This window comes from Camelina sativa, chromosome 9 (genome assembly GCF_030686135.1).
Source record: "Camelina sativa cultivar CO46 ecotype springtype chromosome 9, ASM3068613v1".
Lineage (NCBI taxonomy): Eukaryota > Viridiplantae > Streptophyta > Magnoliopsida > Brassicales > Brassicaceae > Camelina > Camelina sativa.
In genome coordinates, this window is record NC_141888.1 from 17,281,215 (window position 1) to 17,353,303 (window position 72,089).

The following is a 72,089-nucleotide window of genomic DNA, read 5'->3' on the forward strand; positions in this document are numbered from 1 at the left end:
CTTAGTCAATGTGGGACTTTAAACACACATTTCTCAGGTAATTGACTATTAATATTAACATATTTAAAAACTTGAATCACAACATATGGCGAAAATGTTATATTTTTATTAACTTTATATATTATATAATTATTCAAGACAATTTAAAAAGAAACAAAAAATGATACGAGAATCATAATTTTGTGAAATATTCTATAAATATTTCTAAGCTTATAATTAATTACAAAATTTTATAATTTATTTTGGTTAAATGATTAGTAAAGAATTAATTGTAAGAGATATTTGAATCCATGGATACTTCTTTATTTCATACTAGGTTGAGTCTCATGCGTTGCACAAAATTGTTATATTAGTTTTTTTTTTGGTTTAAAGGCATTACGGTTTGGTTAATATTTTTTCAATTTTTTCAATTTTTTCGAGAGACTTTACAATGTGAAGAGCCTACCAACAAAATTTATTTGTATAGAAAGATTTTTTTTTTTGGTTAAAAGTCATTAGGACTTTGGAATTATTTTATTTGTATTCATTAACCATATAGTTAATTTTAAATGATTAGCTTATCATTTTCTAAATTATGAACAATTTTAAAACCCTTTAATAGTTTAAATACTATTATATTATTGATGTTTTTTATTGTATTTTAAATTTTATTACAGTTTATACTATTTGTATTCTACAATTATGACATATTATTTTGGAATTTACGTTCTACATTCATTCTAAAACTAATTAATACATTCAAAAATTTGAAATATGATCATTTTTCTGTTAAACATTGAATCATATTATTATTACTAAAAACCCCATAGTATTGTTTTATATAGTCTTTCAAAATTTCATTGATTTACATAATTTTTGTTTATTTAGTTACTAAAGATTTTAAACATTTTAAATTGAATACTTTAATATATAAAAATAACAAGATAACATAGATTTAGACAGGTGTCAGCCTCTCAGTTGCTTACGTGGCAGTCACTGAAAGAAAGTTTTAGGGTGGCTCACTACTTTATTACAGTATATAAAATTTATCTTTAGAGCATGGCCAATCCTCATTTGAGTGTCTCTAACTTTTAATAATATTAAAAATAATACTTAGAGCTTCACACCCTTGTTTTTATTTTTTCTCCTCCCATTAGTCATCCCTAAGTGTCTTATAATTTTTATTAAAAATGGGAAAATATTGCATTTTATTGTGTTGTCAAATGAAACTAATGTCTTTGAACTGAACTAAAACTTCATAGATGTTAAGCAACTTAACAAACCGTTTTCTGTAGTTGAGGTGGAGCCTTAACTTGCGTTGCAACAAATCTTTTATCATTCTTAAACGGCAAAGACTCTGTAATATGACAAACACAAGTAGAAACAACACAAAATCATGTAGACATGGAACAAAACAAAACAAAAAAAACAGTCGTTTCACACCCAATGATGAATCTGATAGTTTTTTTTTACCATAGTAGATCGAAGCAAATGTGTGTTGACGTTATGGCTCTCATATAAACGTGAATACATAATTATCCCATGAACTTCAAGAACTGGAAAAATGTCAATTACATAACTAAAATTACTCCCAAAAGCATCAATCAATTTCAGTCAAAATCAAATATAGAAATTGTAATTACCGTGAGAAAGAGAAGAGAAGAATGAAACAAATGATCTGCAAAGCAACAAAAACACAGTACCAAGTGATCTGCAAAGCAACAAAAACAACAAATTAAACACCAACCTTTTTTGCTTTCTCGACATTTCTATACTTAATACTTACAAGACAATGATCATAACCAAAACTGCAATAGAAACAGAGAAGCCATATCCTAATGTATATGCTCTTCATTCATTAATGTCTAAAACAAGTTCTCTTCTTCTTACCTCGTCCTCTACAACTCTGTCTGCTTTTACTTGCCCTATAGTTCCCCGCGCCCTGACCTTTATTTAAGAACCACCAAAGAATCACTCTTCTCTGAGTCTTTAGCTTCAACTTGTTTGTCCTGCACATCACATAACGACTTATTTATAAAAAAATATGCATCCTTTATGTTAATGTATGTATGCCTCAACTTTTGGAATTGGTACCAAAATCACAAAGAACACATCAAAACCAAGGAAGACCTATACACAACCTATAAAAAACAAACAACGCCATTCAAACAAAAGCATAACCCAATATGAAGACAGCAATCTTTTTTGTAACTTGAGGCATCTCATTTCGTAACTCCACTTAGAGAACTAGACAAAGAAAAAAGAAATTACTAATCAGAAGAGAATTACACAAGAGTCACAAGACATACCATGTGGCAAGTATTTTAAAGCCCACTTAGTCTCTGCATCCATATCTTCATCTGGATCATCCCTCCGCCGCTTTGCACGCTAAATCCTGACAGCAGCTCTCTTGATAGAAAACTTGACTCACATCACCAGACCAACACTAAACCAAATCCAACCAACCCTAATCACTCAGAAAAGAGGAAGCAGGAGCACCACCATGAGGAAGAAGGAGATATGCTCCAAGTTTCGTTCACATTACGAAGGAGATATGATCCAAATCAACAAAATCAAAATTCACCAATACTAAAAGACGGATGTCACAACAAATAAAGATAGTCCCACAAAAACTTTAAAACTAGAACGAAACGAGATCCATACCTGATACAAGGTTTCGTGAAACCAAGAAGGAAACATCTCAGGACGAAGAAGAAGACGATGACGAGATATCTAATTGATCTGGAAACCGATCAAAACTTCTATTGTTTTGATTAAGTCGATTTGGATGACGACGACGATATATGTATTTGATCTGGAAACCGATCAAAACTTCTGTTGTTCTGATTTCGTCGATTTAGATAAATCGATTCAACTTTCTTCCTTTCAGTGGTATCGAGAGAGAGAGAGGGAAGCAACCGAAAGAAAAGAAAAAGAAAAAAAAACAAAATAAAACAAAACAAAGAGTAACCTCTTGTGAAACACTTAGTGGACTCAGTAGACCGGCCCGTATCCTATCCACAGAGTCTCGGTCCATTGGCTATACTCAGTCCATACAGCTTCGGCCCATTAGCCGAAGCCTTACTCGGCCATTACTCTCTTAGGTCGGTTTAAGCTAAGACTTGTAATCTACTATATATATGCATGTAACCTTGGGAATGATTAATAAGAATCACAAGAGCTTTATCCATAAACTCTATATTCATAACACGTTATCAGCACGATAGTCTCAACCCTAAAACCCTAAGGCAGCCGCCGATTTCTCCTTCTTCCCTAAAATCCTAAACCGCCTCTTATTCTTCATCTCCTTCGAGATTCTCTCTTGATCTCAAAGTTCTTTCTGCTGATACACGAGCATCCTTAGCTCGTGATCGAGTTTTTTCAAAACCCTATCGAGGTTTGTGGTTACTTGGTTCGGGGGTGAGTTCGCGCGCAAGGAGTTGTTCGCGGGAAGCTGTTCGAGTTCGCGGGAAGCAGTTCGAGTTCGCGGGAAGCAGTTCGAGGTTCGAGGTTCGTGAGATATCTGAGGTCTTTAGCTCCCAGATCATATCCGGTCAGAATCCTAAGGTGTTAAGGTAAACAATATCGAACTCTCTCAAAACCTTATGACCGAATTTGAACCTTAAAACTATCGGACCATTAAGACATCCAAGTATACAATCTAACAAACTTTAAATTACCTAAATCCTAAAACTTAAAATCGGATTGTTAGGATTGTTAGATTGATTGATAATTGCACCATATTACATCAAGCTTAAAATCGGCATTGGTTGTTTAAATTGTTTAAAGTTGTTTGATTGTTTGTGTTGCATAAGAACCTAGAATCAAATTGTTAGGATCATAAGATAGAATTTGATCTAACTGTTCTAGGAGATTTAAAACTTGGATTGTTCATGCATATAGAAATCAAACTCGCATAAGATTGTTTAATCGGCTGCATGAACTAGTATTTTGTTCTAGGATTGAATCCGATCAAGAGGAATAATTTTTGTTAATTTTCCATAATCATGAAACATGAATTCGGAATTAAAATATTAACTAGATAAGTTCCTAAAATAATTTAGCAATTATCCAAAAGATTTAAAAGACTAAATCCTAGACTAAATAGGAAACTTAAGAAAAAGGAAATCCTACCTAAAATTGTTGCATGCATTAGCCTATTTGCTTTTGTTGTCTTGCATGCATGAATTTAAACCAAAAACCAAATATGACAAGGCATGGTTCGATCTTAAATATCGCATGGCCTAAGGCATGGTTCGATCTCAAATATCGCATGTCCTATTGATTGAGTGCATGGTTCGATCTCAAATATCGCATGCTAATATTCGGATGTCGGTTTCTGTGATATGCAGATGGCAAAGCTTAAAAGCTTAGAATATGCTAGCCTCAAAGACTCTGGTGATAACTACTTGCAATGGGCATTGGACACCGAGATTAACCTGAAAGCAAAAGATCTTTTCAGATGCATTGAGAGTGAGAATGAGTGTTCCGAAAGGAGCAAGGCTATGGCGTGTTTTTACATGCGTCGCCATATGGATGAAAGCCTCAAAGTGCAGTACCTCCATGTTGAAGATCCTCTTGAACTTTGGACAGAGTTGAAAGACAGATTTGGGTACAAAGAGATTGTGCTACCAAAGGCTCAAGAGGATTGGAGAACAATAAGGATCCAAGATTTTGAATCCTTGTATGAATACCACTTGGAGCTATTTAAGATAGCAACAAATTTAAAGATATGTGGTCTCGAGGTTACTGAAAAGGACTTGATAGAGAAGACACTCTCAACCTTTCACACTAATGACGAACTGCTCCAGCAGCAAATTCGTGAAAGGAACTTCAAAACATATGTATGTATGTTTGAATGGCTATCTGCTCAAGAGATCTTGAAGAAGAGCCCAGAAACAAACACGGTGCATCTCGATGATGAAGATCATGAGAATGATGACCTTCTAGAGACTTCCGATCTCCTTAAAGAGGATGAATGAATTTTTCGGTTTTATTTTGGTTTAAAACTATGCTTTTATGCTTTGATTTATTTCTATGTATTGGATAATTGATTTGGTTTAAATTCAAGGATTTATTTTATAAATTATTTGCCTTATTGAGTTAAAACACAAATGTTGTTTTATATAGAAATGGCTGAGGATATGAGTGAACTAGTGGTGGACAGTGGATCCAGCCACACTATTTTAAGAGATAAAAGATATTTTATAAACCTCACCATGAAAAATGCCAATGTTAGTACAATTGCGGGTATAGCAAATCTTATAGAGGGCTACGGCCAGGCTCACGTGTTGTTGCCTAAGGGAACACACATTGAATTAAGTGATGCCTTATATTCACCCAGCTCCAAGAGAAATTTGTTGAGCTTTAAAGATATAAGATTAAATGGTTATCATGTGGAAACCAAGGGTGAAGGAACTAGAGAGTTCCTATACATTACAGAAAATGTAAATGGACAAAAGAAGGTTCTAGAGACTATACCTGCACTAGCCACTGGTTTATACCATGCTAAGATTAACATGATAGAGGCTAACTTGGCAAAGCATAGAATGTTTAATGAAGAGTTCACTTTATGGCATGACCGGCTAGGCCAACCGGGTTCGAACATGATGCGTAAACTGATTAAGAGTTCGAATGGGCACATCCTAAGTGAAAGGAAAGTTATCCCTAAACATCTCACGTTTGTAGCATGCGCACAAGGGAAACTTGTTATAAGGCCTTCACCAGTAAAAGTCACAAGAGAGACTTTAAACTTTCTGGAAAGGATACAAGGTGATATTTGCGGACCAATACACCCATTTAGTGGGTCGTTTAAATATTTTATGGTGATGATAGATGCATCAACCAGATGGTCGCATGTTTGCTTGTTATCTACAAGAAACCTTGCCTTTACAAAGATGTTGGCTCAAATTATAAGGCTAAGAGCACACTTTCCAGACTTTCCACTTAAGACTATACGTCTAGATAATGCTGGTGAATTCACATCCCAAGCGTTTAATGATTATTGTATGTCCATGGGGGTGAGTGTGGAACATCCTGTGGCACATGTCCATACACAAAACGGACTGGCTGAGTCCTTCACTAAACGAATACAAATGATAGCTCGACCATTGTTAATGAGATCGAAGCTCCCTGTGTCGGCTTGGGGACACGCAGTATTGCATGCAGCAGAGCTCATACGCATCAGGCCATCCAGTGAACATAAATATTCACCATCCCAACTATTAACGGGTCATGAGCCAGACATATCCCATCTCAAGACATTCGGTTGTGCCGTTTATCTTCCGATTGCTCCACCACAGAGAACTAAGATTGGACCTCAGAGGAGGATGAGAATATATGTTGGATATGAGTCTCCCACCATCATAAAGTATCTCGAGCCACTCACAGGAGATTTATTTAAGGCCAGATACGCGGACTGTCAATTTATTGAGTCTGAATTCCCTGTAATGGGTGGTGAGACTAGCAAGCTGGTCAAGGAATTAACATGGAATCAAACATCCTTAAATTGGCAAGATCCTCGAACTCTAGCATGTGATGCAGAGGTTCAAAAGATTATACATTTACAGCAGCTAGCTAATCAATTGCAAGATTCCTTTGCTGACCCAAAGAGAGTGACAAAATCGTACATACCAGCTTGCAATGCACCAGTACGAATTGATGTTCAGAAGGAACACAATACTCAAGTTGCTACAGAGTCTAAAACCCGTTTGAAACGAGGTAGACCATTAGGTTCCAAAGATAAAAACCCTCGAAAGTCTAAAGGTGCAAAACAGACCGAGGTTCAGGGAATTACCGAGAATACAGACATGGCCGGGCCAAATGATAAGGAGCCGGATGGGGTTCAGGACGCTGAACCTCTAGGTCCTGAGAATATTGATAATGATGAGATATCTATCAATTATATCATGTCTAGAATTACTTGGAACCGTAAGGATATTGACGTCGATGATATTTTCGCATACAACGTAGCACTTGAACTAAATGAGGATCTAGAACCCACATCTATATTAGAGTGCACTCAAAGCAAAGATTGGCTTAGATGGAAAGAAGCTATTGATGTGGAGTTAAACTCTTTAAAGAAGAGAAGTGTGTTTGGTCCGATCTTAAGGATAACACCTGAAATTAAACCAGTTGGACATAAGTGGGTCTTTGTAAGAAAGAGAAATGAGAAGAATGAAATCGTGAGATACAAAGCACGGCTTGTAGCACAAGGATTCTCTCAAAGACCAGGCATAGATTATGAGGAGACATACTCCCCTGTGATGGATGCAACGACTTTTAGGTATCTAATAAGTCTGGCTGTAAGGGAAAAACTGGATTTGCGGTTAATGGATGTTGTAACTGCTTACTTATATGGTCCACTGGATAATGAAATCTATATGAGATTACTAGAGGGAATAGAATTCAAAGATAAGAGTAGTTCTCGAGAACAGTACTGCATAAGGCTAGACAAATCGCTTTATGGACTGAAACAGAGTGGTCGAATGTGGTATAACCGATTAAGCGAATTTTTGGCAAAGAAAGGCTATCGGAACGACCCCATGCATATTTATAAAGAAGTTTGCAAACAAAGGATTTGTGATAATAGCAGTCTATGTGGATGATTTGAACATCCTTGGAACCTCTGGGGAAATCGCCCAAACTGTAGAATATCTCAAGAGAGAATTTGAGATGAAAGACCTAGGCAAGACAAGATTCTGTTTGGGATTGCAGCTTGAGTACATAAACAATGGTATCCTTGTGCATCAAAAGGCATATACAGAAAAGGTACTCAAGAGGTTTAATATGGAGCAAGCTCACCCATTGACTAGCCCCATGGTTGTGAGAAGTACACAAGTGGATAAAGATCCATTTGCTCCTAAGAAGGCCGATGAAGAAGTTCTCGGACCTGAAGTGCCTTACCTCAGTGCTATAGGAGCGTTAATGTTCCTGGCTAGCCACACTAGGCCGGACATAAGTTTTGCCGTGAACCTCCTAGCAAGATATAGTTCTTGTTCGACCATAAGGCACTGGAATGGTATAAAACATGTTCTGCGATACCTACAGGGTACGACAGACTATGGTCTATATTACACTAACTATAACAAAGATGGTTTAGTTGGTTTTGCTGATGCATGTTATCTATCCGATCCACACAATGGGAAATCACAAACAGGCTATGTGTTTACACACGGTGGTACAACAATCTCTTGGCGTTCTATGAAGCAAACCCTTGTAGCAACATCATCAAATCACGCAGAGATACTAGCAATGCACGAAGCCAGCCGTGAGTGTGTTTGGTTGCGGTCCATGACTCAGCATATTCGGACAGACAGTGGATTGGAAGACAGCAAAGAGGCAACCGTAATTTATGAAGATAACACAGCATGCATCGCACAGCTCAAGGAAGGTTACATCAAGGGAGATCGGACGAAGCACATATTACCAAAGTTCTTCCATACACATGAACTACAAAAGGCCGGAGAAGTTCTTATAGTGCAAGTTCAGTCAAGTGACAACTCAGCCGATCTCTTCACCAAATTGTTACCGACAACAACTTTCAAGAAGCTCACGCACCAGATTGGAATACGGAGACTTAGGGACTTGGAGTGATGTTTGGATTAGGGGGAGCAATGTATGTGTGCTGTACTCTTTTTCCTTCACCAAGGTTTTGTCCCAATGGGTTTTCCTGGTAAGGTTTTAATGAGGCAGCATCTCCTAAGAACATTGCAGCGATCCCATCCAACATAGGAACAGTCGTTTTGTCCAAGGGGGAGTGTTGTGAAACACTTAGTGGACTCACTAGACCGGCCCGTATCTTATCCATGGAGTCTCGGTCCATTGGCTATACTCAGTCCATACAGCTTCGGCCCATTAGCCGAAGCCTTACTCGGCCATTACTCTCTTAGGTCGGTTTAAGCTAAGACTTGTAATCTACTATATATATGCATGTAACCTTGGGAATAATTAATAAGAATCACAAGAGCTTTATCCCTAAACTCTATATTCATAACATAACCACTAAAATAATGACACGTCTAGTGTCTCTGGGTATCTAAGAGCAAGTTTATTGGGGGGTTCATATAAGGGGAGTTCTTAAATTTTTTATGAATTAATTGTGTACTGTTTGGAATATAAGAACTCATGATCTCTTAGATAAAATTTTCTCTTTTATTGGTAGGTTCTTATTATGGGTCTCTTATTTTTGAAAATATTGTTTTTCAAAATTTTAAAATTTTAAATAGAATAGAAGTGATATAAATGTGTAAACATTTAAGATTTTATAAAATTAAAGAAATATTCCATTTTTATTAATTTTCAAACATACAAAACATAATAAAACATTAATACATAATACAACAGAAGTGCAATTTATAAATGGAGAGAAGGATTAATTATAAATCTATGTGATGCGTTAACATTAAAACAAAATCCCCTGTGGTGCGTGATTTTGTTTGGGTGGTAACAGAATGTGATGCGTGAAAGAGTCACGGTCTCATCACTTGATGCTGAGAAACATGTGATGCGTTAACATTAAAACATGGCAACAGAAATGCGTGATTTTGTTTTGATGTCCAAAAAAAAAATAGAAGAGATGAAATGGCTCTCGAATGAGATCACAATGTATACAACAAAAGATGAAATAACGTTCCAACGAATACTTAAAACGCAAATGAATATGGAACAATGAAGAGATAAATAGTGTGACCTACGATTAAACAGTATCAGATGTATATAAAGATATATCGCAAAACAGCGACTTCGGGACGTTTTAGTGATAGACTTTGGTCGTCGTTTATTCAATTCATGCCAAAATAATTGTGCTTCATATGCCATCGAGAATCCATAATGGCTCAGATGACGCTCGAACGTCAACCAATAGTTACCCGCCAAAGATGGGAGCCTCATAACATGTTGGCAAAGAACTTTGCACTGAGGGTTTGATCAGCATCAACTAGTTAATGCTTGTTGAGACTCATTAGCAAGAAGAAATTAAAAGGCAACAACTCTGTTTGAAGACTCTGTTATGTCCCCCAAATGAAAGGAAGCTACACCAAGAGCGACAAAAGAAGACATATTCCTCTCTTACACTCAAGAATTCGAGAAGAATAAAGAAGTTGATAGACAGTCCATCAACTAAAGTAATAATGTAACAGAGTTACTTAAATAATGGAGAGAATATGATGATTCGCGTGGCTGCACTCTTTTTCCCTTATCATGGTTTTTATCCCACTGGGTTTTTCCATGACAAGGTTTTTAACGAGGCAGCAGTTAACACGCAAAAGATCGACCTCGACGGAGAATGCCAATGAAGGGAGAGATTACATCACTATTCGTTGGGAACTATAAAGCATGTTTACAAAGGTGTTTCCTACTTTAACATTCCGAAAGCATACTCAGAGTATTGGAATGGGGCATCTACGAGACCTATGAAGTTTTTTCGAGGGGGAGTTTACACTACTGTACTCGTTTTCCTTTGTCATGGTTTTTATCCCACTGGGTTTTTCCATGATAAGGTTTTTAATGAAGCAGTGTGTAATTCATCGCTGGTGATGGATACTCAAGGGGGAGTGTTATGAAATAAGTGTGATTATCCATCACAAGACACATGGCATTACACTTGTCTATGTAATATTTGAAGTGTTAACATTTGTCACTACATCTCTCCACTTGTCATTACTAAAACTAAAGGGTAGTGACTCATGTGTTTTGTTGTGTCCTATAAATAAGGGGTTGTGTAAGAGTGTAAAAAATATAGTTTTTGTCTTTGATCAAAAGAAAAAGACTTCCCAATCTCTCTCTCTCGTCCCTACATCTCTCTCTCTCTTGATTATTTCTTGTTCATTTCACAAAATATTACAAACACATATAAATGTATTTGTAGTTATAATTCACAACACCATTTTTTTTTTTTATGTTTGTTTTTGGAAACCTTTGTAATCTTGTTTTTTATATAAAGACCCCGAATTTGAGGAAAAAAAAGAAGCTCCAAACTTTTTTTTTTGTATTTGACCACGAATATTACAGACCGGGCCTGTCTTCTTCATTCTGATTTTGATCCTAAAACATGTAGTTAGCTTCATGCACTAACTTTGATTAAAAATGAATAGATTTTGTTTCCCGCGATTTTCTTTACAATAACCTAGACTTGGATGAATATCATGTTATAGCCTGCGAAAAATGACTAGTATGTCATCGAGAATGTCGAGTTCACAATAGAGTTCTTATAAGGCATTTCTATCGCCATATTAGCTTAGAGAATTATTAGTGTCGGTTGGATATCTCTCATAATCAACGGGTTGACATGGATCTACCTCTCACTTAAATTTAACCACAAATGTAAGGTTGGCTTTTCACATGCATAGTTTACTCCATAATAGATTGGTGACATAACCATATGTAATCACATTGAGTATTTGACCATCATTTCCTCCACACTTAAACAATCATCTCTACTCTTCCTTTTGTAAAAAGCAACGGAGAAGTAGAAGAAAAAAAAATCGGAAAAATACAAAGAGAAACTGATTTACAATTACCATTGGGAATTATCAGCCCTAATATGAGTTTCAAAGGGGATCGTAATAAAAGAGAACAAGAAGAATTTTATATAAGTGGTGTGCTATTATTTACTCTTCTGTTTCTATTGGATCTCCAGCTGCAAGGAACAAAAAATGGAAAAAAAATCTATAAGACTTCTTCATCACTGATTTGTGTGTTCAATAGCGTCTCAAAAAATCATTAGACAACATGCTTTCCAAATTGTATAGTACTATACAAAATTTAGATATTTTTGAGCAAGAGGATAAAGAACAAGAGTTTATTACCCGAGGTGTCATCTTTAGGATGGTTCTCAATGCACTTAAGTAAGAATTTGAAAGTCTCCACCTCACACGGTATGGTTAACGCGCCGCTGTGATCAAATCCATACTCTTCCTCAGCCTTCTCGAGCAAGACCTTGAAAAGAGAGTGGCTAAGAAAGTTTGTGGGTATGATAAATCTCCGGAGCTCGGGTCCAACATATACAGCCAAATACCCTTTAGGAACATCTGGTGGTGACTCAGGGCTATGGCAAGTAGTTTCCTCGTCCGAGTCACAAGTCTTCAAATCCAACAACCTCTTGTTGATAACCGGGGAAATGATTGCTGTGTGCTTTTTAGCCCCCAACTCGCTATCATCTGACTTTGAACCTATTGTGACAGTTTGCCATTTTTGAAGAATCTCCTTTAGTCTCACAATCTGCTTGATCCCGGTTAACTTTACCCCATTGTTTTCATCCATTTTCTCCTTCCAAGGATATATATATATAAAATCTTCCTAGGCAAGCTGCATTTTAAATCCCAAAAACATGATTAAATCAAAGCGAAACAAAAAAACAAAAACAAAAAATTAAATGGGTTAGATCTCAACAAAAATGAAGTCTGGAATAAAAAAAACTAAAATCTAAAAATGAAGTAGCTAGAAGTTTGTAACATCAACCCCATATTAATCGACAAAAACATCAATCCCCACCCCCCTCCCCCAACGTTTTCTTATATATTTTTTTCTTTATTTTACATTTAGTTTTTTTTCTCACGCCAATATATGCAGAGAATCTAATGAACATTCGGAAAAAAATTAGTCCCCATTAATCCAAATCCGTTGAGCAAAATTATTAACAAGAGGAATGAAAAATCGATTACTTATAATCCTCATTACCCTTTCGTGACTATCACATACCAGAAGAGGAACAGAATCGGAACGCTCTTAGACACGAAGAGGAAACGCCATGCAAAAACACAAAAAGAGTGTCAGCAGCTCCGGAAGATTTTTTTTTCTTTTTTCTTTCAAGGATTTTGGGGTTGGATGATGACAAGAGAGATTTCAAGTAGCAGGAACATAATTTTCTATTTTGGATTTTGTAATTCGTTGATTGCCTTTCCATAACAAAATGGTTTTATTGGTCTTCCCGTCACTTTCGCATGTAACTGTTTCTAATTCTAGATTTAGTATTAGATTTTTCAAATGAACCAATTAGTCCTTAATGTATTATTTGTTGTGAATACTTTCGCACGTATATGTTTCTTGTACAGAAGAAGTGACTATGGATATATATATATATATATATATATATATATATATATATATAAGCATCTTACGTGAGGACTGTTAAAAAAAAAAAGAAAAAAAAAACATTCTACGTGACGTATCATATGCAGTAAAACCTCTATAATTTATTAATTTATATAGGTTTCAGTCTATACTAATAAAAGTCAAAAGAATTACTGAAATGTTATCAAAAATTGGTTTATTACTCATATCTATAAATCTTTTGAAAATTACTCAAATGTTTAGTGTCTTGGGGTTAATTACAATTTATCCCTTGGGTTTTGTTTTTTGATTTTGAGTAAAAAAATTAAAAAAATACACATCAGCAAATTAAAATACACATCATTTTCGATTTTCCACATCACTAAGCAGTTTCATCCACTTCGGTACAGTTTTCCAATGTCGGTGAAGCTAGGGCTCGCCGGCGTCGGACTGTTCCCCTTCTTTCATGCTTCTGTACACAAAGGGTAGTCTTAGCCTTGGTTTTACTTCCCGACCACCGTGACTTCACTGTAAATTCAGATCTCACTACAAGAAATATGGACATTGGTAGCACACTGAAAATGCTACTATAGGGTTTTGGTAGCGCTTTCATAAACGCTAGGACATGAGAAGCTATAATAGCACCCCTTACATATCATAGCAGTTTTTTTAATGCTACGATAGTCAGACCTATAATAGCGATAATCGTCTGCTAAAAAATAATATTTTGTAACATTTGATTCATGCTATGATGTAGTTTTTCATGGCCTTTTTCGTGTTATAAAATATTGTTTTATATTATTTTATTAGTGTTATAAGAGATTGTTTTGTATCATTTTATTAGTGGTGTAAAATATTGTTTTGTATCATTTTGTTAATGCTGTTGTAATGTATATTATCATGTGCTATATTTCAATTATTTGAAACCTATATTGCATAAAATATAAATTTCAAATTGATTCATAAATAAAATTAATATTACATTATATTAATAAAACATACATTTTACATAGAGTCATTCTATCAAATACGGACCGACGTACTATTTTCCCCTCGGAACTATTATATCTTGCCAGTTCCCCATCCATCTTTGATATCTTACCAGTTCTTCTTCGAACTTATATATTCGATTTTTCCCCTTTTCTCTCTCGAGCCTCGACGAACCCTAGTTTTTTTCACATTTCTTCTTCTCGTTTCTTCTCTCTTGCCGGTTGCGATGGTGTTAATTCCCATTACCAATCCGCCTCTTGGATTTGATTTCGACGCATAAGCTGAGGATCGGGATGAATTTCATATCAACCAGATTGCGACAGATTTCACGGATGCGGAGGAATCGATTCGTCACAACGTATACCCAGAAAGTGATGATGAGGCTGAGGAACATGTTCGTAGTGGTCCTGCGAGAAGGGGGACACCCATCGTTCGTGGTAACGGTTCAATGTTCAAAGGGGAAAGCTTCTACAATGGAATCGCTTTTAAGGAGTGTGTTCTCGACTATGCGCAGGTAAGCGGTTGTAACCTGAAGCAGTACACCAGCAACTCTTCCTCTTTCGCAGACATTTGAAGAACAGCTCGAAGATCCAGAGACATTGCTCATGATTTTGAGTGAGAGAAAAATAGAGAGATTTCTTTTTCGATTTCGATTTTTAGGGTTCTTAGTTGCCAATTTGGGGTTTCTCGATTTAAAATAGAAAAAGAAGAAGTAGGGTTGGGGGGTCGGGTTGTTTATGTTACCCGGGTTCTAAATTGGTTTCATACTGGTTTAATATGGGTTTCTATCGGGTTTTGTACCAAAACCGTGTAAATCGAGTTCGATGGGGAAATAAGCATAGAAGTATGGATTAGGGGGGATATAGACCGAATATATAAGTCCGAAGGAGAACTGGTAAGATATCAAAGATCGATGGAGAACTGGCAAGATATGATAGTTTTGAGGGAGAAATAGTACGTCGGTCCATCAAATACCCAAAAAATACAAATGCTTGAATCACCAACCAAATCAAAAAAAAAAAGCCAAGTATAAAGAAACCGAAGCAGCTCTAGTAGATCTCCAACTCATACCATTTAACAGCCAACACCATTCCAGCAGCATATCACCTTAGAGCCTTTGGCTTTATGTGAACTCTCTATTTCTTCATAGAGTCATAACACATATGCAGAGACCAATAACAATTGCCATGCCTGAAGGATCTTGCTACTCAAGCTTGTCTTCCTTCTTAACAGTTGTCAAACACAAGCAAGAAGCAGGTTTTTGTTGAACAACCTGAAATCAAGAAACCGAAATAACATAAGCAGACAGACATATCTGGTCCTAGGATCACCAATTGAAGTTTTTCTCTGCAAAGTTCACCATCAAACAACAACGTAAATAAACAAAACCAAATACCAAACACAAGCTATTAGAAGGATCAAAGGAAGAGGACCCAAGAACTTGAGTTATATACATGTGATGTCTCTGCTTCAGTTACTCTAATCACTTGCTCCTACACACACATAAATCAGATTCAAAATCAATCAGAGAAAAGCCATACTTGTAACATCCGCAAACCAAAAATTAGTTTTTGGGGATGGGTGTCGATCGACACCAAGGGGGTGTCGGTTGACACCAAGGGGGTGTCGGTTGACACCACTAAATTCTGGTTTGACCAGATTGAGTTTTTAATCGATTTGGTTTGGTTTGGTTTTAGGAAACCATTGAACCGGGTTATTTAAGCGGGTTTCAACACAAGAAGGGTTTTGGGAAGTTTATTTTGTCGCCGCATTGTTGTTTTTGAGAGAAAGGAGAGAAAAGCATTGTTCTTGAGATTTTGAGAGAGATTGGTGAGATTCCTGGCTGTTCTTGAGAGTTTTTGAGCTAGGAAGGATCTACAAGCTTGCTAGGAGGGTTGGATTCGTTGCTATTGGTCTTAATCTTCCTGCAAAGAGGTGAGTGCATGACCATGGTTTATCTAAGATAAGATCTCTAGTTTTTCTGTGATTTGGTGCTTATGTGGTTGTTTCTTTGAGTTCTCTATGGTTTTTCGTCGCTGCTATGGCTGGGTTTGGCTTCTGGGAATGCATGGAGCGGATTAGAGAAGATTGGAGGCGAGATTTGGAGTTTTTTATCGAAGGAAATCGATGCTCGGCATCGGTGTCGGTCGACACCAGTTGGGGTGTCGGTCGACACCAACGCGAGGACGGCTCGAGACTTTGGCGAGTGTCGATCGACACCATGTGGAGGTGTCGGTCAACACAAACTAGGGTTTTCGGGAGTGTCGGTCATGGTGTCGGTCAACACCAGATTGTCAGTGTCGATCGACACCATCTGGTGTCAGTCAACACCCTTCTTTTAGCTACGACGGATGTTGCATGCTTTGTATATTGCTTGGTTTATTTATTGATTGTTGATTGTGGCATGTAGAGATCTTATTTCTTGTGTGTATAGCCTAGTAGATGGGAGGACTGACTCATGCATCTCAATATGTGTTTGTGGTGCACGTAAAGGCAAAGTGTGATGGTGGAATCAAGGCAATGAAGAGGAAGATATTCTAGGGACTCGATTTGATGTTGTCTAACATTGCTAGGTTACTAGAGTTGGGTCATTAGAACATTGCTAGGTTGCTGGTTCTATGTTTCCTGTTATTTGATTATTGGATATTGTTGATGTTATATTTATTGGTTATATTATTGGATATTTATTGGATATTGAGATTGGTTATTCCGCTGATGATTGTGATTGTGGTTAGGTGGCTAGTGGGTATGGAACCACTAGTTGTAGTTTATTTACTATATTATATTTATTATTTATTATTTAAAAAAAAAAAGGTGAGTCCTTTCAATACTACATCTCATCTTCGATCTTAATTCAATAACCTAAACGAGAAAGAAAAAAATTAGCAGAAGATTCAAGTCTTTAACCTAAACGAATATCACAAGAACGAAACAAATCTGACCTGAAGAGAAGGGGATAATCCAAATTAGAATGACTTTTGGCTGAAAACCCAGAAAGTGAACCAGCATCTGTCCCTGAGAAAAACAAACGGAAACCAAAATCAATCACAATCTGACAATAATAGAATGATACTGAGTGTGTTTGATTCCGATGAACAAGTAAGTTTCGATGGTGGTACTGTAATTTTGCTTCCTCCGATTGCTACGAATGATCCGATTTTGCCTTGGGTTTGGTCTTTGGTTGCGTCTATACAGATGAGAACGGTAGCTCGAAGGCAAAGAAGACAAGCTAATGAAAAATCCGGGACACAGAGAGAAGCTATCGACGAAGAGAAGAGGAAGAGTTTCTCTCACACACAAAAAAAAAAGAAGAAGAAAAGAGGAGCGTGAGACAGCACAGCGAAGGGAAGTCAGAAAGAAGGAAGGTAGTCCATTGATTTTAATAAAATCAACGGTGTGTATTAAACTAAGGGGTGATCCTTCACTCTATGGATTAACCAATCAGAAACCAGCTTTTCTATTTACATTTTAAAATTTGTAATACTTGAAATATTTTTTTTTTAATTACTAGATTAATACTTGAATTTTGTTTATTTTTGATATATTTTATGAAATTGGTGTTAAATTATTTACAATTAAAAATTTAGTGTTTATGGTTAAGAGTTAGTAGTTTCAAATCCTATACCCTAAATCACAACCCTTATACCCTATATCCTAACATCAAAGACTCTCTATTACTTTCATTTTTATTTCTATTTTGTAATAAAACAATAATAGTTTCTATATTTTCATTGTTATTATAAGTAGAAAATTTAATCATTTACAATTAAAAGTTTACTATTTGTATTTATATTATAAGTAGATTTATATACTCTTATACCCTAAATTCTAATTCAAAATTCAACTAACTTTTTATTCTTATTTTGTATTTTCAATAATTTTTATTTTATTAGATATGTTAAGTTATATTTCTTTTTTTCTTAATTCGTTATATTTCTTTTTTTCTTAATTTTGAAATAGAAAAATATTCTACATATGAATCTCTATACCTTAGATAAACCCTAAATCCTATTTCATAAACTTTAAATCAAATATCATGAATTCTTTTTGTTGTTGTAAGTTGATAATGTTATTTTAGTGATTTTGGAGAATGTTAAGAGATTGATAAAAAAAAATCTATAACTTATTTTATTGAATTATCACAAACTGTTTGTAGTAGAAAATTTGCATAATTCAGAATACATTTCCTATAAAAAGATGCAAAATGCTAAATATAATAAAAATTGTCACAACTCACAAGTCTCATATAATAAACTCTCACAAGTCCCCCATTTCGTCCCACATTCTTGCAAGTATTCTATCTAAATTTAGCAGTTTCTAGCATCACAATCTTTCACCTCGTATGCCATATTTGCAACTGAATCAAATCCAATGTAGGCAAAGAACTGTGTCTGGACCAGCAAACTCAAGACAACATCCAATATATTTCCTGAAGCTTTTCTGACCACTCACCATCGATGAAACTTGATATCTTGTGTTTTTATGTGATTTTAAAGCTTAATTATTCATTGTTTTGTGCATATTCATGAGCATTTAGGTTGTTTAGGTTGCATTTTGCATCAAGTTTGGTATTTCAGGTGTTGGAGTAGAGATGTACAAGGAATATGTGCTTTGGAGCTAAATAAGTCAAGAATTTGCAATATAATGGAAGATGATATCTTGTGTTTTTATGAGTTTTTAAAGCTTAATTCTTCATTGTTTTGTGCATATTCATGAGCATTTAGGTTGTTTAGGCTGCATTGTGCATCAAGTTTGGTATTTCAGGTGTTGGAGTGGAGATATGCAAGGAAAGTATGCTTTAGAGCCAAATAAGTCAAGAATTTGCAAGGAAATGGAAATGAGGACAAGAAGGCCGAACAATCAACCAGCCGATCGACCAAATGGTCGATTAACGTATCACCAGATTCTCGGACTTCAGCTGATCGACCAACCAATCGACCATTTGGTCGATCAAAGCGCTATCGGATTCCTCGGACTGGACACAGGATAAAACGATCGACCAAAGCAATCGACCAAATGGTCGATCGTGACGCGAGCCGAGACTTCAGAGACTTGGTCAATCGACCAAGCAATCGACCAAATGGTCGATCGTGATGCAAGCTGGACTTCGGACTTCAAGGTGCAAGACTTCGGAGACTTGAGCGATCGACCAACCGATCGACTAAATGGTCGATCACGACGGAGGACCAATAGACCAAATGGTCGATCAAGTGGTCGATCGTGCGCCATTTTGAGACCAAAACCCGGTTTGTTCCGGTTTTCTCTGAATTGTTTATTTTCAATCCGGTTTGTTCCGGTTTAGTTTATGTTTTCCTATAAATACTCAAGCCCTAATTGTGGAGACTTATCTCTTATCTTATCTATTATCTCTTGTATTAGCTTTTGTTAAGTAGCTACCTAGGGTTCTTATGCTTTTCCATACTTGGTTTTGTTGAATCTTTGGTGGATTTCCCAGTTTTAATAGTAGTTTGTCTTTCAAATCTCTTAATCTACTAGCTTTTGTTATGATTTCACAAAGAGAAACCTCTTTCCTTTGTGTGATCATGATGATTAGTGAGTAGATCTTTTAAGAACTTTGGGCTTGGTAGATTAGGGAGATAGATGGTTGATCGATGATGTCTAGGGCTTTATTTATGCATTTCCTATCTTGATTTGTGATAATATTGCTAGATAGCCTTGATCAAGCTTAAATCTAGACTTTAGGATTTCCATGCCCACAAGGTGTTTGATGAAATTCCTGAACCAAACTTTTCAAGAGCTTTGCATTCCTAGCCAATGGAAATTGATGATTAGGGTGCTTAGTGGTATTTGAACTTGTTCTTATTGCATGTTTGTCTTGTGATTACCTTTGGAAATTGTTGATTATCACTTGATTAGCATAGGATCTCTATCATGGAAATGAATTGATTTGCATTAGTGTTCTAGCCATAGGATTGTTCTTGATTGTTACTTAGACATCTAGGATTGATTAACTATCTCCCAAGTCAATTACCTTGCCCAAGGTTCTCTTGTTAATTCTTGATTTTCAGTATTGTTGCTAGTTGTGTTCTTTTTGCCTTGAGTTTGCATTGTCTTGTTTCCTTTCTTTGAATCATTTTTGTTAGTTAAGATTGTGACAAAGAACTTTCCTTGTTTAAGAATAGATTAAGCATCTTTTTGTATTCCTAGTGTGTTGATTAATGCAAATTGTGGATTGATAATTTAATTGAAGTAAAGTACTACACCAATTTGGCGCCGTTGCCCGTTTGCATTCTAATTGACCATTAGGATTTCATACTTGCTCGAGACTATTCATTTACTTTACACTGTTTGTTGCTTGGTTTGCATTGGTGGTTTGTCTTTGATTTTCAGGGTGTATGAACTTGAGAAGCCACGGTTTAGCAAACTTGTTTCAGCCTGTTGACGACGTATCCCGACTTGAAAGAGAGAACCGCCGTTTAGCCCGCCAAGCCATGGAGAACAACCCTCCTCCAGCCGCTGGTCATAATGGAAATGATCAGCCCAACGAAAACCAAGCTCCTATCCATCCTCCAAGACAACCACGAGTCATTGGAGCCTTTGATCAACCAAACATTCATGGGAACCGCCAAGGAATTAGAGCACCCACTGTTGAGAACAACAACTACGAAATCAAGTCAAGTCTTATCAACATGGTGCAAAGCTCAAAGTTCCATGGTCTGCCTATGGAAGACCCTCTTGACCACTTGGATCAGTCTGATATGATGTGTGGGACAGTGAAAATCAACGGTATCTCGGAAGATGCATTCAAACTCCGCCTCTTTCCGTTTTCTCTTGGAGATAGAGCTAGGACTTGGGAGAAGAACCTACCAGTGGGATCCATCACCTCGTGGGATCAATGCAAGAGAGCTTTCCTATCCAAGTTCTTCTCAACTACAAGAACAGCAAGGTTGAGAAATGAGATATCAAGCTTTGCTCAAAAGGGAAATGAGAGTTTTTGTGAAGCATGGGAGAGATTCAAGGGCTATACTATGCAATGTCCTCATCATAGTTTCTCCAAGGAGTCTCTTCTTAGCACATTGTATAGAGGAGTGCTACCAAAGATAAGAATGTTGCTTGACACAGCAAGTAATGGAAACTTCCTTGGGCAAGATGTTGATGTTGATATGACTTTGGTGGAGAATCTTGCTCAAAGTGATGGTAACTATGGGGAGGATTATGATAGAATTCCACGAGATCACTCTAATATGAATGAGCATCACCGCAAGGAGATCAAAGCATTGAATGAAAAGATGGATAAGATGATTCTTGCCACTCAAAAGCCAGTCCATTTTGTTACCGAGAGTAATGTTTATCAAGGGTATCAAGAGGGAATGGAAGCTTGTGTTGAAGGACAAGAAGAGGTCAACTACGTGGGTGGCCAAGGCTATAACAAGTTCAATCCTAATTACCGCAACCACCCTAACCTCTCTTACCGCAGCACCAATGTGGAGAACCCACAAGATCAATCTTACCCGCCCCAAAAACCACCTGGTTTCCCTTCCCAACCCAACCATCAGCCTCAACCTCAAGGAAACTACCAAGGCAAGCCTCAAAGCTATTCCCAACCTCAACAACAACTGACTGCACCACATCCTCAATTTCAAGTAGATGACACAAATGCTCTACTTAGACAACTCCTAGAAGGACAAGGAAGAGGAGCCATTGAACTTGCTACACAAATGAAAGCCATACACAACAAGGTTGACAATGTCTATGGTGAGTTAAATGCTAAGTTTGAAAGGTTGCAAACACAAGTTCAGGGACAAGCTTCTTCCTCTTCAACAAAACAAATGGGTTCTCTACCGGGAAAATAAGAACAAAACCCAAAGGCGTTTTGCAATGCTATCTTCAAGGAAGAAGTGAACAGGGTTACTAGTATGAGTTTCGAAAAATCAAAAATGGATAGCCATGCTGATGAGAATGAAAGGTCTATTGAAGAGATCTCTTCTCTCCTATATGGTTCTGCTGCTGAAAGTTTGGTGGTTGCTAAAGTTGAAAAATCTGAGAAGGGATTAAGGGGAAAGGAGATAGTTGCAAATGAAGTTGAAAAGAAAGATGAACCAAGTGTTGCTCCTCCTCTTTATAGTCCTCCATTTCCATGTCCACAAAGGGTTCTTACAAAGGCCAAAAAGAAAGTGCTCTCAAGTTTTAAAGCTAATATGAATAGAGCTTGAGCACCTTTGCCTTATGTGGATAGCTTGTCTCAAGTTCCTAGCCATATAGAGTTCATCAAAGCCATTCTAGCAAACAGAGAGAAGGTGAAAGAGATCATGGGAATTTTTGATTCACCAAGTGAACAACAACCAAGTCCAAAAACACTTTCCAAGCTTGAAGATCCAGGCAGATTTACTATACCTTGCTCACTTGGTGCTTTTCAACTTGATGATGCCTTATGTGATTCAGGAGCAAGTGTTAATGTGATGTCACTTGAGATGGTAAAGAGTCTTGGGATCAAAAACATGAAGCAACCCTCTTCTTCCATCACATTTGGAGATGCCTCCTCAAAATCTCCACTTGGTTTGATTGAGAACTATCCACTCAAGGTTGGTGATTGCACAGTTCCAACAGACTTCATGATAGTTAAGATTAAAGAAACCAACAAGCTCCCTCTCATACTAGGAACTCCCTTTCTCAACACTGTGGGGGCAAGTATTGATTTCCCAAATAAGAGAGTAACTCTTCTTCATGTGAATCCCAACACATCTTATCCTATCAAACCTTCTTCCTCTACAATTTTTTGTGCAACAATCACTAGTGAAGAAGTGGTAACTAAGGAAGAGCATAGAGACTTGAATGATCAACATCAAGAGCTCCAAGTTGATAAAGTGGAGATTAAAGAGACCACAAAGCTTGATGAGGACATTTTGGATGGTGAGTGTTTAGACTCCTTGTTTGATGACCTCAAAGCTGATTCAAGAGAAGGGGATTTGGGTCAAGCAAATAAAGTTGTTGACAAGAAGAAGAGGAAGAAGAAACAAAACCACCTTCCCACCATTGTTTCTTCTCCTATGACTTTGTGTTTGCATCCCTTGGGGCTTGTTGATGGAGCAATAGAGTACAAAGTGAAGCACAAAGGTCCTTCTCTACCCTTTGCAAGTGTCAAAGCCAAGCTAGATCCCAAGTATCATTATGACAAAGATAAGCTTCATGAACTTCTCTCAAGTGTCATTACAATCAACCTCCATTCTCCTTCCACCAAATCAACAGGATTTCATGGGAGCACTAAAACTCCTCCTATCACTCCATTCCCTAAGGTTCACAACTAGGGCCAAGGTATGGTCCTAACTTCCCATTGTATATATCATTTGAGTCTTGTTTTCTTTATTTTGTTAGTCTTTCTCTTGGACTTTTCTCACACAGGGACTGTGTGAATTAAGTTTAGGGGAGGGACCAGCCATCTAACATTATGTTCTGTTTTGATTTTCATGTTTTGTGTGATGCATTGTTAATAGCTATGTTTTGAGAAAAATCAAAAAAAAATTTGAATATTTTTAAAAAACCAAAAACAAATGAATGTAACTTTGTATATTCATTTTTGTGTTTAGGATTGAGTCTAGAAGCATTTAGTATGCATTTTCACTTGCATTTGGGATAATAATAAAATTGCCTTGTAAAGGTTGAGTTTTAGGATTGAACCCACATCGCTCATTTATAGTTCATTGGTGCTTGTTTAATCTTTGGGAAAAAATGAAGAATCTAGGCTTAAAAGCATTGTGTCACTTGAAAGCATCTTCTTCTAGTGTAAAGCTTGCTTGATAATTGCTACATCTCTATATTATTTGGACTTTAATTTGATCTTTAAATTATCTTGCATATGGACTATGAATGCTAGCTCATGGAACTTTCATTTGGGTTAACTATCTCTATTTGCCACTCTATTTAGTTTAACCCAATCTCTTGCCACACCTTTGAACCCCAGCCTTTTCTTTCAAGCCTTGTATTGATTTGTTGAGTGAGGCCTTTTCTTGATAATACTATAGGTTGTGAAATGTTGAGAGTATTGAGAATGACAAAGAACTGTCTCTTGTTTTTAGCTAGGCTTGGAATCTTTATAGCTAGCTAATATGACTGGTTTTGAAGGAAATAGGTGGTTAGAATGTTGATTTGGGTTCAAGTTTGGGAACAAGAAAGAATAAGAAGGGAAATAAAGGTTTACTTGGTCAAAAGAAAAGAAAAGTCTCTAAGGTTAAGTTGGTTATAAGCTCTAAATCTCAAAGAAAAGGGATAGAAAGTATTGTTATAATCTCCAAGAATCAAAATGAAAAGATTAAAGGAAAATCAAACAAGATTGGGAGTATAGCAAATAATGAATAAGAAAGAAAAGGAGCTAGTGTTGAAAGCAAGAACAGCCTTAGAGATACAATAAAAATAAAGGAATAAGACCATAAGTAAAGAAGAAAAACGGGTTAAGTTGAATAAGGTTGAGTTTTTGGGTTAGAAAAGAAGATAAGAAAGATGAGAAAAGGGGTAGAAAAGATTTTAGGTGGATAGAACATGAAGAGCTAAGCTTTGTATGCCCAAATTATTCTCGGTCTTAGATAGATTTCATGACTGTCTAGCATTCCTCTTTGTTTGAGAGTTAACCACCCAAAAACACCAATATCCAACCACTTTATAAACAGCCTTTACCTTAAACCAATTGAGCTTGATTTATTTTCCATTTGCAAGATCACACCAAACACTTTAATGAATGTGAAAGAGATGTTCAATAGGATTGCAAGTCTTTGCCAATAGATAGAAGATGAACTAGAGTTATGCATTGTGTTAAGCATAGAAAAATATTTGTAAGGACTTTGATTGATCTTAGCACCATTGAACTACATCTAAGGACTTTGGTTTGAATCCTTTATCTCATGTCTTTAGGTTCTGAGTCCCATCTTTAGACCTCTCTCCCTTGTTCTTCACTTGGTTTTTGCTAGAGGACTAGCAAAGTATAAGTTTGGGGGAGTTGATATCTTGTTTTTTATGAGTTTTTAAAGCTTAATTCTTCATTGTTTTGTGCATATTCATGAGCATTTAGGTTGTTTAGGCTGCATTGTGCATCAAGTTTGGTATTTCAGGTGTTGGAGTGGAGATATGCAAGGAAAGTATGCTTCGGAGCCAAATAAGTCAAGAATTTGCAAGGAAATGGAAATGAGTACAAGAAGGCCGAACAATCGACCAGCCGATCGACCAAATGGTCGATTAACGCATCACCAGATTCTTGGACTTCAGCCGATCGACCAACCAATCGACCATTTGGTCGATCAAAGCGCTATTGGATTCCTCGGACTGGACACATGAAAAAACGATCGACCAAAGCAATCGACCAAATGGTCGATCGTGACACGAGCCGAGACTTCGGAGACTTGGCCAAGCAACCAAGCAATCGACCAAATGGTCGATCGTGACGCAAGCTGGACTTCGGACTTCAAGGTGCGAGACTTCGGAGACTCTAGCGATCGACCAACCGATCGACCAAATGGTCGATCACGACGGAGGACCAATCGACCAAATGGTCGATCAAGTGGTCGATCGTGCGCCATTTTGAGAGCAAAACCCGGTTTGTTCCAGTTTTCTCTGAATTGTTTAATTTCAATCCGGTTTGTTCTGGTTTAGTTTATGTTGTCCTATAAATACTCAAACCCTAATTGTGGAGACTTATCTCTTATCTTATCTATTATCTCTTGTATTAGCTTTTGTTAAGTAGCCACCTAGGGTTCTTAAGCTTTTCCATACTTGGTTTTGTTGAATCTTTGGTGGATTTCCCAGTTTTAATAGTACTTTGTCTTTCAAATCTCTTAATCTACAAGCTTTTGTTATGATTTCACAAAGACAAAACTCTTTCCTTTGTGTGATCATGATGATTAGTGAGTAGATCTTTTAAGAACTTTGGGCTTGGTAGAGTAGGGAGATAGATGGTTGATCTTTGATGTCTAGGGCTTATTTTATGCATTTCCTATTTTGATTTGTGATAATATTGCTTGATAGCCTTGATCAAGCTTAAATCTAGACTTTAGGATTTCCATGCCCACAAGGTGTTTGATGAAATTCCTGAACCAATCTTTTCAAGAGCTTTGCATTCATAGCCAATGGAAATTGATGATTAGGGTGCTTAGTGGTATTTGAACTTGTTCTTAATGCATGTTTGTCTTGTGATTACCTTTAGAAATTGTTGATTATCACTTGATTAGCATAGGATCTTTATCATGGAAATGAATTGATTTGCATTAGTGTTCTAGCCTTAGGATTGTTCTTGATTGTTACTTAGACATCTAGGATTGATTAGCTATCTCCCAAGTCAATTACCTTGCCCAAGGTTCTCTTGTTAATCCTTGAGTTTCAGTATTATTGCTATTTGTGTTTGTTTTCCTTGAGTTTGCATTGCCTTGTTTGCTTTATTTGGGTCATTTTGATTAGTTAAGTAGTGACATAAGAACTTTTACTTGATTAAGAATAGATTAAGCATATTTGTGTATTCTTGGTGAGTTGGTTGATTGCAAATTGTGGATTGATAAATAATTGATACTGAAAGTTACTACATCAGAAGACACACATTTGGATGCACACAAGATGATTGATGATTCAGAACCAGTCTGCAGTCCCTCAAAGATCGACGTATGAAGACCTTTCCTTGGGATTTAGCTCCAGATTTATTCACCAAAGTTATTGGAAATTGAGTAAAATTTGCAATGCAGGTGATTTCAAGACAATCGGATGTGTGTGTAAGGAGTTATACCTGTTTTAGTGAGCGTATATACAGCCAGAACTGGAGATCAGATGGACCAAGGTGCGAAGACACACGCGGCCACACCACTCGGCCAAGCCATGGCCGCTGGAGATCAGATGGACCAAGGTGCGAAGACACACGCGGCAACACCACTCGGCCAAGCCATGGCCGATGGAGTTCAAATGGTTGAAGGTGCGAAGACACACACGGCCACCACACGCGGCCAAACCAAGGCCGAGGGAAGACACGCGGCCACACCACTCGGCCAAGCCATGGCCGATGGAGTTCACACCAAACTTGTTTTATTTTTGACCTGGGTTTGACCCAGTTTGTTTTGGGTTGACCTAGGTTGATGTGACCCGAAGACACGGTCACGATACGATCGCGGTACGGATGCGGCTTGAGCTCTCTGTCAACTTTCAATCGGTGAAACTTTTCTCGACCGAGGTTCTTGGCTTCGGATCTAGGAGAGAATCAAACGAGGGAAACGGAGTTTGAAGGAATTCAAACGAGCCGTTCGGGAGATACGTCGGGAAGCCACGAACGGTTCAATCGGACGGTATGGATGCGGAACGAGCGGATGGACGTCTACGAGGGAAACAATGGTGGTGGTGATTTGAGGTGGTTCGTGAGGAACTCGAGAACTGATGAAAGAGGACTTGAGGTCAAGAAAAGGACAAATGGAAGCAAAGTGAGGGGAAATGCGGATGGATCGAGAGACGACACAAGAGGTTTGGCTTTCCTCTTGATACGGTCTCTAACAAGGTCGAACCCGGTTCGAGGCTTGTTAGGGTTTTCTCAGGGTTCAATCCCGGATTGAAGAAAGAGAAGAATGAGACAAGTTTCAAGAATCTCTCTTGCGGAAAAGTTTTATTTTCATACAAGTCTAAAGAGGAACAAAGCTAAGAGAGAGTTTAAATACATTAGGTCAAGTGAGGACTTAGGGACCCGCGGACTCTTAATGGTCTGCACAATCGTCTTTAGACGTGTCTCCCTTGTAAATGGAACATGTCGCCTCTATTGACTTTCAACGCTAAGCTCTCAACGTTCAAAAGCTAAAGGATCAACGGAGAATATTCTCAAAGTTTCAAATTTAAACCAAAAACTAAGAGGGAAAGAGATAACCGCCTTGGCCTTGCGCGTGAAGCAACTTAGCCTTTAGGCGTTTTGCGTTTAGCTCCATGCCTCGTTAAAACCTTCTCCAGTAAACCCATTGGGACAAACCCGGAGTGAGGAAAAAGAGTACACTTCCTTGCTTAACGACTTTACCGTCTTCACTCTTGGGTAAGAGTGAAGACTAAGCTGACTGAGCCTTCGGAGTCTTCGTGGGGTGGCTGGTGTTGGACGTAGGTTCGGACAAATAGGTTGAGCCGCTGTTTGGCCGCCTTTGCTGAGCTCTTGGAACGTGTGGTGGCTCCGGGAAGGATCGTTGGAGCCCTGGCCGCGTCTGAAGAGGTTGCCCTGGTCGCGTCCAATGCGTCTTGGTCAGGCATCTCGGTCGCGTCCGGCGTGTCTTGGTCTTCTTGGCCGAGGTCGCGTCCTGTGATCACATCATTCCCTCCCCCTTGAAAAGGTTTTGTCCCCAAAACATCTTCGCCTTCACCTACATCAAACGGAACGAGGTCAGTGACATTGAATGAGGTGGACGTACCAAACTCACCTGGAAGCTCGAGTCGATAGGCGTTGTCGTTGATCTTCTCGATGACTCAGAATGGGCCATCTCCTCGCGGGCTAAGCTTGTCCTTGCGTTTTTGCTGGAACCTCTCCGGCCTTAAGTGTAGCCAGACCCAGTCACTAGGCTTGAACAGCATCGGTTTACGTCCTCGGTTGAGAAAGCGTGCATACTGCTCGTTCCTTCGCTCTATGTTGGCTCAGACCTCCTCGTTCAAAGCCTTGACCATTTCTGCTCGTGCGACACCGTCTTGATTCTCGGCTTCATTCGGTGGTATAGGGAGGAGATCCAGGGGCGTCAAAGGCTTGAACCCGTATGCGACCTCGAACGGCGACCTTTTTGTGGCTGAATGCACCGCTTGATTGTACGCAAACTCGATGATCGGGATGCACTCGAGCCAGGAGCCTTTGTTGCTTGCGATAGCTGTGCGGAGTAAGGCGCCTATTGATCTGTTGACGACCTCTGTTTGGCCGTTGGTCTAAGGGTGAGCCGCAGTGGAGTAAAGTAGCTTCGTCCCGAGCTTGCGCCAAATAGTTTGCCAGAAGTGGCCAAGAAACTTGGGATCCCGATCGGATATGATGGTGCGCGGAACGCCATGAAGCCTTATGACCTGAATAAAGAACAAATTCGCCAATTGCACAGCATCATTGTTCTTATTGCATGGAATGAAGTGAGCCATCTTCGAGAACCTATCAACAACCACCATGATACTATCTTTATGCGCCAAGAAGGGTAGGCCGAGGATGAAATCCATGGAGAGATCGATCCATGGTGCGGTGGACACGGGAAAAGGCATGTAGAGGCCATGCGGGTGAGTTGTCGACTTGGAGGTGCGACAAGCAATGCAACGGCCGACGTGCTTCTCCACCATACTTTGCATCTTTGGCCAGTAAAAATGCTCCTTGAGTACGGCCAAGGTCTTGGTGATGCCAAAATGACCCGCTAAACCTCCACTATGGGCTTCACGAACTAGCAACTCCCGGATAGAACCATTTAGTATACACAGCCGTCGACCTCTGAACAGGAAATCCTCATGAATGTAGAACTCGGTGTAGATTCCCTTCCCATGGTTCTGGAAGCAATCTCCAAATTCAGCATCTCCAGCATAAGCATCCTTGATGCTTTCAAAACCCAAAACTCGCGCGTCCATTGTGGTGATTAGTGCATGCCGTCTCGATAAGGCATCAGCGACTACGTTCTCCTTGCCTTTCTTGTACTTAATGACGTATGGGAACGACTCAATGAACTCCAAACATTTCGCATGACGTCTCTTGAGGTTGGTCTGGCCGCGGAGGTGCTTGAGAGTTTCGTGATTAGTGTGAATCACAAACTCTCTTGCCAATAAATAATGTTGCCAAACCTCCATGGCACGAACGAGGGCGTATAACTCCTTGTCATACGTAGGGTAGTTGAGCGTGGCTCCACCGGTTTGCCTCCTTGAGTCAGGACAGCTCCGACCCCGACTCCCGACGCATCGCACTCAACTTCAAAAGTTTTGTTGAAGTCGGGCAATGTAAGCAAGGGTGCTTGCGTGAGGCGTTTCTTGAGCTCGGTGAAGGCCTTGTCTTGTTCCTCTCCCCATCGAAACTCGCTATTCTTCTTGATCACGGAGGTGAGAGGTGCGGCGATCGTACTGAAGTCTCGCACAAACCTCCAGTAAAAGCTGGCTAGGCCGTGGAACGACCGGACTTGAGTGATGCTCGTTGGCGTGGGCCACTCCTCTATTGCGCGTATCTTCTCTCCATCGACCTTAAGGCCCTGCGAACTCACAACAAAGCCTAAAAAGACAAATTCATTAGCAGCAAACACGCACTTTTTCAAGTTTGCGTAGAGTTGCTCTTCGCGGAGAGTAAACAAGACAGCCTCTAGGTGTTTAACATGATCAGTCAAACTAGAGCTATATACCAATATATCATCAAAATAAACCACTACGAATTTATTGATAAATGATCTCAAAACATGGTTCATAAGACGCATAAAGGTAGAGGGGGCGTTAGAAAGACCGAATGGCATTACCAACCATTCGTACAAACCCTGTTTTGTCTTGAAGGCCGTTTTCCACTCGTCGCCCTCCTTCATTTGAACTTGATGGTAGCCGCTCTTCAAATCGATCTTTGAGAAGACACTAGCACCGCTAAGCTCGTCTAGCATGTCATCGAGGCGTGGAATAGGGTGGCGGTATTTGATGGTGATGTTGTTGACGGCTCGACAGTCAACGCACATCCTCCATGATCCGTCTTTCTTCGGGACTAGGAGCACTGGTACGGCACATGGACTCAAACTCTCTCGGACGTAACCTTGCGCCATGAGCTCTTTGACTTGTCGCTCAAGCTCCTTCGCCTCTTCGGGGTTGACACGGTAGGCTGGCCGGTTGGGAAGCTGTGCTCGTGGGACTAGATCGATCTGATGCTCGATGCCTCTGATCGGTGGTAGGCCTTCGGGGAGTTCTTCAGGGAACACATCCGCGAAACGCTTGAGGACGCCGCGTATGACCTCCGGTAAGGCCTCTAGAGAACCATCAAGACCTGAAAGCAATGCATCTCAAAATCAATTGTGCTGAGTCCTTAAGGGACTTTCTAACATCACCATATTGAATCAGGAAATTCTTTTTATCGTTCGAGTCTTTAGACAACTTGTCTTGCATTTCATACACTTGCGTGGGGCTCAAGGGTTTCAAGCAAATACGTTTGTTGTCATGAACGAAAAAGTATTGGTTAGTATGGCCGCAGTGTGTGGTGCGCTTATCAAACTGCCATGGGCGACCCAATAAAAGGTGGCTAGCTTGCATAGGCACTACATCACAAAGACTTGATCCTTATACGGACCAATACTGAATGGGACCGTGACCTATTCCTTTACTTGGATCACAGTGGTAAGGGCGATAACCATCTCAAGCGATAAGGGCGGTGGTGGTTTGTGGTTTCAAGAGAAAGTTTCTTGACAAGACTGGAACTTGCCACGTTAGTGCAAGAACCTCCATCTATGATCAAGCCACAAACGCGACCACTTACAGTGCATCTCGTGTGGAAAATGTTGTCACGTTGGTTGGCGTCATCTGTGGCTACACCGGCGTTCAAGATGCGGCGTATCATGAGCAGTTCTCCAACCTCGGGTTCCGCAATAGCTTCTTCCAGCTCGCCTTCTCCTCGCACAATCTCTTTGGTGGCCTCATCGTCGGACTCGATCTCGCCAGCCTCGGTCAGTATCATTGTCCATGCGTTCGGACAATCATGAGCGTAATGGCCTCTCCCTTGACACTTGAAACATATAATGTCGTGGCTCTGGACGTCGGTGGTGTTGTGTCGCGGATCTTGGCACTCATTGGTGGCCGGCTCCCTAGGTTTGAATCTCGAGTCCGCGCTGGTCGCCTTTGGATTTTCTGGCAATCGGTTGGATGGCGACGCGTTAGGAGTCCAAATTGTAGCTCCTTGAGTTCGGCCACGAGGCGCAGAGGCGCTCTTCTTCTTGATTTGATTTTCAATTTGCACCGAGAGATGCAATAACTCCTCAAAGGTTTGATAGGACTGGCGCTCGACCTTGCGTGCAATGCGCTCTTGCAATCCGTCCAAGAACTGAGCCATGAGTGACTCTTCAGAGTCATCGACTTGCAACCGGTTGCGCAAGTGTTCAAATTCTTCGTAATACTCCTCCACGTTCCATGCTCCTTGCGTTAGTCGCCGAAACTTCTTCTGGAGCTCGCGGTGGTAGTATGGAGGCACGTAGCGCCTTCGCATCTTTGCTTTCAAGACCTCCCAAACAGTGATAGGTCGGTCGCGGTTGCGTCGCTGTTCAGCTTCGAGTCGATCCCACCAGGTAAGGGCGTGATCGGTAAATTGTGCCACCGCATATTGGACCTTCCGCAGCTTCGGATGGGCATGACACGAGTACAAGTGGTCCATGCGACTTTTCCATTCAAGATAGGTGTAAGACCCCGACCCTAAAAACCCATACTCGGACCAAAACTGGCCGATAAAATTTTCTAGGGCCAACGAATTCTATGCGATAATTAACTAAGTACAATAGCGGATATGAATAACAGGTGAACTTAACTTAAACTTGCGAATTCATTAAAATGTTAAGAGGTTCAATTCAACGGAATAACAACTTGTCCCATGCATGGAAATAACAAAAACTAAATAAAAATAACGCCATGAATATTTCTACCCAAAGCCACACCATCCTTCCTCCTCCCTTGCCTCCATCACACGAGCTGGTCAGCCACTAAAGTCCCGATCATCGGACCTATCTTTTCCTGCGTCCATAAAAGGAGGCGTAAGCAAACAAAGTTTACTTAATGGAGCGGTCATCCCGTCTCACTAGGCTCAGTTCAACGATCTCAATCTAACACAGGGAATATTCCAATCAAGTCACGCAAGTCAATCAAATACCATGGATAGTCGCCTAAATCTCTTAGACCAACCATCATTCATATTGCAATAGAAACCATAACCATAAGACAAGCAATTAACGAGATTAAATAAACCATGGGTTAAGAGAATCAACCATGGAACTCGGCCACAGTCACGCACTCACCTTCGGTATCGACCTAAGGTGTTGATCTCTCGGTTTCTATGCTCGGATCTGATCCCCGCTTCTACACGGACAGATCAATACCATTAATATCCGAGATAAATCCCCTAACTATAACCATAACCATCGACGGATCAAGGTGGAAGAATACTTACCGTTCTTCTCGACTCTAGACTTAGGATCTCTCTCGGTTTAAGCTCGACAGAAACTCTCCTCTTTCTCTCTTGCGGCGGCTCTTGGATTCTTATCCCTTATATAGGATCCACGAACCGCCCTAAGTTTCCTTGGAACGATAAATCTCACCGCCCATAACTTCCCATAATTCTCGCATCTATCCTTATCCGATCACCTTTCCATTACCGCGAGTTTCCATTTCTCTCGGGTTTCCTTTCCCGTGAGTCGGCTTAAATCTCCGCGAGATTTCGAGTCCTTTTTGTCCACTATCGGCCCATCGGCCAAACCATGCCACCTTGTCCATCAGCCCGGTCCATCGATCGCCGATGCAACCATTTCCGGATAGTGCACTTCACTATCACTATCACTTCACTACCACTATCACTACACTATCATTATCACTAGGACTTTCATTCCTATTTTACTCGGACTGTCTCCCAGACTAAGTACCGAAACCTCCCAACCCATTTCTCGACAATTTACAGACCCGTTCGTCCGAACCAATTTTCATCCAGAAACTTGCAAGCCTGAATGATCTGATCACTGTAAACTTGGGATTCCATTTCCTCCATTCAAACATCTGCTTACTACTTCAGTAGTCTCGAACTCTCCATTTCCGTCGCCAAATCCCCATAATTTATCGAGTCTTAACGTCGGACTCTATCTTCGCTGGTTACCGCGTTCTATCGGCAGTTCTCGACAAATCCTCGATACCAAGTATCGGCAACTCTCGGCCATCCTGGATACCAAGTATCGGCAACTCTCGGCAATCCTCGATACCAAATATCGGCAACTCTCGGCAATCCTCGATACCAAGTATCGACAACTCTCGGCAATCCTCGATAAAAATCCTCGATATAACTCCTCGATCCTCGATGAAAATCCTCGATACAATCCTCGAGAGAATCCTCGAGAGAATCCTCGAGAGAATTCTCGATACAATCCTCGATAAAATCCTCGAGAGAATCCTTGAGAGAATCCTTGAGAGAATCCTCGAGAGAATCCTCGAGAGAATCCTTGATACGATCCTCGAGAGAATCCTCGATAACTCGACTCTGATTTCTCGACTCTCCCCTACCGAGGTTCCGGGTCGTTACATTTCTCCCCTACTTAGGACTGATTCGTCCTCGAATCTTTGCTTTCCTTACGTGGGATCTCTCTCTTGATGAACCACTTCTTGAAGTTCACCTTCATAACTTCCTCTGGTTCCCAAGTCGTCTCCTCTATCCCTTCACAAACCCATACGACCTGAATCAGCTTCGTCTTCTTCTTCTTATGCGGACCCCTCATCTTTGTACCAGTTATCCAAACTGGCCGACCGATGATGGTCATATTCACTTGTAGGTCAGGTGGGGGTTCGGAGATCACATTCTCCCGTCCCGTGATGCACTTCCTTAGCATCGACACGTGAAAAACCGGATGAAAAGCTGACATAGCCGGAGGTAACTCCAACTTGTAGGCCATCGGACCAATCTTCTCCAGGATTCTGTACGGTACCATGTATCTAGGTGTCAACTTAGTGTTCAGTGCTACCCGATCCTTACCCTTATAAGTCACAGTTTTGAGATAAACCATATCTCCAACCTGAAACTCCAACTCCCTTCGGCGCTTATCTGCGTAACTTTTCTGTCTATCTTGAGCTTCCTTCATTTTCAGCTTCAAGATTTTGATCTTCTTGGTCGTTTCGTCCACAAAATCTCGACCGTAAACACTTCGCTCCCCTACTTGTGTCCAGCACAAGGGTGTTCTGCAAGGTCGACCGTATAAAGCCTCATATGGTGACATGCCTATACTCACGTGGAAGCTATTGTTGTAGGCAAATTCTGCTAACGGCAGATGCCTTACCCATCTGTCTCCCCAATCCAAGACACTCGCTCGCAAAAGATCCTCGAGCGTCCGTATGGTACGCGTCCGGTTGGTACGCGTCCGGTTGGTCGTACTCATATCCATTCGCATCCCAAAACGCTTTTGTAAGGCCTTCCATATCCCCGAAGTAAACTTCGAGTCCCTATCCGACACTATGCTCGCTGGAACACCATGCAGCCGTACTATCTCTTGTACGTACACCTCGGCCAATTTCTCGGCCCCGTCCTTTTTGTTGATGGGCAAGAAATGTGCCGATTTGGTCAGTCTATCCACGACTACCCAGATGGCGTCCTTCTTGTCGCACGGTGGCAAGCTCGTGACGAAATCCATGGTTATCATTGTCCCATTTCCACTCGGGTATCGGTAAACTTTGCAACAAACCGCCCGGGACCTGATTCTCCGCCTTAACTCTCTGACATGTAGGACAAGCTGCGACCCATTCCGCCACATCTCTCTTCATGCCCGACCAATGGTAATACCTCTTCAAGTCTTGGTACATTTTGGTGGATCCAGGATGGATCGCCAACTGAGACTGATGCGCCTCCCTAAGGATTTCAGCCCGAAGGTTTTTATCCGAAGGAACACACACTCGTCCCTTAACCAAAATGGTACCGTTATTCGCTGTCTCATACTCGGTTCCGTCCACCTTGGACAACCGTATAAGCTCTGCGTCTTTCTCCTGTGCTAACCGTACCCGTGTTAGCAAATCTGCCTGGTTCGCGGCCCCAAGGCCCAACGGTTCCAACTGCTCTGTCAACGCATTCAACCGCAACGTTCTGATCATACAACCTAAATCCTCAACTTCTTTCTCAGCACTGATAGCCGACCCTCTCCTACTCAAGGCGTCCGCTACTAAATTGGCTTTACCCGGGTGGTAACTAATTTCTAAGTCGTAGTCCGCGACTAGTTCCATCCATCTCCGCTGGCGTAGGTTCAGCTCTGACTGAGTGAAGATGTACTGTAAACTCTTGTGATCCGTGTATATTTGCACCTTACCACCATACAAGTAGGACCTCTAAATCTTTAATGCAAATACTACGGCCGCCATCTCCAAATCATGGGTTGGATAATTCGCTTCACGCTTCCTCAATTGTCTAGAAGCATAAGCTATCACCTTCCCATTCTGCATAAGTACACATCCCAAACCTCGACCCGGCGCGTCCGTGTACACCACGTACGGCTCGTCGGATCCGGTAGTGCCAATACCGGCGCACTAGTCAACATGTCCTTAAGTCTTGAGAAACTCTTCTCGCACTCAGCCGACCACACATACGGTTCGTCCTTTCCCGTTAGCTTGGTCAGCGGTTGCGCCATACTCGCGAAACCTTTCACAAATCTTCGATAGTATCCGGCCAGTCCTAAGAAGCTTCTGATTTCCGAGGCGTTTCGCGGTCTAGGCCACTCTGCTATGGACCGAATCTTCTCCTGATCCACGGACACTCCTTTGTCCGATACTACATGTCCTAAGAACCCAATCTCGCGTTTCCAAAAGCTGCACTTGCTTAGCTTGGCGAAAAGCTTCTGCTCCTTCAACTTTTCTAGCACTGTCCTCAAATGCGCGGCATGCTCCTCTTTACTCTTCGAGTACACCAAAATGTCATCTATGAACACAATCACAAACTCGTCCAGATATTCTCGGAAAACATTATTCATGACCTTCATGAATGCTGCTGGGGCGTTGGTTAACCCAAACGGCATAACCACAAACTCGTAATGGCCGTACCTTGTCCTAAAGGCTGTCTTCCGAATGTCGGACTCCTCTATAGGGATTTGGTGATATCCCGAAGCCAAATCAATTTTCGAGAAATATGTGGCTCCCCGAAGTTGATCTAACAACTCGTCGATCCTCAGTAAAGGATACCGGTTCTTCACCGTAACCTTATTCAATCCTCGGTAGCCAATGCAAAGTCGAAAGGTACCGTCCTTCTTATTTTCAAAGAGTACCGGTGCACCCCATGGTGAGCTACTCGGTCTCACGAATCCTTTCCCCATCAGTTCCCCCAACTGTTTCTTTAACTCGGCCATCTCTGCCGGTGCCATGCGATACGGAGCTTTCGATATCGGAGCCGTACCAGGTTCCAACTCAATAGTGAACGGATCTGACCGTGATGGTGGTAACCCGGACAAAGGTCCGAACACACTCTCAAACTCCCGTACCACTGGTATCTCTGCTAATTCTGCACCCGTGCCCACTTCCTCTATCATGATCGAAGCCAAGTAAGCTTCGCACCCATTACTGATCAACTGTTCGGCCTGTGTCGCCGAGACTAACAAGTTTCCCGTCAATGGCCTGATGCCCTGATATACTACCATCTCCTTAGCAGTTTCAAACAATACTCGCCCGCGATAGCAGTCCAAGTGAGCTCGGTGTTTACTTAGCCAGTCCATACCCAATATCACATTGTGTGCCTTTACTCGACATATGACTAAGTCCGCTGGCAAATCCATGCCGCATACCATGACCGAGATATTACGCACCACTCCGTACGTAAACATCACTTAACCGCCCGCTGCTTGTACTAAACCAAAATGATCTCTGGGTTCCTTCCGGAAACCACCCTTACCAATCATGTCCGGACTCACAAAGCAATGCGTAGCCCCGGTGTCAAACATCACATGAGTTTCCACACCGCCCATGAGTAAAGTCCCTACACAATTCTACTTGCTAAGAACTTATACACACACAAACAAACGCACGCACACACACACACAATATTCACGCAAGAAATTCACTAAGGTGAGTATCCAACTTACCAGTGATCTGCTGTGAAGTGCTCGCTTCCACCTACCCGTCCGCGATCGAATACACCCTAGGCATAATCGCCGGCCGTTTCGGCGGTGGTGGCAACGGCAGCACCTTGCTGGCCCGTTTCTGCCCTTGCGTTCCCAACTGCGGACAATCCGGCCGAATATGACCCGGCTGTCCACATTGGCAGCACACTCGTGTGTCGCTCCCCCTCTTCGGACAGCTGTTTGCCAAGTGACCCTTCTCACCGCAATTGAAACAAGCGCCCATCAACTGTCGGCACTAACCCGAGTGTCTCTTACGGCAAGTCGTACACAAGCGCACACTGCCCTTACCCGTAGGTTTCCGACTCCCAGTCTGCTTACTCCCGGTTCCCGGTTCAGTTTTCACCATCGGCGCCTGCTGCACCGTGATTCCTCTAGGATTCTGCCGAGCTTCCTCAGCCAGTCCGTCCTCCAACATGGCCGCCTTCTCCACCAGCTCAGCAAGACTCCCAAAGTTCCGAATCATACACCGGTTGCGGACATCCACCCTCATGCCCTGCAAGAAGTTATGCATGAACGTAATGCTCACAACTTCAGTTTTCCAAAAAAACCTGCTAGTGGAGGAAGACCTCCTAGGGATAAGAGACATAGAGCTAAAGAGAGAGCCAAAAAAGGATCTTTTGTGTATAATCCTGCATAATCTCGAATGTTATCAGTTCCGAACCGACGAATCTGAACTTGCTCCTCTACCATCTCATTCCCACCGTACCTCTTGAGTCGGTTGAACTCGGTCTCATACTCTCGCATGGACCGGTCCCCTTGCTTCAAGTCTAAGAATTCCAACTCAAGACGGTCGATAGCTTCTTGCGGAAAATTTTTCGCAAGAAACAACCCGCGAAAAGTCTCCCATGAACAATTCGGGTTGACCATACGGGTCGCCATGCCTGTCCACCACGCATGGGCTTCCCCGGACAGGTAGCGGGTAGCGATTTCCTTCCGATACTCCATCGGACAACGCACCGAGTCGAAGTTCCTTTAGAGGCAAATTCTCCACTCGTCAGCCTCGGTTGGATTCGCTCCCCCACTAAAATACTGCGTACCCAACTTAAGCATGTGGTCCATGATAGTCAAGTACAAAGGAGCTGCCACCACTGGCACCACATTAGGTACAGGCGGGTTTGCGGCCTGAGGTGGTATCATTTGGTTCAGTATTTGGACCAAGGTCTCCAATACTTGCCCCATCCCCACGTTCGCAGTCGCATTAACACCCGTACCCCCTACTGGTATCGCTCTCGTACCGACTCCCTGGGTTCCATGCCCTCCGGTTTCCGTCCCGGTCCTCGCACCCACTTGCTCAACATTCACTGCAGCAGTGTTCGGTGCTTCCTCAGTGTTCCCTCCGACTCCTGGTCTAGCCGAGGTATTAGTCGAGTTGCGAGTGTTAGGTGCCATCTGAAATACCATAACCGATTCTAAGTTAGTGTCCAAACCAACTTAGCCTATAACCCTATAATCTATATATGACCAGTCTTACCGTGAGACGTTATCGGCAAGGAAGGGATGGCATTTTTGTAACAATAACCCATGCACCCATTATATGAACATGTCCTAGAACTATAACCGTGCTCTGATACTAAATGTAAGACCCCGACCCTAAAAACCCATACTCGGACCAAAACTCGCCGATAAAATTTTCTAGGGCCGACGAATTCTATGCGATAATTAACTAAGTACAACAGCGGATATGAATAACAGGTGAACTTAACTTAAACTTGCGAATTCATTAAAATGTTAAGAGGTTCAATTCAACGGAATAACAACTTGTCTCAGGCATGGAAATAACGAAAACTAAATAAAAATAACGCCATGAATATTTCTACCCAAAGCCACACCATCCTTCCTCCTCCCTTGCCTCCGTCACACGAGCTGGTCAGCCACTAAAGTCCCGATCATCGGACCTATCTTTTCCTGCGTCCATAAAAGGAGGCGTAAGCAAACAAAGTTTACTTAGTGGAGCGGTCATCCCGTCTCACTAGGCTCAGTTCAACGATCTCAATCTAACACAGGGAATATTCCAATCAAGTCACGCAAGTCAATCGAATACCATGGATAGTCGCCTAAATCTCTTAGACCATGCAACAGAAACCAAATACCATGCAATAGAAACCATAACCATAAGACAAGCAATTAACGAGATTAAATAAACCACGGGTCAAGAGAATCAACCATGGAACTCGGCCACAGTCACGCACTCACCTTCGGTATCGACCTAAGGTGTTGATCTCTCGATTTCTATGCTCGGATCTGATCCCCGCTTCTACACGGACAGATCAATACCATTAATATCCGAGATAAATCCCCTAACTATAACCGTAAACATCGACGGATCAAGGTGGAAGAACACTTACCGTTCTTCTCGACTCTAGACTTAGGATCTCTCTCGGTTTAAGCTCGACAGAAACTCTCCTCTTTCTCTCTTGCGGCGGCTCTCGGATTCTTATGCGAAACTAGGGAAATTCTTAAGGGTTTTATCCCTTATATAGGATCCACGAATCGCCCTAAGTTTCCTTGGAACGATAAGTCTCACCGCCCATAACTTCCCATAATTCTCGCATCTATCCTTATCCGATCACCTTTCCATTACCGCGAGTTTCCATTTCTCTCGGGTTTCCTTTTCTGTGAGTCGGCTTAAATCTCCGCGAGATTTCGAGTCCTTTTTGTCCACTATCGGCCCATCGGCCAAACCATGCCACCTTGTCCATCGGCCCGGTCCATCAATCGCTGATGCAACCATTTCCGGATAGTGCACTTCACTATCACTATCACTTCACTACCACTATCACTACACTATCACTATCACTAGGACTTTCATTCCTATTTTACTCGGACTATCTCCCAGACTAAGTACCGAAACCTCCCAACCCATTTCTCGGCAATTTACAGACCCGTTCGTCCGAACCAATTTTCATCCAGAAACTTCCAAGCCTGAATGATCTGATCAATGTAAACTTGGGATTCCATTTCCTCCGTTCAAACATCTGCTTACTACTTCAGTAGTCTCGAACTCTCCATTTCCATCGCCAAATCCCCATAATTTATCGAGTCTTAACGTCGGACTCTATCGTCGCTGGTTACCGCATTCTATCGACAGTTCTCGACAAATCCTCGATACCAAGTATCGGCAACTCTCGGCCATCCTCGATACCAAGTATCGGCAATCCTCGATACCAAGTATCGGCAACTCTCGGCAATCCTCGATACCAAGTATCGACAACTCTCGGCAATCCTCCATAAAAATCCTCGATATAACTCCTTGATCCTCTATGAAAATCCTCGATACAATCCTCGAGAGAATCCTCGAGAGAATCCTCGAGAGAATTCTCGATACAATCCTCGATAAAATCCTCGAGAGAATCCTCGAGAGAATCCTCAAGAGAATCCTCGAGAGAATCCTCGAGAGAATCCTCGATACGATCCTCGAGAGAATCCTCGAGAGAATCCTCGATAACTCGACTCGGATTTCTTGACTCTCCCCTACCGAGGTTCCGGGTCGTTACAATAGGCCTCGGGGTCTGACTTGCCCGCGAACGTTGGTGGAACCATCTTGTGGTTCGGCTCGTAACGTCTCGGGGCTTCGTCGTCTTGATCATCGTAGCGGTGTCGTCGTCTAGGCCTCGGTTCAAAGTCCTCATCGGACTGATCACTCACCGGCTCGCGTCGTGGTCGCCTCACGAGTAACGGATCTTCGCGAGGAGGATTCATAAGTTCAATCCTCGTGAGGCGATCAGCAAGTTGCTCTAGGCCGGTTCATAATGCGGCGAGGGTGACACCAATCTCTGGTGGCGCTGGTGGAACTTCTTCGGCCATCGTACGGACTGGTTGTTGGTGACGTGGAGTGGCTCCGCGGTATAAGTTTGAATTTAAACCTCGCAAAAAGAATACCACACGTGAGTCTCACACGTTCAAGAGGACCACAAAAAGATTCGTTTCACCAACAATGATTGAGGACAGCTATGACACATTCAAACCTATGGCTAAAACAAATAAAGCAAAAGCAAAAGTAAAAGTGCTACGCGACAAGAATTGCTTTATGCCTAAGACCGGAAACACAAAAATAAAACGCGAAACTAGCTTTATGGATCTAAAGGTGAACTCGCAAGAACACAAAGGAACAGAGATACGAACACGAAGAACAAATACGAATTCTAACAACCTAAGCGAACGAAAGACAATCCTAAGCATACACCAAATTAAACCAAAAAGAACAAGCGAGTCCTATGGAGCTAAAAGATGCAAACTTTAAACTCAAAGATTGAAACTTTAAAGGAACAGAGAGTTCTGGAAAAAAACAACCTTGTAGGAGCTTTGAAGCTCTGATACCAAGCTGATGTGACCCGAAGACACGGTCACGATACGGTCGCGGTACGGATGCGGCTTGAGCTCTTGGTCAACTTTCAATCTGTGAAACTTTCCTCGACCGAGGTTCTGGACTTCGGATCTAGGAGAGAATCAAACAAGGGAAACGGAGTTTGAAGGAATTCGGATCTAGGAGGGCCACGAACGATTCTATCGGACGGTACGGATGCGGAACGAGCGGATGGACGTCTACGAAGGAAACAATGGTGGGGATGATTTGAGGTGGTTCGTGAGGAACTCGAGAACTGATGAAAGAGGACTCGAGGTCAAGAAGAGGACAAATGGAAGCGAAGTAAGGGGAAATGCGGATGGATCGAGAGACAACACAAGAGGTTTGGCTCTCCTCTTGATACGGTCTCTAACAAGGTCGAACCCGGTTCGAGGCTTGTTAGGGTTTTCTCAAGGTTCAATCCCGGATTGAAGAAAGAGAAGAATGAGACAAGTTTCAAGAATCTCTCTTGAGGAAAAGTTTTATTTTCATACAAGTCTAAAGAGGAACAAAGCTAAGAGAGAGTTTAAATACATTAGGTCAAGTGAGGACTTAGGGACACGCGGACTCTTAGTGGTCCGCACAATCGTCTTTAGACGTGTTTCCCTTGTAAATGGAACAAGTCGCCTCTATTGACTTTCAATGCTAAGCTCTCAACGTTCAAAAGCTAAAGGATCAAAGGAGAATATTCTCAAAGTTTCAAATTTAAACCAAAAACTAAGAGGGAAAGAGATAACCGCCTTGGCCTTGCGCATGAAGCAACTTAGCCTTTAGGCGTTTTGCGTTTAGCTCCATGCCTCGTTAAAACCTTCTCCGGTAAACCCATTGGGACAAACCCGGAGTGAGGAAAAAGAGTACACTTCCTTGCTTAACGACTTGACCGTCTTCACTCTTGGGTAAGAGTGAAGACTAAGCGGACTGAGCCTTCGGAGTCTTCGTGGGGTGGCTGGTGTTGGACGTAGGTTCGGACAAATAGGTTGAGCCGCTGTTTGGCCGCCTTTGCTGAGCTCTTGGAACGTGTGGTGGCTCCGGGAAGGATCGTTGGAGCCTTGGCCGCGTCTGAAGAGGTTGCCCTGGTCGCGTCCGATGTGTCTTGGTCAGGCATCTCGGTTGTGTCCGGCGTGTCTTGGTCTTCTTGGCCGAGGTCGCGTCATGCGATCACATCATAGGTTCTCTTCTACTCTCCTATAAATACTCTAAACCTATTAAGGAGACATATCTCATATCTTATCTTTTGTTTTAGTAAGTGTTCTTAAAATTATCTTCTCTTGGTTTGTTGGATAATTGAGGATTTCTAAGTTTTAATAGCAATTTCTTCTTCTAATCTCTCAATCTATCATCTCTTATTGATGATTAGGGTGCTTAGTGGTATTTAGACTTGATATTAATGCATGCTTACCTTGTGATTGCCTTTGCTTACCTTGTGATTGCCTTTGGAAATTGTTGATTATCACTTGATTAGCATAGAATCTTTACCATGGAAATGGATTGATTTGCATAAGTGTTCTTAGCCATAGGATTGTTCTTGAATGTTTTTTAGACATCTAGGATTGATTAACTATCTCTCAAGTCAATAACCTTGCCCAAGGTTCATTTGTTTAATCTTGATTTAAAGCTTGTTGCTAGTTGTGTTCTGTTTCTTTGAGTTTGCATTGTTAGAATTATCTTTATTTATCTCTTTTAATCAGTTTGTTAGATAAGATTGTGACAAAAGAATATTTCCTGTTTTAGAATAGATTAAGCATCTTTGTATATTCTTAGTGTGTTGATTAATGTAAACTGTGGATTGATAAAATAATTGATACAAAAACTACTACATCAAAACTGCTATGTCGCGGCAAAAGTAAACTTCATAATATTTGGACCTTCTTACAATTTTACTGATGAATATTTTGTGATGGTTCTCTGTTTGACCTGAATACCATTCGTAGCCAAAATCAGATAATGGCTTCTTCTTCTTCTCCCTCCACCAACCCATCTCAAAACCTAAATTAAAAGAAAAAAAAGTTTATATTGAAATCAAATGACGAGAGGATTGAAAACCTCATTAACTGCGATAACAAAAAAAGAACAAGTACTAATTTGCTGTTATTGTTGTCTTCCCGTGCAGATAGCACTAAGGTCGAAAAGAGATGAGACGTGAAGATAAGTAAGCATTCGACTGACTTTCTAAGTCCTGCTTCTCCGTATGGACAAGTTGGAAGAAATAAGTAAATAAGACACCTATCTAAAAATATATATATATATATATATCAACTCTTCAAGAAACACAATACTATGAATACATGCGATGCGAGTCTGAGGCCAAATGAACAGAGGAAACCAACTCAAAACATCCTTATGAAATGCAAGCAGAATATATTAGTCAAAGGGCATCATAATACCAGATCTAGAGATATGCCACAAGCAGCAGTTGAACCACCAAGAGTGTATTTCAGAATCAGTGTCAGCCAATTAACCATGCAACTCTGCAAAATCCCACAAAATTCATAAGTAAAACATCAAAAGCTCCAAATCCTTCAACGAGTGGTTAATGAAACCGCAACAAATTGCTAGATAACTAAACAAGCAAGTGAAATGATACCCTTCACCAACGCAAATGTAAGAGTAGTGATAGGCACTTCCAACTGAAGGAAAAAGACTAGAGACTACTACAGAAACACCAGCTATAAAGAATGAAAAGGCTAGAGCAGGTCCTGAATGCTCTCTCGCCATTGTTGCCACAAGAATATAAACCCCTGCTCCAATTGTTGATCCAACACCTAAAAATTTTACAAACCCAAACTCTGAGGTTTAGTGAAGAACACATCCAAAAACAAAAAAGACACATAATTTATTATCATATCGTACATAAGGACAAAATCATGAGTAAAGTAATAAACAGCTAAACAATAATTAACTTCAAACAGCAAAAAAAAAAAGCTACAGACTTTATAAACGCAGATATTACAGACACAATCAGATTGAGAAATTCATTGACTTAGAAAGAAACATCGATTCCTAAAAATTAGTATCTTTGAGAAAATTGATTAGTTCATAATAAGAATACCAATTGCAATTAAGTGAGGAAAGATCAAGGCTTTGGCGATTTGCTGGTCATGAGACTCAGTTTGGCAACCATGTGAATGGCCACCTCAAGTGACAGCGGCTGAGATGATGGATGAGAAAGTGGTGGCAGCGGAAGAAGAGTAATCGCCGACGAAGCTGATGTGGAGAGAGACGGAGTCTGAGAGAGAGTAGAGATCAGAGAGAAAGGAAAAGTGGAGAGAAGAGGGGAAATTTTCTTTGAATTAGAATTTGGGATAAATGAATTGAATTTTCTTTTTTGTATAAAAGTTGTTTTTTCTGCATCAAAATTCAGAAGTGTTTTTTAGGGGAAAAAAAGATGAGCTAAGTTTGGCGGACAAACTAGAAATTTGGCTAAATATTTTGCCTCCTAAATGATTTTCTAGCTACAATAGTGAATTTTCTAGCTAAATCATTCTGAGACCTATAATAGCGCTACAATAACTCTATAATAGAGTTCACATCCAATTTTGACACTGTTAGTAGCAGTTAGTGAATTAGTGCTACAATGATGGTACCCTCTTTCCGCCGGATCTTTACTTTGGCGAGTTCTTCTTCCTCTTTCCGTCGTATGAATATGTCATCGATGAGATCTAGTCATAGTACTCTGTTTATCCGCCTCTCATACTACCACAGGAGACCTCAGATCCGTTCCCAATTCTTAGCATTAGTAAGACTCTGAAAAGAAAGAGTCAAACTCGACTGAGGGAGATTCTCATGCCGATAAGGATGCAGTTATTTCAGGTTCCGGTCTCAGCCCTAAGTCTCAGGCGGCGGAAGGCGCCGATAAGGGTGAAATCAACATGTGCCCGCCGACTTGTCTCGGGCAGTTTTACGAATTTTTCTCCTTCTCTTACCTTACTCCTCCGATTCAATGTAAGTTTATATTTTTCTCATCTGTTCATCGAATTGTTCTGAGTTTTGATCTCTCGTTTGATGATTCCGGATTCTTAATTTTGCCAGATATCAGAAGGTTTGTTCGTCCATCTAAAGATAAAAAAGGATTAGATTATTTGTTTCAAATCGATGTAAGTGGCTCTTTCTCTTTTGAAACTAGGAATTTGGGAAGTGTGACTTTTAAGTAGTTTTGCTAAAACCATTGTTTGTCAAAATACAGATTAAAGTGTCAAGTGGGAAGCCTTTCACTGTTAATGCAACAAGAACAGGTTTTTATCCAGCGGGGAAACAGCAACTTCTGTGTCACTCCTTGGTTGAGCTGCTGCAACAGATTAGCCGGCCTTTTGATGCGGTAAGTTTGGAGATACATATTCCTAAAAAGTTTTACCTTTATGGTTTCTTGACTTCTGATTAATTGCGGTGATATATGATTGTGGCTGTAGGCTTATGATGCTCTTATGAAATCTTTCATTGAGCACAATAAGGTACGTGAATATACCTTATATGGTTTCACTGGAATTCTATAGTTGATCATAGGTAACTTCAACATATAATTATTGTTATTCACTTTTCAGTTTGGCAACCTTCCTTATGGTTTTCGAGCAAACACTTGGGTAGTTCCTCCGGTTGTTGCAGATAGCCCATCTACTTTTCCGTCACTTCCAGTGGAAGATGAGACATGGGGAGGGGATGGTGGTGGAGTGGGCCGGTCTGGTAAGCATGATCAAAGGAAGTGGGCAAAGGAATTTGCGATTTTGGCAGCAATGCCCTGTAAAACACCTGAAGAGAGACAGGTTCGAGATAGGAAGGCTTTTCTACTCCACAGTCTATTTGTCGACGTTTCAGTTTTCAAGGCAGTGGAAACTATTAAATATGTACTAGAGAGTAATCAAAGCTCACCAAAGGATCCTGGTGCATTGGCTTTCCATGAAGAAAGAAGAGGTGATTTAATTATAAGGGTGGCTAGAGATGATCCTGATGCAAGTGCCAAGCTTGACCGAAAGAGTGATGGGACCCAGGTTCTAGAGATCTCTCAGGAAGAACTTGCTCAAAGAAATTTACTGAAAGGGATCACTGCTGATGAGAGTGCGACAGTTCATGTAATTTTTTTAGCTTGAGGTGATTTTCTTAGCTTGCTCTTGTTGGATTTGTTACTGAGATTTACTTTGATCATATAGGATACGTCTACCTTGGGGGTGGTGGTCGTAAGACACTGTGGCTGTACAGCCATTGTAAAGGTTGCTCCTGAATTTAACTTGAATGGTGGCCACATCCTACAGGATATTGACATTGAAGACCAATCGGAAGGAGGTGCAAATGCACTGAATGTAAATAGGTAAAATATATGGTCTTAGTGGTTTGTCTAAAAGTTTCAAGCAAAAGGGCATGTCCATTTACTCACGTGTGTGTTGCTGAACATATGGCTTGGCATGATCTAAAAATTTGTGACATTTTGGCATATAATTTGTTCTGGTTATGGTTATGGACTATATTTGTTCATGATCTATTCTGGTTATGGACTATATTTGTTCTATTGAATTTTAAAGATCCAAAAAGGTTATTTGTTCTAATGAAAATAGATCAATTTCCTCATTTTAGGGTCTTTTCAATAAAATGAAAACGTATTCTTCTTTCTTTCCTGGGTCTTTCGTTCTGTCAGATTCCTAATAAATTATCTAATTAAAACGTGTCTCGATATCACAAAAAGTGTTGTTGGGGAATCGCGAAAAATTACTAATTCTGTGCCTGCTCAGATCCACACATGATAAATACATAAAGTTAGCTTTTCTCACAATATATTATTCAAATTAATTAAAAAATTTTGAATTCGAATTGCTAATAAAAGAAATAAAAGTATTTCTCAAACAATTGACTATATGGCTGAGTTATTGACATAAACGGCTGACTTATGAAATATTTGTAAATTAGAATTATTATAACTCAAAATTAAAATATAGAATGAAAAAATGAATATTACAATCATTATAAGCAATAAAAAGTAATAATTATAGACAAAGATTGATTTTTACATAGTCTGATCAAAATGTGTAAAACATTCAAAACATGACATTTAGGGGTTAGGGTTTGAGGTTTAGAGTTCATATTTCCAACAGTATGAATTTTAATATAACAGTTTAGTTTTGGTTATATTGTGTTTGGTTTAAGGTAGTAATTTAGATATACTAATATGATAACCATTTAAAAAATTAAAAAATTTTGAAAATTACTTTTCGGTTATTTCCGGTTATGGATCGCTTAGATGAATATATAACCATAAATAATCCAAATGTTATCCAAATTCGGTAGATTAACTTAATATAACCGATAGCAAGCCGAATATAACCGTAATTAACCGTAATTAACCAAAAATAATGAAAAAATAGTTTCTGGTTTGGTTTGGTCGGTTATTTAGTCATTCTAATTTGAGGGTTGGCTGAGTTTGAAACAACCCGACCCTTTTTTTTTAATAATTTAATAAAATATATAATTAAGCATCCCATACAACTTAATTAAACAAACCAACCCCCACACACTAACCAACCAATAATAAACCAACATCCAATAATATGCACAGCCGAAACATATCAATAATACAAAACCAATACAATAACATTTCTAACCATTCTATCCAACAACCTAGCATAACTCTATCCATGGTTCAAACATATACAATATATCATGACAACACACAAACAAGACCCTAGATCATCCTCCTCCTCATCGCCATGATTCCACGATCACACTTTTGCCTTTACCTGCACACCACAAACAACAATTGAGATGCGTAAGTATTATCATAAATACTTAGTGAGGCCATCCTCCCATCTACTAGGTTATACACACAAGCATCTGAGACTCTCATGTTTAAGCAAGCAAACAAAACACAAACAACACATCAAACCAGGAAAACAAGTCTTGGATGAGACTGGTGTCGACCAACGCTAAGTCGGTGTCGATCGATGCTAGAACAAAATGGTGTCGACCGACACCACATTGGTGTCTATCGACACTGCTTCTGCAGACGCAAACTGCAAGAACACAAACGTCGATCCTCCGTTTCAAATCATCTCGAATTCGTCCCAAACTCACCCAAACATCTCGGGAACCTATGGGAAACATGAAAACAATGAACCCAAGCAAGCAAAACACACAAGCAACAAAGAACAACCCAAACAAAAGAGATCTCATGCTTAGATCAACCATGGTCAAGCACTCACCTCTTTTACAGGAAGATTGGGTTGAGAAACGGTGGAAACAACACCTTCACAAGCTTCTCCTTCGTTCCTAGCAACAACTCTCTCTTCCCCAGCCACAGATCTCACCAAAAACCACCAAGAACAAGCCAAAATCTCACAGAAACACTCTCCAACGCTTTCTCTCCTTTTTCTCTCTTTTTCTCACACAACGGCGACCAAAACAACAGAAACCCTCGACTTGGGTCGTCCTTCACCTTAAATACACGGTTTAGGGATTTCTAATTGAACCAAACCGAACCAAACAAAAATTAAAACCAACAAGACCAACCCGGAATACATGGTGTCGATCGATACACCAAGGGTGTCGATCGATACACCAAGGGTGTCGATCGACACTCAGACCAAAAATGCGATATTTGGTTCGCAGATGTTACAATTCTCCCCCACCAATAAGGATTCGTCCTCGAATCCCGCAGCACCGTCCATCCGTCAAGGACCTCTGTGCCACCGTCAACACGGCTCACATGTCCACCGACCGGACTGAACACCGTCAGCCAAGGTTTCCCGTGCCGCTGTCGCAACATCCTGCACACCTCCGACTGAACCATGAGGTCTCCCTCTAGCCAATATACTCACATCAAAGACACTATTTGCTCACAACTCAGTGCTTCCCCTGTACGTGGTCGTAACCAACGAATCATGCTGACTCGCTATCACCACCTTAAGCTACGGCATCCAGGAAGTCACTCACAGTCCCCCCGCTCTCAGGTCGCAACCTTCGAGACATACCGGGTCACTGCTAGGCCATAGCCTACAGCTACGGTATCCAGGGAGTCTCACACGCCCACTCCCCCCGCTCTTGGGTTGCAACCCTCGAGACATACCGGCTCACTGCCGAGCCGCGGCTCACTGCCGAGCCGCGGCTCACAGCTACAGTATCTAGGAAGTCTCAAAATCCCTCTCTAGGGTCGTCACCCTAAAGCGCGCTCTCGGATTGTCATCCAAAGCAAATATACCACTCCCACTCTCTGGCCACAAAGTCCATCGAGCTATCGGTATCACATGAGTTGGGCCCACACGATCTTGAGCAAACAAGCCTGATGTCATCGAGTATCTCCCGACTAGATCTACCTCAACACTTTCCATTAATAGGCAAGCTTTAACTATTCATAAAACTTCCCATTTTTATAAATTTTCCTTTTATAACAACATTCTATTTATGGAAACTTTCCATTTATAGCAACCTTCTATTTATGGAAACTTTCCATTTATAGAATTCCAGAGCTATTTCCTTTCCACTGGTTTCACAATTTCCAAATCCAAAGAACTCCAACTTTTATTAGAACCTCAAATGCAATAATCGTTTACAACTCCAAACGAAAATACATAATGAAAGAAAGAAACCAAAAACTAAAACTAAGCGCCGGAATGGGCACCCGGTCACAACCTCCATCATCTGCCTCCTCTTAGGACAGAAAGGCCTGATATGCCCCTCCTCCCCACAATGATAACACCATCGACGATACTCCTGCGAGTCACTTTTCTTGGGACAGCTTGCCAACATGTGATACATGCTCCCGTGCCCATAGTATCCCTGGCCACCTTGGTTTGCCACTCTCGTCTCTTCCCGCTTCCTTTTACGCTATTGCTCCAACTGCCTATCCTTGCTTTGAATGCTCTGCTCCAATGTCTCCTCTGACTGAGCCGCTGGACTGACCACCACTTACTGTGACCTCAAGTCATCCTCTATCCCAGCTGCAACCTCAACCAGCTCCGCCCTCGTAGCATAGCTCCTCACTCTGCACCGAGTCCTCAGATCATCCTGCAGAGCCAACAAGAACCTCCGCACCTGAGCCGACTTTGGCTCCCATGCCCGGCCTGCATACCCCACAAGCTGACTGAACTCTGCATCCAGCTCTCGCACTGTACGGTCCCACTGAGTAAACCCCAAGAACCGCGCCTCCATGCGATCAAGAGCCTCCTGTGGAAAATACTTGGAGTTAAACTCCCTCCCAAAATCTCCCCAAGTCATATCCTGCTGCACCCTCCGTGCTATCACCGACCTCCACCACACACATGCATCTCCTGACAGGTAATGCACTGCCAAATCCTCTCTATACTTGTTAGGACACCGAAGCGACTGGAAAATATCCTCCATCTGCTCCCTCCACTCATCAGCCACACTCGGATCCATACCTCCCGAGAAAGACCCCGCTCCCACTCGCTGTAGCTGCACCATCATCTGCATATACTGAGCGTCCACTACCTCGGCCTCCGTCTGCACACCTGCCTGCAAACCCCCCACAGGCTGCGCCGCTGGAACCTGCCCACCTACCACTGGCGGCAAGTCAGCCATCAAACAATTAATAACTCAGCCTAAATAAAACTCAGCCATCAAACAAATTATAACTCAGTCACAACATGAAAAACATTACAGTAATTAAAAAGCAAAATAAATTGCTGCCAAATTCAGCCACTTCATCAATTGAAAATATGTAACTCAGCCGTATCGTTTAATAAGTCCGCCGTATTTGAATAATATTCTAGTAATTAATCTTTTGCTACTAAGTCAGCCGTCAAATGGCTGAGTTGTACTATAATTCAGCCTATCACGGCTGAGTTATAGTTTTTTTTACCATAATTCAGCCATAACAACATCTCATAAGTCAGCCGTTTTTCATAACTCAGCCAGTCGGGAAATGGTAACTCAGCCGTGTCGTAGTGATAACTCAACCATTGGGTGAAAACTCAGCCGTAAGGATAGCTGGGTTAGACCATAACTCAGCCAGATTTTAATAAATCAGCCGTAACGCATGGCTGAGTTATGCTCTAACTTAGCCGTCCGCTCTTACTCAAATTTTTTTTTTGATAACTCAGCCGCAACATACCTATAACTCAGCCGCAACATATCTCTGTAACGTGTTACGGCTGAGTTATGGTTACACGTCAGCGATTTCTGACGTGGCAATGGTATTTTTGTAATTACGTTTTTTCCGGTAACATAAAACAGAGGCATGCTGGGTATTTTGAAAATACCCGAAATATTCTAGTCATAAAAAAGTTTTTTTGTAGATTCTGGTAATATTACCTAAAATGTGTAACATTTGAGTAAATCACCCATAAAAGACGCAGCTATAAGCTCCTAAAACTGTCTAAATGGGATTTTAAACGGCCAATAGGGATTAAACATGTCACTAATTAACATTTTATTAAAATATGATAGTTTTCTATATTATTAAGATTTTTTTTTAAAGGAAAATTTAAAATATGTGGAAATAAAAGAACTATGTACAACATCACACATCGGCTAGAAAAGATTTAAACAATGATTCAGAAACATTATAAATAAGACTAATGCTTCCAACTATGAATAAGCAAGATGCTTGATACATCAGGCGTCCAAATTTAAAAGCTTTTGTAACATCCGCGAACCGAATTCCCGGTTTAGGGTGCATTGGTCGATGCAGGTTCGGTTTTCTCGGTCGAGTTTTAAGTTAAACGCTGCGTTTTGGGTTTAGGGAAAACTCTTAAACTCGAGTTTTGTCTCTTTCGGCGAGTTTGGCCGTTCTTGAGAGAAAACAAAAGAGAAAAAAGGTTCTTGAGTGTTCTTGAGGATTTTGGGTGATTTGAGGCTGTTCCTGTAGAGATTTGTAGCTGGGATCGTTGTAGGAGCTTCCTATGAGCGTTTTTTTTTCTTGTTTAAGGTTCAGAATCTTCTTGGCAAAGGTAAGTCCATGGCCATGGCTTATCTAAGCTAGAGATCTCTCTGATTTGCTTGTTATGTGTTGTTAGGCTTGTTAGATTGTTATTTGGGACGCTAGGAAGCTTTCTTGTGGCTTGGGATCGAGTTTTGTGGTTGTAGGAACGAAGATCCGGCGAGAAGCTTCGGGGAAACACGATGCTCGGCATTGCATCGGTCGATGCACTTGCGTCGGTCGATGCAAGTGCAAGGACGGCGCGTAAAACCTAGGGTTTTTGTGTTATGTCGAGCATACGTCGGTCGATGCAGTGCGAGTGTCGATCGATGCAAGTGCATCTAGCATCGGTCGATGCAATCTTGTGTTGGTCTGTAACGCCCCCGAACCGTACTATGACCACCCAGGCCATCGGACGGCACCAGAGCGCTACTATGGGAACGTTCGTCAAAGGTCAGGCCGGGTGCGAGAACGAATCAGGCCCTTCGACCAGTCCCTCGGCGAGGTTCCCAACCACACGACATATCCCTCAGGCTTTGCAACCCTACGGATACGCCGTGCGTTGGGCCGACCCGGACTAAGTCTGTACCAGTACGACCCGCTCTTTTTAAGAGAAAATACGAATACATTAAAATTTAAACAAGTTTCCACAACCGATTACATAAAATAGTTCACAAGGCATAGAGCCAAAGTTTGGTTCGCAATTACACATACTTTTATTTGACAATAGACACCAAAAAGAAAACTACTCCGGAGCCCTATCGTTCACCACGCCCTCTAGTTCCCTCTAGGGTCACCTGCAGAACAACAATATTATCATAAGTAATCTAAGATTACTTAGTGAGCTCAGGGTTCCTGCAGAGAAATAAATCTCAAACCCCAAATTCCCCATTAACAAACAACATGCATGTAAATAAACCAACATGCGAACAAAAACAAGCAACATGCAAGCACTGATAAACAACATGCAAGCATAAGCGATTAACAAGCAAGAAAAGCAAAACAACTTAACAACCATCAGAGATGACATGCGGAAGCTTATCAAGCTAACAAAAACATTCTACCAATAATCGCAACTACATGCAACAACACACAACAACATGCAACATGCAACAACAAAACTTGAAAAGAAACAACAGTTTTTAACAAGTTTTAATTTTCATTTGGGCCCGGTATGCATCCCTCTCCCCCAACCCCTCCTGATTTCTCCAAATCGCAACCATAAAGGCAAGCGTTTGGATATCAGCCAAAATTACACCGTCGTGTAAATAGCCTCGGCCAGGGTAGCGAGCCCAGTAACCTCCGAGCTCTTCGTGACCAACCCTGCACACACACGAACATGGGTTACATGTCGCGGCTGCATGTGGCACGGAACGGGATGGATCGCACTACCAAATCTTACAACTTTTAGCCGGAATTTCTCGCGGACTAAAACGTTTTAAGATCTCACCGAAGATCTTACTTGAGTTTATACGGGACTTGAACCCATATTCTTACCAATAACTCAACCAAATATCGCCTTCTGTTACTAGATCATTTTGACCTAGTAACTGGCACAACCTCACCATGCATGCATTTAAACAAGAAAACATAAAAGAACTTCAAGAAAATGCATCTACATGCAACATGCAAAACCGCGCACTAGATGGATGTTTTTTAACTCTCCATCTAAGCCGATGCAAATATGTGCCTGAACTCACAGTAAACCGTCGACGAATGATCTCCTTTGATGAAGCTCTTCTTGCGGCTACTCGGATCTCTCCTTCGGTTAGAATCGATTTCCTTATCGATCTAACGTTGATGGTCTTGGTCGATAGTCTTCTCTTGCAATTTCTTCCTCTTCTCGCAAACACCTTCTTCTTTCTCTCGCAAACACTCACTCTTTCTCTCTCAATTTCTCTTAACTTACCCCTTCTTTCCTTGAGCGAAAATGAGAGGAATGAGAGCTTATTTATAGAACAAGTGGGCGGTGGAGACAGCCAATGGGAGTCGCATGCACTCTCCCTATTAGAGGGACTTCAACACTTGGAAGCTCCTTGATTCAACACCTTGAATTCCACTTAAGCTCCCTTGAATTCTTTAATCCTCCACTAAAAACCCACTAAGCCTCCTTGAATAAAATATTCACCCACTTAACTCCACTAAGCCTTCTTGATTAAAATATTAATCCACTTAACTTCCTTAAGTGATTCTTGGTGGGGAAGACTTTTTCTGCTCTCGGTTGACCATCGCTGGTCCTCGGCAGCTCTCTCGGCAACTATCGGCATCCATCGGCAGCTTCCCTCGGGTACTCGGTACTCTCGGCATCTCTCGGCGATTGCCGGGTAATGCGTCCCGGACGGTACGTGCGGTACGTCCCGGACAACTCGGACAACTCCTGGTCCGTTACACTTTTCTCGGACTTTCCTTCACCAAACTTCCAGCTCTTCTTTCTGCCTTCCTTTTCCCGGTCTTTTGGACTTGAATGGACGTCAAAACTTTATCCCTTGGTGAGGGTCACTACATTCTCCCCCCCTTAATAGAATTCGTCCCGAATTCCATAGGGTTCTGACGGTCCTGCCTCATCTTCTTCCGCAAACAACTGAGGATACTTGGCACGCATCCTATCCTCATCTTCCCATGTGGTGACCTTACGGTTCTATTTTCCCCAGAACACTTGGATTTGAGGAATACTTCTATTCTTCAACTTCCGAGTCCTTCTTTGCCCTATTCCAAATGGTCCTTCGGGGTATGTGAGATTTGGCTCCAACTCCTTGATAGGCTCTGGCACAATCATTCTAGGATCTGGCACATGCTTCCGTAGTTGTGAAACGTGGAAGACTTTATGCAATCGCATCACCTCGGGCATTGATAACCGATAGGCTACCTCGCCAACTCTTCTCTCAATCCGGTTTGGTCCGATAAAACTTACCGCAAGCTTTCCCACTTTGCCAAAACGATCCTTTCCTTTTTGTGGTGCAACCTTCAAATACACCATGTCTCCAACTTTGAATTCCACTTCTCGCCTCTTACGGTCTGCGTACTTCGTTTGGCGATCTTGAGCCTTCTTCATGCTCTCTCGAATAAACTTGATCTTCTCTGTCGTCTCATCAATCAACTTGTGATTGAAACTTGTCTGCTCTCCAACTTCCGTCCAACATAAAGGCGTTCTATACGGCCTTCCGTACATGGCCTCAAATGGCGACATGCCGGTACTCGAGTGATAACTATTGTTATACGCGAACTCGACCAATGGCAAATTCTTCTCCCAATCTGATGACCATTCTAGCGCACATAGTCGGATCATGTCCTCTATGGTGCGAATTGTCCTCTCCGTTTGCCCGTTAGTCTCTGGGTTAAAAGAGGTGCTCATATGAACATCTGTTCCCAACGCCCTATGTAAATCTTGCCAGAATATTGACGCGAACTTTGGATCACGATCGGAAACAATATTCGCTGGTACTCCATGGAGCTTCAAAATCTCGTCTATGTACTTCTCTGCCAGGACTGGCGCTTGATCAGTGCTTCTCACTGGAACCAAACGGGCTACTTTGGTTAAACGATCAACCACTACCCACACTGCGTCATTGATCCTCCCTTTTCTTATAGGTAGACCGGTAATAAAATCCATAGAGATAGAGTCTCATTTCCAAGTCGGTATGGGCAAGTTGCGAAGCAATCCCGCTGGCATTTGATGCTCTACCTTGATTCGTTGACATGAATTACACTGGCTCACCCACTTCGCCACTGCTCTTTTCAATCCAGGCCAATGATAGTATCTACGCACATCTTTGTACATCTTGGTGCTCCCCGGATGTATACTCAATGCTGAGCTATGGGCGGCTCCTAATATCTCCTCTCGTAATCCGTTCCGGTCAGGTACGGTTACTCTCCCATTGAGAAGTAAAGTGTTATCATCCGCCAGATGATATCCACTAGCATTTGGTCCTTCTAACCCTTTCAACTCTTCGATCTTCTTCAGGTTCTCGTCTTTAGGTTGTTCTTCACGAATTCGATGTAGTAGGCTCGCTTGAGTTACGGCTTGTAAACCCAACGGCTCACTAGATTCTCCCTCCAAGGCTAAAAGCCTTACCTTCTTCAATTCCTCAGTTAAAGACTCCATCTCCTTTTCTTCGGCTTAGCGCATCCGCTACTACGTTCGCTTTGCCTGGGTGATACTGGATTCTTAAGTCGTAATCGGCTACAAACTCCATCCATCTCCTCTGACGCAAATTAAGATCCGGTTGCGTGAACAAGTACTTAAGACTTTGGTGGTCCGCAAATACCTGAACAGCTTCTCCATACAAGTACGATCTCCAAATCCTCAATACAAACACCACAGCGGCCATCTCCAAGTCGTGTGTGGGGTAGTTCTCCACATGCTTCCTTAGCTGTCTAGATGCATAGGCAATCACCCTATCCCCTTGCATCAACACACATCCCACTCCAACTCTTGACGCATCTGTAAACACAGAATACGGTTGGTTTTGCTCGGGCAGGGCTAACACCGGCGCGGTCGTCAGCGCTCCCTTTAACTTTCTGAAAGCCTCTTCCACTTCCTCACTCCATATGAAGGGTACTCTTTCCCGGTAAGCCGTGTCAATGGTTTCGCGATGGACGAAAACCCCTTCACGAACTTCCAGTAATAGCCTGCAAGGCCTAAGAAACTCCTTACTTCTGACGCAGTCGTTGGCTTTGGCCAATCTTGTATTGCGGCGATCTTCTCTGGATCGGCGGACACACCTTACTCCGAAACTCGGTGTCCTAGAAATCCAATTTCCCTTTGCCAAAACTTGCACTTGCTAAACTTTGCAAATAGCTTCATTTCCCTTAGCCTCTCCAGAACCTTCTTCAAATGCTCCACGTGCTCCTCCGCACTACGCGAGTATATCAGGATGTCATCGATAATGATGATCACAAATAGATCCAGATAGTCATGGAAAACTTCATTCATCAATCGCATGAATGCCGCTGGTGCATTGGTAAGTCCAAACGGCATCACCACAAACTCATACTGGCCATATCTCGTTTGGAACGCCGTCTTCATCACATCTTGTTCTGCAATTGAGATTTGATGATAGCCGGAGGCTAAATCAATCTTCGAGAACCAACTTGCTCCTCTTAGCTGGTCTAACAGCTCATTGATCCTTGGCAAAGGATACTTGTCCTTTATTGTTATGTTATTGATACCTCGGTAATCAATACATAACCGCATGCTTCCGTCCTTTTTCTTGACGAACAACACTGGGGCTCCCCATGGCGACGAACTTGGTCGTATAAAACCCTTCTCCAACAAGTCCTCTAACTGAGACTTAAGTTCAGCCAACTCGGCTGGTGCCATGCGATACGGTGCCTTAGCAATTGGGGTAGCTCCGGGCTCCAAATTTATGGTAAAAGGATGGCTCCTAGGTGGAGGCAACCCTTCCAATGGCCTAAACATGTCCTCAAAGTCCTTGACTATGGCAATATCTTCAACTCCCATTTCTTCTCTGTCATCTCCACCCATGGCGGTTAGAGTGACTAAATAGACTTCATCCTCTTCAACCGATCTTCCAATCCTTGCTGCCGATGCGAAGTATGCCATTTTACTTGGGCTGATCCCATTGAAAACTAGAGGGGTCCTCCCTCCATTTTCAAATACAACTCTTCCCCTGCTGCAGTCTATATGGGCTTGGTGTTCCGATAACCAATCCATACCCAAAATAGCATCGAACCTATCCAATGGCATCACCAATGGATTTACTGGGAGGTTCGTATCTTGCAAAACTATCGACACTTCCTTGACCCATCTTCTTGTCTTCAGTGGTGGTTGATTACCAGCAGTGTAGACATTGATATTCACCTCTTCCTCCTCACACAAGTCTCCAAACTTGTCAACCACTTCGGGAGTCACAAAGCTATTGGACGCTCCCGAATCGAACAGTACATGTGTGGGGTTACCACCAACAAGTAATGTTCCTAAACGCAAAGCAAATATAACAAAATGCAATGCTAAAACTAACCACGCAAAACACACAACCAAACACTAACAATCACAAGAGAGTTAGAACCCAATCAAACCTGTTATAGGGCCCTTCGCGGCCTGTGGAGGTTTAGGTGGCTCTACTCCTAAAGCAAAAACATTTGCTGGGGTTGCTTGCTTCTTTGCCGGGGGTTCCTTCACTTGATTCGCTGCCTGGGCACGGTTCACAGTTTGGGCATTCGGTTTGGCCGGACTCGATGGACATGAGTTCGCATAATGTCCTAACTCGCCACAGTAGAAACATGTGACGGTCGACAGATTGTTCCCCTTTGTCTCCTCCACAGTCGGACAGGCTCGAGCAAAATGCCCCACTTGTCCGCACACATAGCATCCCCTCGGATCCATGTTGCTCACATTACGGCCTCCTTGGCTAACATTCATCTTAACCTTCCCGCGGCCTGCGCCCCAATTTCGTCCTGCCACTTGATTCACCTTTCGGGTGTTCACAATCTTAGTCTGCTGGACTGGTTCCTTCTTTTTCTCCCGAGCTGCAATCTCCTTTTCTATCTCGATGGCTTCCTCCACACTCACAGCTCTTTCTTCCACTTCCGCAACGCTGCGGTAGGTTACAGCGTGTAACCTTCCTCTAATATCTGGCCTGAGTCCATTAAAGAATCTCCGGGCCATTGCTAACTCGTCATCATTTCCTTGGTACAAGTACCTTCGAAGTCTTGTAAAAATCCTCCCATATGCTCGAACGGTCATTTCACCTTGTTCTAACTGCAAAAACTGACTCTCTAGTCGGTCACGTGACTCTGGCGGGAAGTACTTTAACTCAAACTCCCGCTTAAAGATTCCCCACGTTATGGTCTGGTATCGATAACGGGAAACCACGATGTCCCACCATGCCTTAGCATCTTCTTCCAAGAAGGAAACTGCTACCGGTCTCTTAAATTCTTCTGGACACTTGGTCATTTCGAAGTTACTCTCCAAGTCCTTTATCCATGCGTCTGCTAACACCACATTCGGGTCTCCTTTGAACTTACGAAATCCTAAGTTCCGTAACAACATCACCCGTTTGAGAAACTGATCGGATGGATCCTCTGCTACACGGTTTGCTTGGTCTTGTTGCTGCTACTGGATCATATGGTTCAAGAGGTCTTGGACCATCTTAAGCGTCTATTGGCTCTCCGACACATTCTGCTCACTCGGTCCTTCTCCATGCGCTTGGTCTCCCCTTGGCACGTTCTGAGTTGGATAAGCGGCGTGCGGTCCAAACGGTGAAAACCCTGGCGGGTACATACTCTCCGGCGTACTAAAACGATTTGAACCCGCTGGTGTGTATCTTGGCGTCGCGCCAGGTACATACCACTCCGGCATAAACATGTCCGGCCCATAGATGTCTGGGAACGACTCTTCCCCCGGCGCATCATCAAACTGCGAACCCCATTCCTCCGGACCAAACTGCTGACTTGAACCCCTCCCCGTGTCCGGCGAACGATACGTCGATCTAGATCTTTCGGATCCTTGACGAGACATCTGCATCCACGATCAACAAAGGGTTTACTTAATCCCATCTAACCCTAAGTGATGAACGATCCGGATTATCCTAAGTGTCTATTGCGACCATTTGACTCGATAAATCATTTGAAACTGTGAGTCCTAAACAGCATCATAACCATGCTCTGATACCACCGTTGTAACGCCCCCGAACCGTACTATGACCACCCAGGCCATCAGACGGCACCGGAGCGTTACTATGGGAACGTTCGTCAAAGGTCCGGCCGGGTGCGAGAACGAATCAGGCCCTTCGACCAGTCCCTCGGCGAGGTTCCCGACCACACGACATATCCCTCAGGCTTTGCAACCCTACGGATACGCCGTGCGTTGGGCCGACCCGGACAAAGTCTGTACCAGTACGACCCGCTCGTTTTAAGAGAAAATACGAATACATTTAAATTTAAACAAGTTTCCACAACCGATTACATAAAATAGTTCACAAGGCATAGAGCCAAAGTTTGGTTCGCAATTAAACATACTTTTATTTGACAATAGACACCAAAAAGAAAATTACTCCGGAGCCCTATCGTTCACCACGCCCTCTAGTTCCCTCTAGGGTCACCTGCAGAACAACAATATTATCATAAGTAATCTAAGATTACTTAGTGAGCTCAGGGTTCCTGCAGAGAAATAAATCCCAAACCCCAAATTCCCCATTAACAAACAACATGCATGTAAATAAACCAACATGCGAACAAAAACAAGCAACATGCAAGCACTGATAAACAACATGCAAGCATAAGCGATTAACAAGCAAGCAAGCAAAACAACTTAACAACCATCAGAGATGACATGCGGAAGCTTATCAAGCTAACAAAAACATTCTACCAATAATCGCAACTACATGCAACAACACACAACAACATGCAACATGCAACAACAAAACTTGAAAAGAAACAACAGTTTTTAACAAGTTTTAATTTTTATTTGGGCCCGGTATGCATCCCTCTCCCCCAACCCCTCCTGATTTCTCCAAATCGCAACCACAAAGGCAAGCGTTTGGATATCAGCCAAAATTACACCGTCGTGTAAATAGCTTCGGCCAGGGTAGCGAGCCCAGTAACCTCCGAGCTCTTCGTGACCAACCCTGCACACACACGAACATGGGTTCCATGTCGCGGCTGCATGTGGCACGGAACGGGATGGATCGCACTACCAAATCTTACAACTTTTAGCCGGAATTTCTCGCGGACTAACACGTTTTAAGATCTCACCGAAGATCTTACTTGAGTTTATACGGGACTTGAACCCATATTCTTACCAATAACTCAACCAAATATCGCCTTCTGTTACTAGATCATTTTGACCTAGTAACTGGCACAACCTCACCATGCATGCATTTAAACAAGAAAACATAAAAGAACTTCAAGAAAATGCATCTACATGCAACATGCAAAACCGCGCACTAGATGGATGTTTTTTAACTCTCCAATTAAGCCGATGCAAATATGTGCCTGAACTCACAGTAAACCGTCGACGAATGATCTCCTTTGATGAAGCTCTTCTCGCTGCTACTCGGATCTCTCCTTCGGTTAGAATCGATTTCCTTATCGATCTAACGTTGATGGTCTTGGTCGATAGTCTTCTCTTGCAATTTCTTCCTCTTCTCGCAAACACCTTCTTCTTTCTCTCGCAAACACTCACTCTTTCTCTCTCAATTTCTCTTAACTTACCTCTTCTTTCCTTGAGCGAAAATGAGAGGAATGGGAGCTTATTTATAGAACAAGTGGGCGGTGGAGACAGCCAATGGGAGTCGCATGCACTCTCCCTATTAGAGGGACTTCAACACTTGGAAGCTCCTTGATTCAACACCTTGAATTCCACTTAAGCTTCCTTGAATTCTTTAATCCTCCACTAAAAACCCACTAAGCCTCCTTGAATAAAATATTCACCCACTTAACTCCACTAAGCCTTCTTGCTTAAAATATTAATCCACTTAACTTCCTTAAGTGATTCTTGGTGGGGAAGACTTTTTCTGCTCTCGGTTGACCATCGCCGGTCCTCGGCTGCTCTCTCGGCAACTATCGGCATCCATCCGCAGCTTCCCTCGGGTACTCGGTACTCTCGGCATCTCTCGGCGATTGCCGGGTAATGCGTCCCGGACGGTACATGCGGTACGTCCCGGACAACTCGGACAACTCCTGGTCCGTTACACTTTTCTCGGACTTTCCTTCACCAAACTTCCAGCTCTTCTTTCTGCCTTCCTTTTCCCGGTCTTTTGGACTTGAATGGACGTCAAAACTTTATCCCTTGGTGAGGGTCACTACATGGTCGATGCATCCCCATCTGGTGTCGGTCGATGCATGTTGGTGTCGGTCGATGCAGAGTCCTAGTTTGTTATTGTTGATTGCTGATTGTTGGTTGATGGTTAGAGATGTCTCTATTGCTTGTGTGTATAGCCCACTAGATGGGAGGATTGCCTTACTGAGTGTATAAAATACTCATACATTGCAATTTGTGTTTGTGGTGCAGGTAAAGGCAAAGTGTGATCGTGGAATCAAGGCAATGAAGAGGAGGATGTTCTAGGGATTCGATGGGTTGTTGTCTGGCTTGGCTAGGTTGCTAGAGTTGGGTCATTAGAAACATTGTTAGGTTGCTGGTTTTATGATTCCTGTTGTTTGATATTTGGTTATTGCTTATGTTATAATTATTGGATTATTATTGGTTATTTATTGGATATTAGTGTTGGTTATTTCCGCTGTTGATTGTGATTGTGGTTAGGTGGCTAGTGGATATGGGACCACTAATTGTAGTTTATTTACTATTATTATTTATTATTTATTATTTATTTATTTATTAAAAAAGGTCGGGTCGTTTCAGTTTGGTATCAGAGCCCTTACGGTTCTAGGTTTGGGTTCACTAGGCTTTGTGCTGTAGATGTTTGGGATTTGCTTGATTGATTATGTGAGTTAGTCAATTGTGTGTGGCATGAAGTCCTAGAACATCTTCTTCCATGGTATGTTATGTTTCTTTGTGTGGTTTTGATTTGTTTCTATGCTTGTGAGCCTCTATTCTTGGAAGAGCAGTGGTTAAAGGTGTTTGGGTTGTTAGTCTGAGAGTGAGAACGGTATGGGCCCAAGGTTGCGACCTAAGGGTGGAGGAGTTTGGAGCAAGCAATACCTAGGACGCGAGTATAAACATGACGATGGAATGTGGACCTCGAGAGTTGATGGTTGTTTAATCTTGGATTTTAGTTGTGTGGCCGATGTGCTTACTGGTGTGGCTGGAGGTCCAGCGGGTGTTGTGAGTGTGTGACAAGTTTTGCTCAGACCGAGATGACCGTATTGGTGATTTAGTGACAATGTTGTTGGAGAAGCTTTAATAAGATGATTAGTTCTTATGAAATCTTAATATGGAATAGGTTAAGGGATTATGTGATTCTAAATATGGAAAGTGTTTAGGGAGTTAGAGTTTTGCTATTTAGGAAAGTGTCGCTGCAAAGGAATAACATAAAAGTCCAGAAAAGGAAAGTTTCCATAAATAGAAAGTTCTATGAATAGTTAAGATTTGACTATTTTCGGAAAGGGAATGTGAAATGACGGAGAGGCGAAATGCTTAATGGATGACCTGAAGAGTGGTCACAGATGAGGTGATCAGTTCTCAAGGATTTTTTTTGATTGGTAATATTCAGGTGGTGGTGAGTTGATGTTGGCATACTTGATTATTAGTCTAGTAGAGCTGAGGACGTACCAGAGGATTTGTTGAGAAAGGGATTCATTTGTCTTATCACTTCACTGTGGGGAGCATCGGTGTTGTTCGTCAAGAAGAAGGACGAGGTACAAGTTTATGAGTTGGTGGCGATGTCGTTCGGGTTGACTAACGCACAAGCAGTGTTTATGAGATTGATGAACATCGTGTTTCAGGAGTTTTCTAGACTTGGCTGTCATCATTTTTATCGACGATACCCTGGTTTATTCCAAGAGTCTTGGGGAGCATGCAGTGCATATAAGAGCAGTTCTAGAAAATCCGTAGGAACAGAAGTTGATTTCTAAGTTGAGCAAGTGCAGTTTTTGGCATCGGGAGATGAGTTTTCTGGGTCACATTGTTTTTGCAGAGGGAGTTTCTATAGATCCAGAGAAGATTCAGTCTATTAGGAATTGGCCTCGACCGCAGAATGCCACAGAGATCAGGAGTTTCTTTGGTTTGGCAGGTTATTACATGAGTTTTGTTCAGGGCTTTGCAAGCAAGGCACGTCCGATGACTAGGTTGACAGGGAAGGATGTTCCTTTTGTTTGGTCACAGGAGTGCGAAGAAGGCTTTGCAAGCATGAAAGAGATGCTGACTACTATGCCAGTATTGGCATTGCCGGAGCAGGGAGAACCCTATGTGGTTTATACAGATGCATCCAGAGTTGGTTTGGGGTGTGTGTTGATGCAGCATGGGAAGGTGATTGCCTAAGCTTCGCGGCAGTTGCGGAAGCATGAGGGCAACTATCCTACTCATGATTTGGAGATGGCTGTTGTAGTTTTTGCCCTGAAGATTTGGAGATCTTATCTGTATGGTGCAAAGGTACAGATGTTTACAGATCATAAGAGCCTGAAGTATATATTCACTCAGCCCAAGCTGAACTTGAGGCAGAGACGGTGGATGGAGCTGGTGGCAGATTATGATTTGGAGATAGCCTATCACCCTGGTAAGGCTAACACGGTTGCAGATGCTCTGAGTCGGAAGAGGGTAGCTTCGGCTCAAGAGCGGGAGATGAAGTCTCTGGTAGGAGAGATCAATGCTTTGAGGTTGTGTGCTGTTTCTCAGGAACCGTTAGGTTAGGAGGCGGTTGATAGAGCAGATCTTCTGAGTAAGGTGTGGTTGGCTCAGGAGAGTGATTTGGGGCTGGTGAATGCCTCAAAGGATGTTGATTCAGAGTATCAGGTCTCAGAAAATGGTACTATCTTGGTGCATGGTCGGGTTTGTGTGCCCAAGGATGAGGAGTTGAGGCAGGAGATCCTGAGAGAGGCTTATGCGAGCAAGTTTTCTATTCATCCAGGAGCGACTAAGATGTACCGTGATCTCAAGAAGTACTATCACTGGGTCGGGATGAAGAAGGATGTAGTTAGTTGGGTCGCGAGGTGCGATGTGTGTCAGCTAGTGAAGGCTGAGCATCAGGTTCCTGGCCGGTTACTGAAGAGTACCCATTCCTGAGTGGAAGTGGGATATGATCATGATGGATTTCATGGTAGGATTGCCAGTGTCTCGGACTTTTGATGCTATTTGGGTCATTGTGGACCGGTTGACTAAGTCAACACATTTTCTGGCCATTAAGAAGACTAACGGAGCAGCGGTCTTGGCTAAGAAGTATGTGAGGGAGATAGTCAGATTGCATGGGGTGCCAACGAGCATTGTGTCTGACAGGGATTCTAAGTTCAATTCGGTGTTCTAGAAGGCATTTCAGGCAGAGATGGGTACTAAGGTGCATATGAGTACAGCTTATCATCCCCAGACCGATGGACAGTCAGAGATGACGATCCATACGCTGGAGGATTTGCTGAGGATGTGTATGTTGGATTAGGGTGGCCACTGGGCAGATCACCAGAACCTGGTAGAGTTTGCTTACAACAACATTTATCAGGCGAGTATTAAGATGGCTCCTTATGAGGCTTTGTATGGGAGGCTATGCCGTACACCGTTATGCTGGACACAGGTGGGGGAGAGGAGCATGTTCGTGGCGGATTTTGTACATGAGACCTCAGAGAAGATTCGGGTGCTCAAGTTGAACATGAAGGAAGCTCAAGATCGATAGAGGAGTTATGCCGATAGGAGGAGGAGAGATCTTGAGTTTCACGTAGGAGACAGAGTGTACCTCAAGATGGCCATGTTGTGGGGTCCGAACAGGTCATTGACAGAGACTAAGTTGAGTCCGAGGTTTATGGGTCCGTTCAGAGTGATTGAGCGGGTGGGGCCGATAGCATATAGGCTGGAGTTGTCTGAGGTTATGCGTGCGTTCCACAAGGTTTTCCATATTTCTATGTTGCGGAAGTGTCTCCGTGAGGATGATCGGTTGTTGGCTAAGATTCCTGAAGATCTTCAGCCTAACATCTTGTTGGAGGCGAGACCAGTGAGGGTTCTCAGGAGGAGGATCAAGGAACTTTGGAAGAAGAAGATTCCTTTGATGAGATTCCTTTGGGACTGTGATGGTGTGGAGGAGCAGACTTGGGAGCCTGAGGCGAGGATGAAGGCAAGGTTTAAGAAGTGGTATGAGAAGCAAGCCGCGACTTGAGCTTGTCTAGCCTGGTCCCATCTGTAATCCGTGGCTGGAGCAGGAATGGAGTATTCCAGCCCATCTCTCTTGTTTACTTGGTCGCTTGGGGTGGTTGGTTGTGCGACTCAGTAACAAGATGAGGTGGTGCTCGGGATACAAAGTTTCCGTGAGGCAGGGTTTTTGAGGAAGTTTCCTGAAATAGAAGTTTCCAAAAGTGGAAAATTTCCAAAAGTGGAAAGTGCTAAAAATGGAAAGTTTTATGTGAGTTAGAATTTATCCATTTTAGTGGTGGAGAGCCTTGGAGGGGCTTGTGTGGCCTTAGTGGTGGACTTTTGAGTCATTGTGCCGTGTGTGGCAGTCTTTTGAGACATTGTGTGGCCTTTGTGGCGGGCTGTTTAGCCAGATGTGTGGCCTTTGTGGCGGGCTATTTAGCCAGATGTGTGGCCTTTGTGGCGGGCTGTTTAGCCAGATGTTTGGCCTTTGTGGCGGGCTGTTTAGCCAGATGTGGCCTTTGTGGCGGGCTGTTTAGCCAGTGTGGTCTTTGTGACGGTCCTTCGGGACAAGTGGTCTTTGTGACGGTTCTTCGGGACGAGTGGCCTTGGTGGCGGTCCTTATTAGGACATTTGTTTGGCCTTGGTGGCGGTCCTGTTTAGGACATTTGTTTGGCCTTGGTGGCGGTCCTGTTTAGGACATTTGTTTGGCCTTTGTGGCGGCCCTTGTGGCGGCCCTTGTGGCGGCCCTTGTGGCGGCCCTTGTGGCGGCCCTTGTGGCGGCCCTTGTGGCGGCCCTTGTGGCGGCCCTTGTGGTGGCCCTTGTGGCGGCCCTTGTGGCGGCCCTTGTGGCATTGAGATGATCCTTGTGTGGTCATGAGGTATTCCAATGAGGGAATATGTGGTTGGTAGGACATTATGATGTTTTACGCGAGCCACAGGAAGGAAACCTGGATAGGGATAGGACTCATATGTGTTCAGAATTGTTTTCTCGCGACTCTTGGGGGACTTTGGTTCTCATAGTACTGCCATATTCTAAGAGTTTGTGGCATGGGAGTATGGTTGGTATATCGACTTCGGATGATGATTCGGCGGCGTGCTGTAGGGTGGCAACCCGAGAGACGAGTATAGACTTCCTTTTATATATGGCATGCGGGCTTAGGCCCGATGAGGAGCCAACATTATGGCATGCAGGCTTAGCCCTGATGAGGAGCCAATAAAAACTCAAGGTTTAGGCCTATGAGTAAAGGAAAGTCCAAAAGTACAGAGCAAATAATGCCTGGAGCATGAGTCTATCGCCTAAAGGTGACTTTTCGTAGATCGGTCGGAGGAGTGCGGGCCGTGGAGACGGTTGCACGGGAGTCCCTCGCTGATGGTTGTTCGAGATTCAAGGACGAATCTATGTTGGTGGGAGAGAATTGACATTCACGAACCGAATTCCCGGTTTAGGGTGCATCAGTCGATGCAATAGGTGCATCGGTCTATGCAGGTTTGGTTTTCTCGGTCGAGTTTTAAGTTAAACGCTGCGTTTTGGGTTTAGGAAAAACCCTTAAACTCGTGTTTTGTCTCTTTTGGCGAGTTTGGCCTTTTTTGAGAGAAACCAAAAGAGAGAAAAGGTTCTTGAGTGTTCTTGAGGATTTTAGGTGATTTGAGGCTGTTCCTGTAGAGATCTGTAGCTGGGATCGTTGTAGGAGCTTCCTAGGAGCATTGTTTTAAGGTTCAAAATCTTCTTGGCAAAGGTAAGTGCATGACCATGGCTTATCTAAGCTAGAGATCTCTCTGATTTGCTTGTTATATGTTGTTAGGCTTGTTAGATTGTTATTTGGGACGCTAGGAAGCTTTCTTGTAGCTTGGGATCGAGTTTTGTGGTTTTAGGAACGAAGATCCGACGAGAAGCTTCGGGGAAACACAATGCTCGGCATTGCATTGGTCGATGCACTTTGTGCGTCGGTCGATGCAAGTGCGAGGACGGCACGTAAAACCTAGGAGTTTTGTGTTATTTCGAGCATGCGTTGGTCGATGCAGTGCGAGTGTTTATCGATGCAAGTGCATCTATCATCGGTCGATGCAACCTTGTGTTGGTCGATGCATCCCATATGGTGTCAGTCGATGCATGTTGGTGTCGGTCGATGCAGAGTCCTAGTTTGTTATTGTTGATTGCTGATTGTTGGTTGATGGTTAGAGATGTCTCTATTGCTTGTGTGTATAGCCCAATAGATGGGAGGATTGCCTTCCAGAGTGTTTATAAAATACTCATGCATTGCAATTTGTGTTTGTGGTGCAGGTAAAGGAAAAGTGTGATCGTGGAATCAAGGCAATGAAGAGGAGGATGTTTTAGAGACTCGATTGGTTGTTGTCTGGCATTGCTAGGTTGCTAGAGTTGGGTCATTAGAAACATTGTTAGGTTGCTGGTTCTATGATTCCTGTTGTTTGATATTTGGTTATTGCTTATGTTATAATCATTGGATTATTATTGGTTATTTATTGGATATTGGTGTTGGTTATTTCCGCTGTTGATTGTGATTGTGGTTAGGTGGCTAGTGGATATGGGACCACTAGTTGTAGTTTATTTACTATTATTATTATTTATTTATTTATTAAAAAACAAAAAAAAGGTCGGGTCGTTTCAGGTTTAAGTATCATTCTAAAAAAGTTTAAAAATGTGTATAATAACCATGGTGGGTCTAGAGACTTATGTCGTGTGGTTATGGGAAGTTTTGATGGTGGTGGAGGAGCTAAGACAGGTCTGATCTGGGAAAAAAAGGAGAAGAAGAGAAAGAAAGTGAAAGGAAGATGGAGATAAAGGCTGAGTGGAGGAGTCAACTTTTGGGGCTCGCCGACGCCGGGTCTGACGTCATTCCGATAAGGTAAAGATACCGACTTGATATCCAACAAGCCAAGAGTCCATAGAAACTGACAAATCTTCAATAGGAATTAAACTCAAAGATTTGTGTATGTTACTTGCTGGCCAAATAACTGCTGGAAAGTGGTACAATTAATGATAAGGAACATGAATAGTTCTGAGATGGGTTATTGAGGGCATCTTTTGGAAGTCGTAAGGATATCCGATCGAGCTGAAGCTTTTTCGTGGCTGGACTGAATGTGAAATTTGAAGTATTAGATGAATCCACTTTGTTATTGTTGTAAACTATAACAATTACTCATATTATACTAAACTAACATAAATATAGAATATCATTTAAGAGTGAAAAATTAAAATAACAATTACAGAATTGAAAAATAATTTGAAAACTTAAAATCATAAATAAATGGTAGGAAGATGATAAGATAATTTGTATGTGAGATTTTGTAAGGTTTTATAAGATAGTTACAAAGTATTACACTGTAAGTTTGAAAAAAAAAAGTTTAGGAGGGAGCATATTTGAAAGCAGATATTGGGAATGAGTTATTACTAAAAAAATTCCAAAACTTAGCTTGATATATCAGGTGTCCGAAATTTAAAAGATTTATTAGGTTTAAACCGCTTTTTTATTTCAGAAAATTAAAACTTTTAAAAGGTTTCAAATATTATAATATTTTAAATTTTAAAAGTTTTTAGCTTCTAAAAAGTTTAAAATATTATAAATATTGAAACTTTTAAAAGGTTCAAATATTATTAATATTTAAACTTTATAGAATGTTCAAAAATATTATCAATATTTAAAATTCATAGAAAGTTTAAAACATTATAAATGTTTAGACTCTATAGAGGGTGTAAGTATCATTAATATTTAACTCTAAAAAAGTTTAAAAATGTGTATAGTAACAATGGTGGGTCTAGAGACTCATGCTGTGTGGTTATGGGAAGTTTGATGGTGGTGGAGGAGCTAAGACAAGTCTGATATGGGAAAGAAAGGGGAAGAAGAGAAAGAAAGTGAAAGGAAGATGGAGATAAAGGCTGAGTGGAGGAGCCAACTTTTGGGGCTTGCCAACGCCGGGTCTGACGTCATTCCGATAACATAAAGATACCGTCTTGATATCCAACAAGCCAAGAGTCCATAGAAACTGACAAAGCTTCAATAGGAATTAAACTCAAAGATTTGTGTATATTACTCCCTGGCCATAACTGCTGGAAAGTGGTACAATTTATGATAAGGAACATGAATAGTTCTGAGATGGGTTATTGAGGGCATCTTTTGGAAGTCGTAAGGATATCCGATTGAGCTGAAGCTTTTTCGTGGCTGGACCGAATGTGAAATTTGAAGTATTAGATGAATCCACTTTGTTATTGTTGTAAAGTATAACAATTATTCAGATTGTACTAAACTAACATAAATATAGAAGAATATCATTTAAGAGTGAAAAAATAAAATAACAATTACAGAATTGAAAAATAATTTGAAAACTCAAAAACATAAATAAATGGTAGGAAGATGATAAGATAATATGTATGTGAGATTTTGTAAGGTTTTATAAGATAGTTACAAAGTTTTACACTGTAATTTTGAAAAAAAAAAGTTTAGGAGGGAGCATATTTGAAAGGAGATATTGGAAAAGAGTTATTACTCAAAAAATCCTTAAAATTGGTTTTGAAAATTTGAAAATATCATTTTTCTCTTTATTAAATGTACATTAACACCACTATATATATAATTATATTTTAAATAATTTTATATAATTTTTTTAATTTCTTTTTTATTTCTTTAAGAACAAAATAAATGATGATTTAAATAAAATAAAAGGACTCTTGTGTAAAAAAATGAAAACAAATACGTTATAATAATTTTGCATATTATATGTGAATATATAGCTGTTTAAATGATTTTCAAATCTAATTTTTTTATAAGACAATTCATACAACCATACTCGTGCATAGCGCAGGTTAATAACCTAGTTTATATATAAATCAATAATTATTAAGTTACAGAGAGACTTTTCTAATTTAATAATATTTTTTTAAAAAAATATTTTAAAATAATTTTTAATTGTTATCTTTTTATATAAAGTTGTGTTTTGAAAGCTAGTCATTAGCTAGATCGTAACACGTGTCAAATTATCAATCAGAGATTTTGATATGTGTAAAAGTTAATGTTATATAGGAGATTTAAGATTATGACATTGTTTTAATAATATAAAAAGATAATAAAAATTATAAAAATCAAACAGTTTTTAAAAATAATTATTAAGGAGAATATATATAGTTCATATAATTAGAAATTATAACATTATTTACATATTTTTAATCTTAAGTTATTAATTTTACAAAAAAAAGATTAAAGAAAATATACAGTAAATTATTAATTCTAAAAATGTAAAATACTCACTTCTATGTAAACATATTTCATCTAACAAAATAATTTATTTAAAAATATTTGTTTCAACTTTGTTCTATTGGTAAAACTCTTTTAATGGGAAGGTAAATTTTCTTTATTTTTTTAAACCAAAAATTTCTCCTACTTTCTCTTTTTTCAATTTGGAATAGGCAAGAGTAATATGTTGACC

The 72,089-nt window shown here is 41.5% G+C and overlaps 3 protein-coding genes, 2 long non-coding RNA genes and 1 other non-coding gene across 8 annotated transcripts; 2 read left to right on the forward strand and 4 right to left on the reverse strand.

Moving 5' to 3' along the window:
* Positions 1-1,433: 1,433 nt before the first annotated feature.
* LOC104710849 (uncharacterized) lies at positions 1,434-2,425 on the reverse strand. Of its 2 annotated transcripts, XR_015565016.1 has the most exons (4): positions 2,289-2,425; positions 1,870-1,988; positions 1,623-1,690; positions 1,434-1,535 (listed from the first exon to the last, which is right to left on the reverse strand). It is a non-coding gene; the product is annotated as an uncharacterized LOC104710849 (long non-coding RNA). The 2 variants fall into 2 exon arrangements; XR_755101.3 differs by lacking the exon at positions 1,434-1,535 and having other exon boundaries at positions 1,565-1,690.
* A 1,906-nt stretch (positions 2,426-4,331) lies between these two features.
* On the forward strand, positions 4,332-4,961 carry LOC147938223 (uncharacterized). Its single transcript, XM_087465534.1, has one exon. It carries the CDS (start codon positions 4,332-4,334, stop codon positions 4,959-4,961), a length of 630 nt encoding a protein of 209 aa, XP_087321660.1.
* Positions 4,962-11,343: 6,382 nt separating this feature from the next.
* On the reverse strand, positions 11,344-12,858 carry LOC104710848 (protein SMALL AUXIN UP-REGULATED RNA 12-like). 2 transcript variants are annotated; one of them, XM_010427506.2, is made up of 3 exons: positions 12,679-12,858; positions 11,787-12,285; positions 11,344-11,617 (listed from the first exon to the last, which is right to left on the reverse strand). In XM_010427506.2, exons 2-3 carry the CDS (start codon positions 12,238-12,240, stop codon positions 11,589-11,591), a joined length of 483 nt encoding a protein of 160 aa, XP_010425808.1. In that variant the 5' UTR covers positions 12,241-12,285; positions 12,679-12,858; the 3' UTR covers positions 11,344-11,588. The 2 variants fall into 2 exon arrangements, with proteins under 2 accessions (XP_010425808.1, XP_010425809.1); XM_010427507.2 differs by having other exon boundaries at positions 12,658-12,857.
* An 8,066-nt stretch (positions 12,859-20,924) lies between these two features.
* Positions 20,925-21,031, reverse strand: LOC147938224 (small nucleolar RNA R71). Its single transcript, XR_015567480.1, has one exon. It is a non-coding gene; the product is annotated as a small nucleolar RNA R71 (small nucleolar RNA).
* A 22,839-nt stretch (positions 21,032-43,870) lies between these two features.
* Positions 43,871-45,293, reverse strand: LOC104710847 (uncharacterized). The gene is made up of 4 exons (XR_015565006.1): positions 45,155-45,293; positions 44,690-44,867; positions 44,490-44,573; positions 43,871-44,091 (listed from the first exon to the last, which is right to left on the reverse strand). It is a non-coding gene; the product is annotated as an uncharacterized LOC104710847 (long non-coding RNA).
* LOC104710846 (protein REDUCED CHLOROPLAST COVERAGE 2-like) lies at positions 45,166-47,661 on the forward strand. Its single transcript, XM_010427505.3, has 6 exons — positions 45,166-46,047; positions 46,135-46,199; positions 46,289-46,420; positions 46,512-46,553; positions 46,644-47,168; positions 47,247-47,661. Exons 1-6 carry the CDS (start codon positions 45,975-45,977, stop codon positions 47,406-47,408), a joined length of 999 nt encoding a protein of 332 aa, XP_010425807.1. The 5' UTR covers positions 45,166-45,974; the 3' UTR covers positions 47,409-47,661.
* The last annotated feature ends 24,428 nt before the right edge of the window (positions 47,662-72,089 follow it).

Bases quoted from the DNA above. Each gene is read 5' to 3' on its own strand.
- LOC147938223 (XM_087465534.1), top strand. From the start codon at position 4,332: ATGGCAAAGCTTAAAAGCTTAGAATATGCTAGCCTCAAAGACTCTGGT.
- LOC104710848 (XM_010427506.2), bottom strand. From the start codon at position 12,240: ATGGATGAAAACAATGGGGTAAAGTTAACCGGGATCAAGCAGATTGTG. The intron at 11,618-11,786 runs GTAATAAACTCT...TGTTCCTTGCAG, and splicing joins TCCTAAAGATGACACCTCGG to CTGGAGATCCAATAGAAACA.
- LOC104710846 (XM_010427505.3), top strand. From the start codon at position 45,975: ATGTGCCCGCCGACTTGTCTCGGGCAGTTTTACGAATTTTTCTCCTTC. The intron at 46,048-46,134 runs GTAAGTTTATAT...TAATTTTGCCAG, and splicing joins CCTTACTCCTCCGATTCAAT to ATATCAGAAGGTTTGTTCGT. The intron at 46,554-46,643 runs GTACGTGAATAT...TTCACTTTTCAG, and splicing joins CTTTCATTGAGCACAATAAG to TTTGGCAACCTTCCTTATGG.